Source organism: Podarcis liolepis (assembly GCF_965112155.1).
Source record: "Podarcis liolepis genome assembly, chromosome: 1".
NCBI lineage: Eukaryota > Metazoa > Chordata > Lepidosauria > Squamata > Lacertidae > Podarcis > Podarcis liolepis.
This window is the reverse complement of record NC_139554.1, coordinates 133,893,870-133,955,785: the sequence shown is the minus strand read 5'-3', so window position 1 is coordinate 133,955,785 and position 61,916 is coordinate 133,893,870. Positions and strand designations below refer to the sequence as shown.

The 61,916-nt window shown below is 43.8% G+C and overlaps 1 protein-coding gene and 1 long non-coding RNA gene across 3 annotated transcripts; one reads left to right on the top strand and one right to left on the bottom strand.

The window, feature by feature from the left end:
* Window positions 1-2,318: 2,318 nt before the first annotated feature.
* On the bottom strand, window positions 2,319-19,602 carry COPS8 (COP9 signalosome subunit 8). 2 transcript variants are annotated; one of them, XM_083475446.1, is made up of 8 exons: window positions 19,421-19,602; window positions 18,569-18,639; window positions 13,361-13,409; window positions 12,122-12,254; window positions 10,022-10,129; window positions 8,602-8,664; window positions 6,142-6,183; window positions 2,319-4,961 (listed from the first exon to the last, which is right to left on the bottom strand). In XM_083475446.1, the coding sequence occupies exons 1-8, from the start codon at window positions 19,505-19,507 to the stop codon at window positions 4,882-4,884; spliced, it is 633 nt and encodes a 210-aa protein (XP_083331572.1). In that variant the 5' UTR covers window positions 19,508-19,602; the 3' UTR covers window positions 2,319-4,881. The 2 variants fall into 2 exon arrangements, with proteins under 2 accessions (XP_083331572.1, XP_083331571.1); XM_083475445.1 differs by having other exon boundaries at window positions 18,569-18,780; window positions 19,207-19,584.
* Window positions 19,603-19,648: 46 nt separating this feature from the next.
* Window positions 19,649-20,828, top strand: LOC310693673. The gene is made up of 2 exons (XR_014519307.1): window positions 19,649-19,852; window positions 20,352-20,828. It is a non-coding gene; the product is annotated as an uncharacterized lncRNA (long non-coding RNA).
* The last annotated feature ends 41,088 nt before the right edge of the window (window positions 20,829-61,916 follow it).

The window sequence follows — 61,916 nt, the reverse complement described above, 5'->3', positions numbered from 1 at the left end:
TTAGCAGGGTTGCAACTGGACAAAAAGTATTTTCAGTAAATATGGAATGTTCACTACATATGGAATGTACACTACATATGGAATGTTCTCCTGAGGGGTGTTCAGCTAGCACCCGCTCTTAATGCCTTTCCAACTGCAAGTTTGGTCCTTTGTATAGATGCCCAGACTCAGCCCTATTAATATCTGTTTCTAGGCCATAGTACAGGGTGACAGAATGCTGGAAACTAGTAGATATCATGAATGGTGGTATTGGACAACCAAACAGGAGTATCACATCACATTTCAAGCATTAGTGCCCTCCCTCCTCTACAAGCCATAACAACTTTGCTACCCCCTCCCATGCACTTCACATTCTGACATGCTTTATGGGGCAGAGCCCTTGACACCCCTAAAGACTGGAGCTATGAGCAACAGAAGCAATTAATTATAATATTGTGGTTACAATTTAAAAGATAGCAGATAGGGTGCCACAGAAGGGGAGAAACTACTCCATGGAAAACAGAGTGGGAAGTCGATAAAAATAAAAGACAAAATTGTGTTTTGATTGTACACACTGAAAATGCTGAAACGTTTGAGCACAAGGAACTTTCTCAAGAAGATATATTCCATAGTTCTTGTTTTATGGGGAGCATTTTGGCAACAGCAGCTTTATGACTTATGTGGCCTTAACATATGCTAGTTAGGCAACAGTCCTATTAAAGTCAGTGATTCATCGTTATCATGCACTTAAATTGCCTCAAAGCAGATGCTGTTAATGTTAATAACCATCTCCTCTGTATGCTGGAGTGCAAGAATGGGTAAAGGTTTTAAAACTTTTCCACAAGAGTTTCCTAAACATAAAGCATATTGCTGACATCTTCCTGCCATTTGCAAGCCCTGATGGCAGCAGTATCATAACATCCCTCCTATCATAAGACACTGACCCACCCATGCCTTTCTGAAACTTTGGCTCCTCATCAGCCACCCACAATGGACAACTAAAATAAAGAGGTGCTAATACCCTTTCACATTCGGAGAGGATAGAGTCAGAAACAATGGTGTGCTGTTGCCATTATGGGATTTCAGATATCACTTGTCATAAAACATCTGATTTGACTTATTATTTCCATTCCTTCTGGTTTAATCGGAGCATGAAAAATACTAGGTTGCAGGTTACGCAAGAGCTACAATAAAAGTGAATCACTATTCTAACTTTTACAAATGATGCCTCAGAGAAATGCAAAGTCCTTACTTTCCAAGTGAACAAATGCCACTTTAATGGCAGCATCTATACCCAAACTTTCTTTTCTGAAGGAAATCAGCCCTGAGTGCTCACTGGAAGGACAGATCGTGAAGCTGAGGCTCCAATACTTTGGCCACCTCATGAGAAGAGAAGACTCCCTGGAAAAGACCCTGATGTTGGGAAAGATGGAGGGCACAAGGAGAAGGGGACGACAGAGAATGAGATGGTTGGATGGTGTTCTTGAAGCTACTAGCATGAGTTTGACCAAACTGCGGGAGGCAGTGGAAGACAGAAGTGCCTGGCGTGCTCTGGTCCATGGGGTCACGAAGAGTCGGACACGACTAAACGACTAAACAACAACAACAACAACATACCCAAACTAATTTTGAACACAATTACAAAAATATTCATGAGAAACTAATAATGAAGACCTCCAAGACAAGAAAGCCGCCACCACTCAAGGCTATTTTACCTATTTTAACATGGTGAGAACAGTGGCATGGCTAGGGGTGGGCGTGAGCCAGAGGCGGAAGGGCACCAGCCCAGCCTTTGCCACTGAAGTTGTAAATGCCACCAGAATGGCAACCTGAAGCTTTGGTGCACCCCCACCCCATGGTCTCCGCCTATATACAGGCTGTAAGACTCAACCATGGTGGCTGGTGTAACAGAGGGAAGGAGAGGAGGCTGGCTATCTGTGATGGTAGAAGCAGGAATTAATTACAGGAGGGATCTCAAAAGAGGTGAAACAGCTAAACAAAATGCATCCAAGAAACAATCACTGCAAGCCAATTTTAAAACAATTCATTAGCCATCTGAAATCAGTTTAAATCAATATACATTGATTTAACAATGAATCATATCAATGAATTGATTTTAAGCACTCATACCAGTCTCTCCCCTCCCCCGTTTACTGAAATTCATTCAACAGTCCACTGACAATCATGCGGACGCACACAGAGGAAATTGAGGGGTCAGGAGGAAAGGGGGGGGGGGATGCACATGGCTGGATTCTGACCAGAAGTCCATGAGACCAGAACTCCACAAACAGGAGTGAGGGTGGGAGGAGGAGAAAGAAAAGCCCGCAAGAAAACAAAAGCACTTTAGAGGTATTTAATACATAGCGCAGTCCTGTCAAGTTCAGTACAGTGGTACCTTGGGTTACAGACGCTTCAGGTTACAGACTCCGCTAACCGAGAAATAGTACCTCAGGTTAAGAACTTTGATTCAGGATGAGAACAGAAATAACATGGCGGCGGCAGTGGGAGACCCCATTAGCTAAAGTGGTGCTTCAGGTTAAGAACAGTTTCAGGTTAAGAACGGACCTCCGGAACAAATTAAGTTCTTAACCCAAGGTACCACTGTACAAAGGAAAAAGAGTGAAAGGTATTGATGTGTAAATACAAGCCTTAGCAGGGAATGCTGAGAGTATATTCAGTGATGCACTGATGAGCTAGAGGCAAGAACTTGAAAACTGAAGACTATTCCAGGAGCACAAAGATTTCAAAAGTTCCTAGGAAGCAACAAGTTCTTGCTGCTAGTTGGTGGTGCTCATCCCACCTGGGCCCAGGAGGCCAACACCGGAGGGGCGTGTTGGATTTTCAGAGTTCAGCACTTCTATGAATGACTTCAGGGTGGGGGAGGAGTTGAGGGAAGATGGACATGCTTTCAGTGATACAATCTGAACAGCTTCTTCCATGCCACTCCCCGGATCACAGACATGCAATTCAACCATGGCCCACAGACTCCTGGTGTAAATAGCTGGTTTCCTGAGAGAAATTCAGTCATACAATCTGTGAAACTCTCTCTCTATGGTCAGTGTTATCAAGGGAAGCAACTGCACAGAAAGCCTCACTATCTCCTGTTCAGCAACTGCATGTGCATATCTCTAAAACTGCAAATGTTTGTATCAATAAAAGTAAATAGTTTAGTAAATGATTGGGGAGTCCCTTTGTATCTTATTCCATTTTACTTGACATGTTCATCTACTTACTGGCTTGCTCCGCATTTTTTGTCTTTTCAGCTGCCTTTCAAGCTCTTTCCACACCGCTCCATAGGATTTCAAGCCCCTTTCCCTGTCCAATTCTCAGCACCTAAAATTCTTCCTCAAAAGCATATTCTCTAGTCCTCTAGAAACCCTCTCTGCTGCCTTCCCCACCCTGCTCCTCCATCGCGCAACACTTGCACTGCATTCCTGAACAAATTTACTTGACAGTACATCTGAGAAAACATGATGTGGCTCTTACTGTGAAGTCCATTGAGAAGGAACTATTTAATCTACATTCTGCACAAGATCTACGTCCTAGAATGGAGGACTACTGCTGTTAGATAATGTTGATCTAAGTGCTGAAATAATGTTAATACTAAAGGCATCGCTAGAAGAAAACCTTAGAGAGTAAGATTCTGGTCTGATGTAAGCACACTTTAATATTACCAAAATTAACTTCCAACAATTTTAAGAGCTAAGGCTCAATAAATAATAGTTTGAGATCAATGGTTACACTCACAAAGAGCCTCTTAAAGTAACTGTATACATACTGGGACCTTCTTGCACCCAAAAACATCCAAAACACTGTCAGAATGTACAGGAATAGTGCATTGGGAGAACAAAAGGACAGAGACAAGCTATGAAATGATGGTGACCAACACCTGAAGAGGGGAAGAAATGAAAAGAGAAAAAAGAATGAGACTCTACTCTAGAGGAGGGCTGCATTTTAAATGGAAGCATTACAGACAAGGACATGGCAAGAGCAAGCTGCTTCCTTCCAGGCAGTACTGAAGGTGGCAGTCAATACGATCAGGATTCCAATTCAGAAATGTTCATCCAAAGTTGCAGCATAATTTCATCCATTTACATCAACCACAGAACTATTTTTTTCAGTGATGGCGAACATGCTCCAGAATTGCTGGCTTAAATACAAGCCACATATGTCTGAAAGAACCTAAACACCAATAAGACTATCATCAAGCTAACTGAAGCCAGATGAAGCTATCTGAAAACTACACCCCAATATTTCCCCATCTTCCCCCAGAAGACCTAATGGCTGCTCAAATATGCTTTTAAAATGGTCACTTAGTTTCATTTTAAAGAGAAAAGGACACATTGCACACAGCAGGCAAAAACTGCCTCGAGTAAGGAGACTTCAGGTAATTAAAAACAGAAAAAAGCAACTTCAGAATCTCATTATAAAGGAACAAGAGTGTAATCTTTAGCGTGTAGTATCAGACTCCACTTTCTATGGAAGGACACTGCAAAGACTGACCCACTCAGGTATAGACTTACACCTTGTTCCCTGATCTGGGTACAATCCTTCCATGTCCTTTCAGAGTTCAGTTTCTGTTCCACCCATGGCAATGGATGACACTCTTCTCCACTGCTGCATTTACAAGACATCAGCGTTGGAGAGAATCTGCCTTCCTCACAATAAAGCATAAGAGTTTAAAACTGAATATATAATACTGCTGTGCAGCTGGTTGATAATCAGGGGGAATCAAGTGAATTAAACCCTTGCTCCAGCAAAATACACACAAAGATGAAATGCAAAACTATGTTTTACCAGCATATTCCATAATAGTGCATATATTGCAACATTCAACAGGACAAACATAGTGTTGAAAGGTCTAGAAGTACACAGGATGCAATGGATGAGTGACTGGAGTTATCAGTTTTCCAGGAAAGCCACATAGTCAGTTAACCGAGCCAACTGCTGTTCATTGGGAATTGGCGGGACTGAAGCAGGTTCTGAAAATAAGGCACAAAATGGGATGAAAATTAGAAGAAATGGGAAGGGAAACTGAGTAATAGCTCCCTGCCACTGAAAAGCACAGAGAAGTCACATCTGAGGAATGATCCATATTCAGTTAGGAGGCACTGCTTTTGAATTGCCAAGTGCAATGGGTTTCCTCTTGAAGGCAGAGGATGTGTGACCAAGTAAAGGGTAATCTGGAGAGAGGAAAAGGATCTCTTTCTTGCCCTGTTGGGGGATTCACTCCCACATGGAAATCAAGGCCCAAGCTCAAGTTCTATTCTTGTGCCCAAGTCTTACATGATTTTACGTAGGTTCTGACACAATACTAGTACATAAATTAGATGGCGTAGATATAAAACCAACTTGTGTGGTGCCTTGAAGACTAACAGTTGTATTCAACATAGCACTAAGTAATTAGTTCTGCCAGTGAAAGGGATTTCTTGCTCTTGCAATGAAATGTCCCCCTCCCTCTCTTTCCCCCCCAAATCTGTTTGAGAAGTTCACCCAACCATCTGCAGCAGATCTGGGGAGGTCACAGGATGGGTGGGGGGAAAGTCCTGTTGCACTTGTGGCAGACCTTGCACTGACCAGATGAGGAAGGAGAAAGCCGCCCAAACACATCTATTATGGCGTATGTTTTTGTGGACCACAGTCCACTTCATCAGCAGGCAAACATACATATGACTAAGGCAGGCAGAGGGGAGCGAGGCCAGAGAGAACTGAAATCTAAGGACAAACAGCGATGATTACCTAAAAGCAAAATAAACTACAGTCATCAACAAGGCAGTGTTGGTGATTACACAACTTTCTGTTATCGACAACAATACCTTGTTAACTGGCTACTGTGATTATTGCCCTGCTTTGATTTCATTTCCCAGCCTCACTTTCCTATACTTGTCTTACAATTATATGCATACATCCTTGCCAATATAGGATTATACTTCCTGCATCTGAAAGAATATGCCATAATAAATTTGTTTCAGTATAATTTAGCTGGATGCAATCTGAGTAGACCCATTAAAATTAACAGACCTAAATGAGCTGTGCCCAGTAATTTCCATGGGCCAACTCTGGATAGGAACAATGCTGGATCCAACCCATACCTTTTAACTGTGCTGTTTTTGCCATGGCAGACTACCACCCTCTAGACATAACTCATGAATGAACACATACCTGATAACGGGTGAAATCTGTTGAATGAAGGTTCTTGGGGACCTGAAACAGAGATACAAAATGGCATTTATAAACTGTTCAAGGACCACTGCACCAAGAATGAGTTTCTAGATGTACCTAATTTTACTGTGAAATCTTTTATAGAGCTATCCATTACTAAGTTGCTTACTTGCTACAGAGATTTTACTTGCTTTGCCTAAAAGCACTGCATTCAGTGAATCCTTTCAAACTTCTCATTAAGGCATTCTTTTTCAGTAACTGATTTTATCAGTTGAAGCAGAGTTTATCCTGAGCTCAAGTAAGGCATGTATCACACCTAGCATGACTGGAAGATACTAAAAATCAAATTAAGGTGTTCTGCAGTTTGGGAAAATCCCAAGCACTGGATCATTGAGGCATTTACAACATTAATTAAGTGCTGGTCAGAAATGATGTCTAGGACTACGAAAAGCCAGCTACTGAAAATGGACATTTATTCTGTTCTCAGTCGCTCACTCCATCTCTTTTCCACTTTCAAGATACAAAAACAGTGATTCATCTATACTACTTTATTTTTAAAAATGGCAATGATTTTAAAAAGAAATTAACAAACTAGCATTGCTTTGGAACAAAGAGCTATGTTACTAATATATATCTGAATATTATATCCAATAATTCTGCTCTTTACATTATTTTCAAAGCACTGTTGTTGTCATTTAATACATCACCATACAGAGCTGGGACTATCCTAGCCCAGGTGAGCCGAGGTGTCACCCTGTGGGACACAACCAGCTCTGCCTAGCAGCCTATTTCTGGTATGTCTGTGCCTGTGTGGCCCTGGGGGATTAACAGCAGAGGCTTGAAGGCCAGGAAGTCTGGGGTGAGGACTTGGAACATGAAGGCCCCTCTCCCCACGGCGTCCCACTGCTGCCTTCCACAAGGAGCCCGTTCCTTCTTGGCCTGGAGAAGGGGGGCACTAGGCGTATTGTGAAGGCTACAAAATTGTATTACTGCTGCTCCTCAAAATTCTCTGTGGGCTGCATCCAGAGAACTAGTAAATGGAGTTATAGTCACAGGAAATGAGATTTCCCCCCAAAATAAAATAATAATAATTTATTATTTGTACCCCGCCCATCTGGCTGGGCTTCCCCAGCCACTCTGGGCGGCTTCCAAAAGAAAATATTAAAATACTCTAATACATCAAATTCACCTCCTGAAGGTTGAGAGATGCTCTGGAATGGAATGAGAGGTAATGCAGGAATCTCTATTGGCTAAGCCAGTTTTTCTATTTGTAAGAGAGCGATTGTAAACCCAAGCCTGTGTGTTGGAGGACTGGCTTATTTGCTGTTAATTAATTTTTGTTACAAACTTGGCTTAAGATTTTGTGTGATGTTAAGTATCACTACAGGAGCCAACACTGGCTGAAAAGAACACTGTAATTATTAACTGTTCTACAGCTATGCGCCATCTCTGCCACATAAAATTGTTGTAGGTTCCTTTGCTCTGTAGGGAATTCACCTCAAGGAACTCCTGCTGCTGTTAAAAGAAGTTAAAACTTTAAAAAGAGCAGTTCTGTAAGATTACTCCCGTATCCCGAAGAACTATTCACCCAAAAAACCCCACCCCAAACTGAGTTAAGTATGTATTATAAAGGTTAGGAACTAGTTAAAGAGAGAGCAAATAAACTTTAGAGAAATTTTAGTTGGCTTGGAGTACACACAGTATTCAGCAACTGATCAAACCTCACAACATGCCCTGTTTGTTCTTTATTCCATTAATGCAGAACATTAGAACATGGGTAGGCAAACTAAGGCCCGGGGGCCGGATCCGGCCCAATCACCTTCTAAATACGGCCTGCCTGCAGATGGTCCGGGAATCAGCATGTTTTTACATGAGTAGAATGTGTGCTTTTATTCAAAATGCATCTCTGGGTTACTTGTGGGGCATAGGAATTCATTCATATATTTTTTTCAAAATATAGTCCCCCCCCCAACAAGGTCTGAGAGACAGTGGACCGGCCCCCCACTGAAAAAGTTTGCTGGCTTCTGCATTAGATTCAGCAACCAAATTACAAACTGACACCCAAGTTAGTTGTAATTTCAAAATGGCAACTACTGTTAAGTTTTCACTACACTTTATTTGCATCACACATGTGAGTTAAAGTAAACTGACGAACGTATTCAACTGAGTCTCCAAAGCCAAGGCTAGCCGAGAGAAATTAAGGCACATTCTGTTTTCCTTTGCCTAAAAGCTTCACACCCGCTTGCTTAATTAAAACAGTCTGTGCCCATGAGAAATACACCAAGTCATATTTCTGACATGATGTTTCAGGAATACCCCTTGCTGTTTTTTAACTTTGAATTAAGTCCTGGCATGCAAATGTTAATTATCCTTTTAAATTCATTCACAGGAAAGGCAAGCAACAAAAATGTACCCACCCACCCAGACACAATGTCTTAATGGATCAAGAGCTCCCCCTACCTGGCTTTTTAGGCATAACCATGCGAGTGGATGAATCTGCTTGCCATCCCTGATCAAGAACACCTAAAATGATTAAAACGAGATGCAAAATCATCAATGCCATACAGAACCTTCAACAAGGTAAATTCTGTCCCCAAAAAATCCTTATCTTCTGTGGAAGAAGCATTCTTACTTTACTATGCCCACATATACTTCTTTGCCATAATGAGAGCAAATAAAAATCCACTTGAAAGCCAAAAGCAAAATGGGAATAATATCTGTTCAGCAGTCAGATGCCATTAAACAGTAATTTTAAACAGTAAAGGCCATTAATTTCAATGGGTCTACCCTGAGTGTGACTTACTTGGGCATCACTCTTTGAAAACCTACAAGTTTTACTTTTATTTTGAAGCTCTTTCATCATATGACATAAAGGCAACTGTGACACTTGTCACAACTGTGACACTTGTTCTGTATCACTAAAGTTAAGTTTCCCTTACAGAAACCTTGGAGGACTGCTGCCAGCCAGTGCAGGCAATGCAGAGTGAGGTGGACCAGGGGTCTGACTCTGTATAAGGTAGCTTCCTATGCTGCAAAATTAAATTTCAAACTCTTATGCATCCTGTGAATTCATAAGTACACTTTCTAAGTATGCATTCAAAAATTTAGTTAAAAGAAAACATAAGCACACCCTCCCTCCCTCACATACCCTGAGGTATATGCAACTCACATTTGTATTAGAAGTTGTTCATCAGAATGTCTGTTATGTGTAAGGAATGCATATTCTATGTAATGCTTCTACATAAGAAACAGTAAGGTATGTTGAAATCTGATATAAGTCTTGAACTGCAATTTCAATGCATAACTCCAGCATCCTTTATTCAAAGGCTCCTCAAAATCAGCCAGCCTCTGAAGATGCAGGATGAGACTAAGGGTGCTCCATTATTACTACTGGGCAAATAGCCTTACTTCACTTTTCTAGGCTGCAGGTGAAGGCATTCAACAAAACCTGGTAACCACAACATATCTATAGTAGACCAGTACAGTGGTGCCTCGCAAGACGAAAAGAATCCGTTCCGTGATTCTCTTCGTCTAGCGGTTTTTCGTCTTGCGAAGCAAGCCCATTGATGGATTAGCGGATTAGCGCTATTAGCGGCTTATCTGCTGATCGGATCAGCTGATAAGCGGCTTAGAAAAAGGGGGGGAGGAATAAAAACCAGCAGGAACTCGCAAGACATTGTCGTCTTGCGAAGCAAGCCCATAGGAGATTCGTTTTGCGAAGCACCTCCAAAATGGAAAACTCTTTCATCTAGCGAGTTTTCCGTCTTGCGAGGCATTCGTCTTGTGGGGCACCACTGTACAAGGTTACTCCAAGGTGTGAAACACCAGGTTTAATAAAGCGTTTTTACACACACACACACACACACACGTACACACGTACCTTTCACTGCTTCTTCTATAGGAAGCCCAACAAAGGCTGCAAAGTCATCTGCACTTATTGAGGTATATGCTTGAGAGACCAGTCCAAATGCTCGCCGCCTAGTTGCATCTATTAGAGAGATAATTGGGAAGAATGTTGAAAATCAGATGTAAAAAAAAATGTTTTGCATGTTTATGTAATGAATAAATTGGGGGTTTTTAAGAGCTTAATGCGTATGACAAAAGCATAGCCCCATGGGAAAGTGGTTATACAGAGGCATTTTCAATGTACAGTGGTACCTTGGGTTACAAACACCTCGGGTTACAGACTCCGCTAACCCAGAAGTAGTACCTTGGGTTAAGAACTTTAGCTCAGCATGAGAACAGAAATCGCGTGCCAGCGGCATGGCAGCAGCGGGAGGCCCCATTAGCTAAAGTGGTACCTCAGGTTAAGAATGGTTTCAGGTTAAGAACAGACCTCTGGAACAAATGAAGTTCGTAACCAGAGGCACCACTGTACCCGAAAACAACTGTTGCACATAGGAAAATGGGTGAAGATGCAACATTTTAAAATATGCTGGCTAAGTACTCAACTTGGAGATAAGTAGTCTTGATAAGAAAACAAAGTGCCCCTGAAGAAACCTGCCTTCAGCCAAAACATTTTGCACTTTTCAATATTTTAGAAGGACTCTGGGTCCAAAACCAGTTTGTCCATATCATGATATCAATTTCATAATTTTTGACCTGGTAATATATTGCAAATCATTATTTGTGTTTATATGTGAGTATGCATGCCCTATGCAAAAATCACAATGTGGGAAAAATCATGAAGTCAGTCAATCCTTCTCTCAACTCCTGTAGCCCCTGTTAACTCTGCTGGCTCGGCTCTCCCCTGCCTCCTGCAGGCAGCAGAAAATCACAAGAGAAGGCACCATCAAAATTCACAACGCAGGAAAAACTGTGAAGCCAGCCAATGCCTCTTGATGGCTCCAGCCTTATTTCAGACATCGTGATATATCATGATATCTAGCTTGTGATATATTACGATGCTGAAAACCAGATACTGCCCAGCCCTCTGGGTTATATCTACCTATGGCATACTTACGACTAATATAAGTCCACTGATTTCAATGGGACTACTATGAGTAAGATTTTATCAAGTACAACCCTCTATCAAGAGTTTGACTTTGATACCATTCTGAGGCTTCAATGGGAATACAGACAAGTTGTGCTACCTTAATTTACGGATCATCATACAATACAAGTAAGAATTTGCCAAATATGGCCACAGCAAAACAAACGAATCCTAACATGTATGTTGCCTGAGCTGCAGTGGACTTTTCTCATTCTTCACTTCAAAACAACCTGCCAAGAACTTGGCAACAAGGAGAGCAGCAGGTGATCCTGAGTACCTTTACTTGTGAAAAAAATACCCTGAGATCAGTGGAACTTCAATTAGGTAGACATGCATAGAATTGCACCCTTCAGGCGTCTTCTGTATAGACAAACACAACTCCTTTGACAACTTCAAGTTTTGCTTTGTTATATTCAGATAGGTCTCCTTCTGTTTATAGGTCATCACTGGAGAAGGGAGAGGGGCAATTGCCTGTCATTGTTCCTTCCCCTCTGCCACTTCCCATGCTGTTCTGGGGAGTCTCCCAGTTCTCAGAAAGAGCTTTTCAGGGCCAATGTGGGTTGCAGAGGGACTGGTAAAAACCAACTCTCTCTCCCTATGGGCGGACTTCCATCCACAGATAGCATCAGTCCCACCCCTTTGAAACTTCCAAAATAAGTCAAACTGCTTCATCATAAATTATCACATGGCCATGTAAAAGCCAACCCCAACTAATGTGTTACATCAAACTTGTACAGGAGACAAATCACCAGGCACTAAAATTAAAAGAGAAACAAACCAGCAAAATCTTTAAGGAAATGCTGTAAAGTTCAAGCAAACTCTGTTTTTTCACAGCGATTATGCATACACTAACAGCCAAAGCTTTTGAATCGGTATTGGAACAGGACGAAACAGCCATTATAAATTCTGTGCTGATTTTGAGCAACCATTTGAAAGAACACACTTTCCACACCAAGTGAAAATGACTAGGGTTTTAGAAAGATGTACCTCTAAGCGCTTCCATGATTGGCTGAATAGATTCAGACCACTGATGTGCACCAATTGTTGTATAAATTCCAGGGAAATCTCTTTGCCAGATTCTCTGCCCCACTGACCAAATTGCACCAAGTTCAGGGTTTGCCTACAAAGAAAGGAAGAAAAATTATTTAGAGGGACAAGCCACTGATCAGCAGAAGAAGATGGAAAGGAAGAAGTCCACAACTAAGGGAACTGGAGCGACCAAGAACTCAGCTGTGGTGGCCATGAGAGGGGAACCAACATGTTCCCCTATTAGCAACTGAATTAGGTTGCCTCTGCTGCTGTATCATAAACTCTGCCCAACCAAGCACTTGAGCAGGAAGCAGAATTTTAAAACCTCTTTTCTTCCCATCTGTTCTAGCACCTACTTCTGTGCTTGATTTTGACTGCTGCTGCTTTTTGTGTATCTTCAGTGGAATTCTCCTCTAGTTCCTTCCCCAGCCCTCTCACTTCTCACTTCTCACATTAAGCATCAAGTGAAGCACAGTGCTCTCTATCTGGCCTCTCAACACCCCACTCCAGAAAATCAGGGGGGAGGGGGATAATACGTATTGCACCAACTCTCTTGGCACTATCCTCCCAAAGTTAATTAAAGCCCAACATGCAAGACTCTCTGGATCACTCAATCGGTTAAAGTGATTCCACTTGTATGCAATTTGTGAAGAGTTTGGCTCTAAAGTAAAATGGTTCTACTACAATTGTTATTTCTTTGTGGAGTGCCCATCCTAAGGATGTTAACATTCAACATCACTCCCAAGTTCTGTCAGCCACACTGAATTTTCATGTGTTAAATGCATGCTTAGAATCTAGTATCTCATCAATTCCTACCAAGCAAAAGCAAAATTCCTCATGTGCTCTATAGTTGTAAGCTGCTGCTATGGAAAAAGAGGGACTGGGAGGTAAAACATATTTGCAAGAAAAATGAAACTTCTTCTGCCTAATCCATGACGTACTCTAGAAATGAGTCTGAACTCCGACATGAAATACTCTGCATGGAGCACCTGAGATGTACAAACTTACAGAGATAAAATACAAATCTATAAAATACAGCAAGTATCTATTAAACAATAGCAAAACACAACCTCAACAGCAATAGAACATTCGTTCAGCAACCAGCAAAGGTGTTGCTTTTTAGCTTTCACTTTTGGAAACACAACCCTAAAGTTATGCGTGACACCTCTGTCCTTTAAAGTATTGAAGAGTACTTACAGACTTAATTGCAGGAGGGATTCTTTTCCACAAATACCGTGCATTGTTCCTAATAACATAAAAGTGTCAATTTAAAGTATTTTTTAAAATGACATTAACGAAAAACAAGTGCTTACTACTAGAAAACTATTAAAAGAAGCAACAATTCAAAGAGAAGCAAGAAACATATTCCGAACAATGCAACACTTTTATATAAGCTGCAGATAACAATTCAAAACAATGGAAACACACAGATTTCACAAATTTTCTTTCTTTTTTTATCTAGCAGCATGTTCACATATGGGCATGTTTAGTCCTCATGCAGTCTATACTATGTACAGGAAAAAACATTTTAGCATATAAAGTTTCGCTTCTAACGTGAAGTACAGTGGTACCTCTAATTACAAACTTAATTAGTTCCAGAGGTCTGTTCTTTACCTGAAACTGTTCTTAACTAGAGGCGTGCTTTCGCTAATGGGGCCTCTTGCTGCGTCGCTGGCACACAATTTCCTTTCTCATCCTGGGGCAAAGTTCGCAACTCAAGGTAACTCTTCCAGGTTAGTGGAGTTCGTAACCTGAGGTATTTGTAACTCAAGGTACCACTGTACAAGGTTTGGAACACATCTTCTGCACACTTGATACTTCCTGTAAGCCACACATGTGTGCATAGGCTAAGCTGTGGTAGCACAGAATGTTCTGTTGCTCAGGTAGTTAAAACAATGCGTAGCCCAGTGTAACGTGAAAGTCGCCTGTTTGGCTGGGATTATAACCTCACACAGGGACTGGCCAAGACTGGAAAGAGCAAAGAAATGAAGAGAAGGGGTGGTAACACCCAGAGACAAGGAAGCTGAAGGTAGAGGGTGGGTTAAGGAGTAGACTGAGACAGATGAACCTGAAGGATGGACAGGTAGAGAATGAGGCCCAAAGAAAAGAGCAAGGAAGCAGCAAACTGAAGTGAGAGTTCATTGAAGAGGAGCCTCTGAAGAACGTCTAAAATGGTTCAGATCAGGAAAGGCTGTATGCTGGGTCAGAAAAGAAGATAGAGAGAAGCAAGGTGTCTCAAGAAGTGTTCAAAGTATTCAGGGGCCTGAAATGCAGACAGTGGGCAGAGCACAGCTGGAGGAGACATGAATCTGTAGAAAACAGAAGGTGGGCAAAAGTACACAGATGCAGCTGTGTGCAATGGGAAGGAGCAGGAGACATTTAGAGGGCTGGGGAATGTGAGCAAGGAAGGTAACAAGGTCTAGAGCTGAGACACTGGCAAGGGAATCCAGCCAAGTGTTGCTTCTGTTGCCTCTGAAGGACTGTGACTGACAACTATGAAGGTCAAAAAGCAAGGGTGAGTCGGTTCACATACTGATTTGTCCTGAGCTGATATTTAGTAAAGTGAGCTGTACCGGGTGAATCATGCTAGCTTTGTAGAAACAAATATTGCTATCTGACTTAACAATCTTGCCCATTAAGGATCTGCAAAATTCAATTTAAAAAGTGCAGTATTTTAAAATCCCACTGATTCTTTTTTTTTAAAAAAACATATTTTTTATTAAAGATTTCTTGGTTTACAAAAGTATGTAAAATGTATTTATTTTTCAACTTACAGTGAGGTGGGAAAGTATTTGATCCCCTGCTAAATTTGCCCGTTTGCCCTCTAACAAAGAAATGACCAGTCCATAATTTTAATGGTAGGTTTATTGTAGCTGTGAGAGACAGAATAACAACAGGAAAAACCCCAGAAACCCAGAAGACAAAAGTCAGAGATTGATGTGCATTATAATGAGTGAAATAAGTATTTGATCCCTTTGCAAAAGATGACTTAGTACTTGGTGGCAAAACCCTTGTTGGCAATTACAGAGGTCAGACGTTTCTGGTAGGTGGCCACCAGGTTTGCACACATCTCAGGAGGTATTTTGTCCCACTCCTCTTTGCAGATCCTCTCCAAGTCAGTGAGATTTCAAGGCTGATGTATAGCTACTTGAACCTTCAGCTCCCTCCACAGATTTTCAGTGGGATTAAGGGCTGGAGACTGGCTAGGCCACTCCAGGACCTTAATGTGCTTCTTCTTGAGCCACTCCTTTGTTGCCTTGGCTCTGTGTTTTGGGTCATTATCATGCTGGAATACCCATCCTCAACCCATTTTCAATGCCCTGGCTGAGGAGAGGAGGTACTCACCCAAGATTTGACAATACATGGTCCCGTCCATCGTCCCTTCGATGTGGTGAAGGTGTCCTGTCTCCTTAGCAGAAAAACACCCCCAAAGTATAATGTGTCCCCCTCCACGTTTGATGGTGGGGATGGTGTTCTTGGGGTCGTAGGCAGCATTCCTCCTCCTCCAAACACGGTGAGTTGAGTTGATGCCAAAGAGCTCGATTTTGGCCTCATCAGACCACAACACTTTCACCCACTTCTCCTCTAGGTCATTCAGATGTACATTGGCAAACTGTAGACAGGCCTGTACATGTGCTGTCTTGAGCAAGGGGACCTTGCGGGCTCTGCAAGATCTCAGTCCTTCACGGCGTAGTGTGTTACCAGCTGTTTTCATGGTGACTATGGTCCCAGCTGCCCTGAGTTCATTGACAAGTTCCCCCCATGTAGTTCTCGGCTGCTTCATCACCATTCTCATGATCATTGCAACTCCACGAGATGAGATCTTGCATGGAGCCCCAGACCGAGGGAGGTTGACAGTTATTTTGTGTTTCTTCCATTTGCGAATTATTGCACCAATTGTTTTCACTTTCTCACCAAGGTGCTTGGCAATAGTCTTGTAGCCCAATCCAGCCTTGTGCAGCTCTACAATCTTGTCCCTGACATCCTTGGACAGCTCTTTGGTCTTGGTCATAGTGGCTACTTTGGAATCTGCTGGACTGATTGCTTCTGTCGACAGGTGTCTTTTGTACAGGTACTGTAACGAGCTGGGATTACAGGTAAGACCTCTCCCTTACACCAGGTGCTTCTAATTTCTGCCTGTTACATACAGTGAAGATACCAGGTAGCCTGACATCTGGCTGGTTGATAGGGGATCAAATACTTATTTCACTCATTATAATGCACATCAGTCTCTGACTTTTGCCTTCTGGGTTTCTGGGGTTTTTCCTGTTGTTATCCTGTCTCTCACAGCTGCAATAAACCTACCATTAAAATTATGGACTGGTCATTTCTTTGTCAGAGGGCAAACAGGCAAATTTAGCAGGGGATCAAATACAGTGGTACCTCGGATTACAGACGCTTCAGGTTACAAACTCCGCTAACCCAGAAATATTACCTCGGGTTAAGAACTTTGCTTCAGGATGAGAACAGAAATCGTGCGGCGGCAGCAGGAGACCCCATTAGCTAAAGTGGTGCTTCAGGTTAAGAACAGTTTCAGGTTAAGAACGGACCTCCAGAACAAATTAAGTTCTTAACCTGAGGTACCACTGTACTTTTCCCCCTCACTGTACATTTTCTACAGATCGGTTTCATTTGCTGAGACATTAGTGCTACATTAGGAAAAAAGGGGGGGAAACAGGTGGAGGGGGGCATGGTGAGCAGAGGTGGAGTCAGGTGGCAAAGCTTTGGTGGTGAGAGAGGTTGGGGTTGGCCTAGGGTGTGGTTGCTTGTTTGTGATTGGCTGTGGTGAACTTTGTTTTCACGTGTGAGGTCGAGCCTACAGGTAAATTTTGCAAAGTTGGAAGTTACGTGCTTCAACACGCCCCCTCACACACAAAAAGAATTTGCCAACATCACCAAGATAAAACTTAGTGGCACCAAGTTCAGATACCATGGGGTACAAATAAACAGAAACCTCAACAAATTATACCTCAACAACTACAATTCCTTGCTGTGGCAAATCAACAAAGAACTAAAGAGATGGAGCAAAACCAACTTCACTCTCTCAGAGAAAATAGCCATGATCAAAATGATCACCCTTCCAAAAAATCTCACTGATTCTGAAGGTAAAAGTTAAAACATGTGCAATTCCCTCACTGAAAACAAGAGAACTTCAAAGTGTTTCACTATTGCTGTGCCACACTCTTGTTTAAAACAGTATCAATAAAGAACGTCAAGTAAAATTTTCTGTTTACCCAGGCATTTGAGGACTGAAAGATACTGACAGTGGCCAACTTGGAATTAGTATGCATTTTTTAATTTTAAATTGTATTGTTTCAACAGTTCTGATGATTGTTGCCATGTGTTCCTTTGAGAGGGTGCATGAGAGAGAAACAAAGCAAAACAAAATAAGCCTCCTTTTGTGCGCCTGTTCTGTAAACTCTTCCAATTTCACAAGCATTACCCATCTCCACCTGATACATGAAAGTCCTGAAGAATTAAATATGTAAATCTCAGAGTGAACCTCTAGCAGCAGCTGCTGTTGGGTTGAAATCACGTCAGGGTCACCAGATGTTGGGTTGAAATAACGACAGACGGGTAGCAAGTGTCATGTGAGAGGCATCTCTCGAGCAAGTCCCGAGGAGACTCTTTTATTGAATATTACAACATTGCCACAGGTGCGCTCGTTGCTGATTGGTTGACACAAGCACAAAGCAACTTGTTGCTGACTGGTTAACACAAGTACAAAGCAAAGGTTACATATAGGCATTAATCACCAATAGATTAAAGGCTGGGAAAGGGAGCACAGAACTAGACAGGCATGAAACCTCCTAATTAAATTATAACTAGTGATTAATATAGCAAAGCTTAAACAATTACCGTATTTTTTTAACCATAACACTCACTTTTTTCCTCCTAGAAAGTAAGGGGAAATGTCTGTGCATGTTATGGAGCAAATGCCTGCGGGTGGCAGGGGGGATCTGCTGCAGTCGTGAGCAGAGGATCCATGGTTTCCCTTCCTTCCCTCCTCCGTGGTTACAAAGCATGGATCCACATGGATCCTCAGGATTTTTGCATTGGGCTACTCCAAACTCACTGTCAGATCACATGTCTGTGGCCACAGCATGAACCACAAAAATCATATATCCACTATTTTGTTTAGAATATTTTTTTCTTGTTTTCCTCTAAAAACTATGTGCGTGTTATGGTCTGGTGCGTGTTATAGAGCGAAAAATACAGTACATTCCGATAGATGTGGCCAACTATGCATTAAGAACAGGTCAGGTTACTGAACTCAATGTGAACTGATCAGAACATTCTCAGACTCATGGGCAGAGGCAAAAACTTCCCAGCAAGCTGCTTTCAAAGACACACTTCTGCTCAAGTCCAGGTATTAGAGGTAGATCGAAAATAATTTTTACTTACATGTCATTATGCAAAAGGTACAAAGCTAGGAGTTGCGCATAAACGGGTGGTGTCGCTATTCCTCCAGGGGCCTAAAAAACAAAAATAAAAGCGGTTTACAGAATTAATGGCAACTGGGTGATTACATCGTAGGAAGAACAGCATCTATTTCTGCCATCCCCCCCCGCCCCCCCTGCAAGGCTGTTTGAATCCCTTGATCCCAGAGGCTGCCTCTGTTTTAACCAAAATAAAAAAAATCCTTCCAGTAGCACCTTAAAGACCAACTAAGATAGTTCTTGGTATGAGCTTTTGTGTGCATGCACACTTCTTCAGATACACTGAAACAGAAGTTGCCAGATCCTTCTATATAGTGATATATTGCCTTTTCCTGTAAGACCTATTGCAGTCATTAAGAGTCGTCAACAGGCTCATCTCAGCTATCTGCCAATCTCCCATTCCCACCACCCTTCTGAGTAATACCCCTCCCCACCTTCTCACTATATAGAAGGATCTGGCAACTTCTGTTTCAGTGTATCTGAAGAAGTGTGCATGCACACGAAAGCTCATACCAAGAACTAACTTAGTTGGTCTCTAAGGTGCTACTGGAAGGAATTTTTTTATTTTGACTATGGCAGACCAACACAGCTACCTATCTGTGCCTGTTTTAACCAGTTCATGTCTCTGTTTCGCCCCCCGAAGAGGAGCTTCTCCTGCGTCTGGGCTGCGCAACTTCAGCCTGGGAATCCCCAGCCCCCGCGCGGAGAGAGGCCTCGCCAAGGAGCCCCCCAAGGAGGCGCCTGGAAGGCCGAGAGGGAGGCGGGGGGGGGAGAAGCAGCCTCAGGCAACGCGCACCCCCCCCCCCGCCCCACACACCTCCAGCTCCTGCGTCTCGCACTGCTCCAGCAGCTTCCGGTAGCCGAGGGCGCCGCTCGCCGCCGCCGCCATCACCGCCACTGGCATCTTCGCGCCCGGCGCCGGCTCCAGCCCAGGCGGAGGGACGGGTCCTCCAAGGCGCGCAGGCGGGCGCTCTCGCCCCTCTCCCTCGGCTTCCGCTTCCGGCGCAGAGGATTGACGTCACCAGCGCATAATAGGGGAAGACGCCACAGAGATAGGAAAGCAGAGAAGCCTCTCGCAGCCTACAACTCCCATCATCCCCTCTGGCGGCTCTCCTCGCCTGGGGGTGACGGGAGCTGTAGTCCGTGGCCACCCCGGGACGCAGAAAGGCAAGAGGCGCCCTACGGAATTGTTCTGCCCTCCTTGGAAGGCTGCTATGGCAACTTGGTGAGGCCTTTAGGGGCAAAATGGGTCAGATTCAGACAGAGCTGGATGCCACCGTTGGAGCAAGTCCCGCGGAGCACCTGCTCTGAGCAGCCCTGTTTAGGGAAGTTTTCAATGTTTGATGCTCTATTGTATTTTTAATATTTTGTTAAAAAATACTGAAATATACTCAGAGTCGCAAAGTGATTTCATGCTCTTTATTCAGCTCATATTGGTGAGGAGGAATGAATGAAAGTCCCCTCACAGTATCTGCTTTATATACATTATTTACACAATGGGCTGCACATGATTGGCTAATTCCGGAATTCTACTGTAAGCCAATCAGGTTGTGGATTCACTTCTATCTGGAGCAGGATTGGGTGGTTCCTGCCAACCAATCATACTGCTGCATTGTTCTAGGACCAATCAGACTGATGCATTTTGGATCCTATTGTTCTAGGACCAATCAGACTGCTGCAGTTTGGATCCTATTCAACTCAGTACATAACAAATACATTTGTCCAAAAACCAGAAGCCTTTTTGTTAGGTATCATAGGTGAAGAGATACCAAGAGAGGATAAAAGACTTTTTATGTCTGCAACGACGGCAGGGAGAATCCTACTAGCCCAGAGATGGAAGGAAGGAGAAGCAGCAACCAAAGAAGAATGGCAGGTGAAACTGATGGAGGACGCAGAGATGGCAAAACTGACAGGGAAGCTCCGAAACCAGGAAAATCAAGTATTTTCTAAAGACTGGAGTAAATTTGTAATTTATTTAAAAGACCACTGTAAACAGTTAAAATGTTTGGCAGGGATGTAATGACACTTGTAATGTGGAATTATTTGTGGTAATTATGCTTCTATGATAAATGAATAAGGATAAAACATGCAGTAAACTTAAATCTAAATATGGAACCCATGGAGGGAGGTTCGAAGGTTTGAAACAACCTTGTATTTTAATGTTTGAAATGGTTTTGTTTTATATGTATAAAATCATCAAAAACTCAATAAAATCATTTTAAAAAGAGGACATTTGTCAGGAGAAAGTTAAGAGAAGTGCAGCGCTGCTCGTTCTCCTAGATCTCTCCGCAGTTTTTGGAACTGTGGGCAATTGAAGGATACTTGAAGGTGTGGATGGGGGGGGCACTGTCCTAAAGGGCTCCTGGGAGGCTCCTGGGAATTATCGCCTGTCTTGGATCGGATTGTTCTGCCTTGGAAGGAGCAGGTTCACAATTTTCGGGTGCTCCTGGAATCTACACTGTCCCCGGAGGCGCAGGTGGCCTTGGTGGTGCATGAGTTAGGTAGATTTCCACGTACATTTACCATAGGAAAGATGCCCTGGTCTTGTATGTGTGACACACTCTGCCAGACACACATTTGTGAATTCAATGTTTCTTCTGGTAATGTGTAAATATTACCAAAAAAAACAGCCCCACCTTCTCAGGCAAGCCTTGCTCTCACTCACAAGCCCCTTATTATCAGTAAGGGGCAGGATTCATGTAACGAACCCTATTACTTGGCAGGCGTGCATGTGTCAGGACCCGCAGAACAGTGCATGGGTGGGACGGGGGTTGTTCTGCCTGACAGCTAATTCTCATGGATGGAGCAGTTATAATTTCTAAGATCACTCTTTCTTTAGCAGCAGTTAACAACTCCCTTCTAACAATGAAAGTTGCAATTACGTTTTTATATGTAGTGGAAGCCGCCCAGAGTGGCTGGGGAAACCCAGCCAGATTGGTTTGGTATAAATAATAAAATTATTATTAATAATATTCAGTTTGGAAGAGGCTTAATCTGCATTAAACGCTTAACTGTGAGAACAGGTAGATGGGCTCTGCATGGGTCTGTGTCATTTTGAATTCCTAGCAGTTAATCAGGTTTATTTGCCACAGGAGGGATTGGAGCGTAGTTCAGCCTCGCTTGGCCTGCGTTTCCTCTTTCCTCCAGGTGGTGGTGCTGCTGCACTGCCAACTGCCCACCTAGGGCTGCCATTATTTCTCACTCAAGAGCCAACATTGACTTTTCCTCTCCGTCCATAGCGGTGTAACTTTGGCATAGATCTGTTTTATTCTTTCCTCCTTCTCTATCAAGACATTTCTCTAAGAGGGTGACCATCTCACCAATGCAGAAAAGCTCACAGGGTAGCTTTGTTGTTTGCTATAAGCCAATTCATTATGCTGAAGTTCAGATGGATGAGCTAGCTAGAGCCCTTGGGCATGTCAGAAAAAGAACAGCCTGGTAGACATTGCAGCCAGACAATGTGTTCATTCCTGCAGTTTCACTATGAAATAGACTGCTTTTAATTTTGCACTCTATGTTAAATATGTATGCCCACTGTGTGTAAATGTCTGAATCCAAACAGCCCAGTGCAAATGGTGAAGGGAACTTTTGGTCATGAGACTCCATCACCCGTTCCACCAGCTGAAGCTGTGCTAGCAGAAGTTTTTCCCCACAAGCAACTTGGCCACCATGTTCTGTACCAGCTTCACATAGAGCCCATGGCAGCAATCCAGCACTGAGGTTACCAATGCATGGACAACTGGTCAAGCTGCCCTGATCCAGGAACAGCCCTACATAGCTGTCTTAGCAACCAGAGCTGGTAAGAGGCATTCCTAGCCACCCCTCGAGTTACCTGCGCCTCCAGTGACGGAGATGGGTCGAGGAGCGCCCCTTCAGGCTGTGTGTCATCCAGGGCAGGCATTGTACCAAGTTCCTGGACCCCCACACCTCTCACCCACAGAGAGCAGATCCAGACTCAGCTTATTAGTCTTACCCACCTGACCCCTGCATCTGGACAGCACCAGTCAAGAGTCTTCACAGCCATTCCTGACTCAGATGGTGTGGCATGCTGGTGACACCTGGCTCCAAAACTCCTGTGGCAACAGCTCACAACAGTTTCATATAGATGTTAAATAGAATTGGAGCACCCCTTAGCTGAAGACCCAAGGGGCCAAAAACATTAATCTGATGCTACCTTCAGAAACAGAAGACAGCACCTGCTGCGGAATAGTGCCCCTGAGACTCATAGATGGTCCAGGAAGATACCATCCTGCATGGAATCAAGAGCCGATGAGAGATCAAGGAGGAGCAGCATGGTCACACTTCCCCGTCCATTCCTGAAAAGATGAGGCTCTATCCATCCACCAGGACAACCAAGGTGGATTCAGTCTCAAATCTTGGCCTGAACCCAGATTGGAATAGGTCTAAATAATCAGTATCCTCCAAGAATGCCGGCAACCGCTGTGCCACAATCCTCTGGAAAGCCTTGTCCAAAAAAGGGGTTGTTTTGTTGCAACTGGGCAGTAGTTGTTCAATGCCATCAGGTCTAAGGTGGTGGTTTTTTAAAGGAGCGCCTGCCGCGACACCTACTTAAAGGTAGCCCCCCCTCCCTACCCCAGTGCAGTCACCACACCTTGGACCTCCTGGCCATCTTTGATCAGCCATGAAGGGAAAGGGTCGAGAGGGCACACCAGTGGGTGCCGTGTTCTCACAAGCATCTTGCCAGGGTCATTAGGCTGCAAAAAGTGAAACTGATCCCACAAAGCAGGGCTCAGTGGAGCATCGGAAACTTGACTCAGAGGTGCATCTGTTGTGGTGTTTGGCTCACCACAGAGGTGAACAACTTGATCCTCAAAGTGCCTAGCGAGCAAATCACTGAGGGTCTCTGGGGTGCCCCCAGGATCCACCTACTAATGCAGGTGTCAACAGCCTACAGGCAGCCTTGAAGAGCTCTGCTGGGAGATCACTTGAGGATGAATTGGAAGCAGCAAATCAGGCCCTCGTTGCTGCTTTCACTGTCGTACAGTAAGGCTAGTTATGTGCTCTAATATGAGTTTGGTTGTCTCCACAGCAAGACCTGTGCTCAGATTGGCCCATAGGAGATGGTTAGGCATGTTGTTGGATGTGCCCCCCCCCCCATGAAATAACCTATAGCACTGGTCCTCCAGTGCTGATCTAAGGCTTAGGTGAACTCCTTAAAAGCCTTGTGTGAAAGGGGGAAACTTTACAGGAAAACCGAAATTGAACACGATGTACAATAATGGGAAATGTACTTTTAACTCACCAAGTAAGCAGAATATTGACAGAAAGCCAAGGTAAAAATTCCCCACACCCTTCCATATCTCCTGAGAATCTTGGGTTTGTACTGATTGTGCCTGCTCTCAAGCAAAACACACAAATGACTTCCTTCCCGAAAATCAAAGCTCATTTTACATACACCAGCTGAACTGTTCCAGCTCCTCCCCAGTGTGCCTTGTTCAGTTTAACAAGAGCTAAACAAGGCTTTCAGAAATGGAGAGCTCTAAGAAGTGGGCTAAGCATTATTTGATTGCTTTGGGATTTGTTGAACATGATAGAGGACAATTAATTCAATTGAATATGAATAAAGAACTGGCCAATCCTGAGGAAATAAACTATTCTCACTTTTTTCTTTTTCCAGAAACCCTTATCGTAAAAAACAACTGAAGAAATGTAATAGGTTCCCCTGTTTCTGAGTTATTGAAACTGTAAATAAAATTCCTCTAGGGGTGCTAGAGAAATCAGCTAGTCAAATTCAAATCAGAGGGCTGGTGTTCTGCAGAGGCAGAGAAACTCTGAGAGACAGCTTTCCCCTGAGTAAGCGAACCAGGTCCACTGTCATGGAAGAGCAACAGCACAGAAGGTTGTAGGGCAAGGGTTGCATGCAGTCCACAGGTAGACATGTAGGGGACTGAATGACTCTGGACAAGCCATTGTCTCTCAACTCCACATCAAAATAACAAGCAATAATCAACTGGGTAGGCTCCCACCTCCATTTGGTTGGCCCTGTTTACATACTTCAAGACTTGCCCAGGTGAAAAGAAGTTGTGAGCAGGCAGTTCACTGGGGCTGTGCAAAGCATCATAAAGCCATGAAGCACATGGCTTCTCCTAAAGAATCCCGAGGACTGTCGCTTGCCAAGGCTTGTGGAAAAGCCGTGTCCTTCAAAGGTATGGTGCTGCTGGCAAGACCTGGGCCTGTGGTCATCTGCAGGAAGCGTTTGGAGAGGTGATGCACAGACCTGGGAGGCTGCGCTCAGTGTCCTGGGTCTGCAAATGTCTTGCGCATGCAGCTTGTTCACTGACTGTCCCATGGGTGCCCACATGGCAGACCTTCCTTTATCCTTTATCTGCAAAGCGGGATCAAGAAAAGGGGTGGGAGGCCCTGGGTGCCACATAAAAGGAAACCTCCCAAAGCATCTGGAAATGACATGAAAGACAGGAAGTTTCTTATCAGTACCAGACAGGAATGCATTTTTAAGAATAAGGCAAGGTACAGTAGGAAAATCACCATGGCACAGTTTCAGATCTTTAAATCTCCTTTAGCACTGCAAGCATGTTAAATATACCTGTTCACTTAACACACCCTAAGGAGATTACAGGCAAGAAGCAAAAAAATAACACCCCAGAAAAGTCAGTCTTCAGTCCAGTAAAGAGGTAACTTCTGGTCATACAGCTATATAGAAGCAGCCAAGGATCTGCTCTTCAACTGTTTCCAGCCCCAAGCAACTGGACAGCAAGGGGAGGGGTGGGCAAGGGGGTCTGTGGGCTGCACAGAAAGCTGTCAAGGGTTGCATGCAGTCCATAAGTTGCCAATATGTGAGACAGAGAGATGGATAACTGTCATGTCCATGGCATCGGAACACTCTTATTGATGGCTTATAACTTGCTGTTTACACAGCATGCAGATTAAAATTATTTACTTTTATACAGCAAAATACTGTTATTCCTTAATTTTTAAACAGAATTCAGAACACTTTGCATACATTATCTTGCAGCCATTGCAACAGCCATGTGAAGTAGATGAGCATTGTTACTTCCATTTCAAAGATGTGAGAGGCAGGAAATGAAGATGACACCTATTTCTGCCCTGAACATTTATTGCTGGATAGCCATGGTTTATGGAGTATCTGGATGATGTTGTGAACAAAACATTCTCCTCCCACCTTTTCCCATTTCGGCTTAATTTGTTTTTTAAAGCACGTGCAAGCACACACAGCAAAACAGGAGTGCAGCTTCCCCAGATGTAGGGCACCCATTCCACAGCTGTCTTCTCGGCATCTCATGTCCAATGTAGATTGCTGTAGCCATTTGCGGTCTGCCTCTCATCTCTAGCCACGAACTCTTGTCACCTCAAGCTTTCCCTTTGCAAATAGCATTCTGCATGCAGTTTGAAGCAAAACAGTAACAACTGGATGTTGCTAAATCACTCATGTCTAATAATAATAATAATAATAATAATAATAATAATAATAATAATAATAATAATATCAGTATTTATACCCCACCCATCTGGCTGGCTTTCCACAGCTACTCTGGGCAGCTCCCAACAGAACACTAAAAACAGAATAAAACTTAAGACATTAAAAACTTCCCTAAACAGGGCTGCCTTTAGATGTCTTCTAAAAATCAGATAGTTGTTTATTTCCATTACACCCCATGGGAGGACGTTCCACAGGGCGGGTGCAACTACAGTGGTACCTCGGGTTACATACACTTCAGGTTACATACACTTCAGGTTACAGACTCCGCTAACCCAGAAATATTGCTTCAGGTTAAGAACTTTGCTTCAGGATGAGAACAGAAATCGTGCTCTGGCGGCGCAGCAGCAGCAGGAGGCCCCATTAGCTAAAGTGGTGCTTCAGGTTAAGAACAGTTTCAGGTTAAGAACAGACCTCCGGAATGAATTAAGTACTTAACCCGAGGTACCACTGTACTGAGAAGGCCTTCTGCCTGGTTCCCTGTAACCTAACTTCTCACAGTGATGGAACTCTATTGCCCAAGTTCCGGAACATGCACTCAGAAAACTGGGTCTTCCCAATAGGACGCCTGGTGTAAACTAATGACTTCCCACATGACCTGGGTTGCTGTGTGTAAGAGAAACCTGGTGGACAAGCAGTGGCAAGGACAGGCCCATCTGCTTCATCCAACCAAGTCTCTGTCACACATGCCAGGTCAAGTCCTCCATCCATGATCAAGTCATGGATGGCAGTGGTCTTGTGAATCATTGACCTGGCATTGCACAGCAGCACCTTCAGGTCATGTGGGTCTCCCTTGGTGATTCCAGTATCCTTCCAGTCAAGACCATACCCAGAGGCAGGGATAGTCTTCAAACAATGACTAAACCTGCCTCCTCAGTAATGACATGGTCTGGTCTTAGCGTAAGTCCTCCTCCTACACGTGATCACTGAGATCGGGTGTCCCAATACATCCCCCCTTGTGGAACCTGCCCCAGCCATTCTATTGACTGAGGCCCACTCCCAGGCAGCCCCAACCCTCTCCCCTTAAGAACAAAATATAAATTATATAACACACCAGTAAAACAGTAGCAACTAAACAAAAACAAAACAAAAAACTAAAATTAAACTAATCCCCAGCTCCAACTAAACATTTATCCCACCCCCAACATAGAAGTACAGTGGGTTGCCAGTGTATTAAGTAGCTACAGTACTTGGAACAAAGTTTCAGTGTGGTATATTGTGTACTTCACTGAAGTTTCCATCTCTGGATACCCATGAGGTCATGGTTTGGATGGTCCAGTTCCTGTGCTTTATTACTTAGACATAAATATGGGCTGAGGTCACAATCTGAAGGCTACTTTCCTTAAGTAAACAGGCAATCTTTGGACTTAACTGAGACATTACAAGAAAGGAAATGGTATTAAACCTAACAAAAGGGGCCCATTTGCAAAGGAGGTGTGACTATTGTATGCTACTGAAGTCTTGCCAGAACAGATCTCTTAAATATGAGATATGAAATTATTTTGGAATTCTTAGATTCCAAAAAAATGAACTCTCAACCCAGATTGTGGAACATGCCTCCTATTCAACAGGTTGTATTGCAACGAGTAACGAATCTGCTGGATAAAACCTTCTCCAAATGTGAAGGTTTAAAATAGCCATGGTCACTCTAAGCATTGACTCAAACATGTTTTTATCATAAAATTCAAATAAATCACAACTAAAGACCTCAAGAACTTGCTCTTCAGCGGAAGGGGAAAGCATATTTATTGGTTTTATTGTTAATTTGTTTAGGAAATATTTATTTTATTTTATTTAGCAAAATTGATATACTGTCTGATTATAATAAAACCTCTAAGCAGCTTACAAGAAATATTAAGAGTATCATTGATTTTATCATTCTTGATCCCAGGCTGGGTTACAAGCATATAAATGCAATACATATCAGCATCAGTAAGAACAGGCAAACCATTACTGAAATGAATTAAGGGCTTGCCCACACTGGAGTTTACTGGGAATGTGTAGCTATTTGTGTTCCCGTTTAATTTGAATAGTCCACATGATGTTACCCTCAAACAACAGCAACCACAACGCTTCCCCACTGTCGATTCAGGTTTACCCGATATGGGGATAATCTGATAAATTGGGGAAAATTGTGTTCCAAACCATTCCACTCAGGTTTTCAGATGATTTGTTTTGGTGTTTGAGGAGTGAGTGGATCAACTGTCATTTTCTGATGCGCCTCTTTTTATGCTTTGAGGTTTTTTTCTTACATTCGAGATCAATAAATGCTTTTATTTCATTTATTTCATTCCTGGTTGTCCTTGTAAACATTTCTGGTGCACTCCAGGATGGAGGAATATATATATTTTCATTTGATCCCTGAGATTTGTACAAAACCAGAAAACTCCACAAGCAAACCACATCTGCCTACTCCAGATATATTGGGCAACAATCCAAAAAGTGTATGAGGGGACTTTACAATTGCTTTAATTTCTTTTCCAGCCTGTTAGTAAGGGCACATTGGTGGGGGTCATTTTAAAAAGCAAAAACAAACAAAAACACCCAAGGTGTGCTCATCCATGCCTGATGGGTACTAAATTGGCATAACAGAATCAACAAATTAGAAAGCAGGGACAAAAGGGACTTTCCCCCCTATATATGGGGGTCTGGTCTAATACAAATGAGGAGAAAGTAGATTAAAAGCTAAATAATGGCCATTTGTGGACCCTAAAGTGTCATAAAACTAAGAATTGCTGTGGATGGATCTATTAAAAGCCTGGAAAAACAAGTATGTTTCTGCTGACACCAAAAGCATTACACTGTAAATGGCCTAAAGGTAAAGGTAAAGGGACCCCTGACCATTAGGTCCAGCCGCGGCCGACTCTGGGGTTGCGGCGCTCATCTCACTTTATTGGCTGAGGGAGCCGGCGTACAGCTTCCGGGTCATGTGGCCAGCATGACTAAGCCGCTTCTGGCGAACCAGAGCAGCGCACAGAAACACCGTTTACCTTCCCGCCAGAGCGGTACCTATTTATCTACTTGCACTTTGACGTGGTTTTGAACTCCTAGGTTCGCAGGAGCAGGGACCGAGCAACGGGAGCTGGCCTAGGTAAAGCCTTAAAAGGCTTGTGTCTGGTATACCTGGAGGATTGCCCTTTTTGTTCCCATGTGATGGGGAATCTACGTCCGACAGAGAATCCAGTCTCTAATGTATAGCTTAGGGATCTTTTTTAAGGGATTACAGTAAAGATTCCTAGTAAGAATTCTGAATTGTATTTTTTTAAAAACCCAGCAATACCTGCTGTGGGCCTCTTTAGCAAAAATTAAAGACCTGGTTCCTTTGTGGTTACTGTATAAGGGTGAACTGCACTTGCAAGGGTGTGGGAACTTAACCTAATGAGACAAATGGAAAGGTTCTTGCAGATAGTGTTGTAAAAGGAAGCCAAGCTTTTAAAAAGACATTTCCGGGCCATTGTCAAGTAACTGCCGATTAAGGTGGTTCCTAAAAGGGAAGTGAGATGGATATAAAACAAGAGAAACATTGAGAAAGACTCTTTAATCAATCCAGTGCATCCCATGGAGAAAAATGCTAGCAAGGAGTCAGGTCCAGCCTTTTGCTTCAACAAACACACCCCTGCGATGAATTTTTCAGATTTTGCCTCCTATCTCCTGATCGCTTCCTGTGGTAGGATGTCAAACTTTCCCAAGCCCCTTCCTCTCCTCATAAGTAGAGCATGACCCTGACAAGCAGTGCTCCATATGCTGCCCTTTGGAGAAATATGGACTCCTCCAAAGGGGAAGAGATCGGCATTCCAGAGGAAACACCTTACGGCGGCTGGCTTGAACTCAATTTTCCACACAGAACTTGTATTTCTGAACCATGAAATTGCCATATCCCTGCATGAGTTTTGCCTCTTAGAATGGGGTTAAAACAACACAGGTTGAGATTCTCTGTTCTGTTGAGCTTTACCAGTGCAAAATGGGTGGGGTGGAACCTAACCACTCAGGGAAATAATATGTTACAGTCATTACTTTACCACAAACATTTTTATAAAGAGTTCAAGATGATCAGATGTATAGATTCTTTTGAATGTTCTTTTACATTGTGAATCACAGAGTGCCTTTTACATACCATAAAACTCTATAGAATTATAAGATGAAAGATCTCACTATAGATTTAAAATTCCACTATAGTTCTCATGACTTCCAGTGCCAAAATCACCCTAATGTGAATTTTAGAACTTTCTGTATTTGTGCCAATGTAACCTTTGCTTTGAATATATTGTAGCATGTTAGCTTCTGAAGTGTACAACATTTAGACCGCACAACTGCAAGAGACGACACAAGGTTTGCTGTACCTTTCTATTTTGAAAGATAAGCTCATAACAATTCATTTCCTGCAGGAACTCTCCATTTTATGGCATTTAATATGCTATTGCTAACCATCAGATTTCTTCCGTAAAAATAAGAAAATGTTGAGTCTCGTAAGTACCCCTTTTCCTAATGAGATGATAATGATGAGTGACACTTCAACTCTGACTGTTTAAAATAACTGGGAAGAGCAGATTGTCTTTAACGCATACACTTCAGTTTCACTGATTTTCCTTATACTCCAGAGCAAGTGGTTTAAGGATTAGGGCCGCACAGCCCACTTTTGCTATCCTTTTTTAGACTCCATACCTTAGCAACAGTGCTGCTTTGTACACCTTGTGATTTGTTGCTGCTAATTAGTTATAGCTTAAGCCTAATATTTCACGTGTTTAGAAGTAGGTTTCAAATAATTTCTTAAAGCTTAAAGCCTGACTCTGAGAGTGCCACAATAAATCAGTTTCAAGCATCTCCCTCAGAAAGTCAGCGTATGCATTTCGACAGGCTGCCGTTTACCCAAGTCTACCACAGTCCATTGAAATTAACTGGCAGGTGTGTTGAGGAATGAGGTGTGGGAACACCAAGCCTCTTCTGCACATTCTCAAGTTTGCTCAATTGGACCTCGGTTGCCATATATGGGTTCCTTGGAGAATATGTGGAAGCACGCTAAAGACGACCACAGAGCATATGCAGTAAGCTCTGTTTCCCGTCTCGTTGTAAATTCAAGCAACACCATGCAGCTCCTAAAAGAGACACAACTGCCAGCAGTGCCATGCATATGCTTTGCGTTCGCCACCAGAATCCATGTGGCTGAGAATGAGGTGCCCAACATACTTTCACCTGTGCATTGGACTCCTTCAGATCTCTGAAGTCAACATTAATTCGTCAAGTACAGGTTTACAAAGTAATTGCAAAATGGGAGGGGCCGATGCATGTGCTTTCCTTGGAGTGAGATATATCAGTTTAACCATTCTTGTTGTAGCCTGTATATTCTCACAGGCATATTGAGAGGGAAAGCTCATCAACAAGGTTTAGGAAAAGTCTCACATGTGGCGTCTGCAGTGAAATATTTGACTAGCTTGCCAGTCATTGCATTCCCTGCACCCCACACCTCCTTCAGAGCTGTGCCCGGCATCCAGGCTGCCTATCCTTAACTCAGTTCTCCACCCATGTGAGGAAAGCCTCAAGGCACGACGAGACCCTGACCTTGGCTTTAATTCCAGGAGTAGATTTGATGCCCTGCCCTGCAAGCCTCCATTTCTCCCTATCCATTTCAGTGAGATTTCTTCCCTCTGCCCTTCAGCCTGGGGCAACTTCTCTGAAAACTCTCCTGTGCTCATCTTCGTTGATTTCAGATTGGCTTCTACGTGCAAATGCTCAATTTTCTCCTGTATTTGGTACCGCTCCACTGATTGCCCTCTTCTTGAACCAGGTTCAACATGTACAAGAATTTAATGAAACATTCCTCCTGATCACTTTGAACATGTCCCCTTTTCATTCTGATGCTAGCTTGAGACTCCCACACCAATTCCAATTCAAGGAGTGGACACACTTCTAAATGACAACTTTAATGATTTATATTACATGGGAGAGCCTTATCTGCAAGTGCATTTTATTTTCAATTAATCTCTCAAGGAGGGAACAAGATAGCCATGGTAGTTGAGAAACAACTGAATTAAGTCTGTAGCTTTTTTTGGCAGATAGTTTTGTACAGGAACAGATTCTTCAACTAATGGGAGGACTCGGGGTCAATTGCACGAGCCTTTCAGCCAGCGACAGCCCATTTTTTATTTGCCTGTGCATCCACGCTGCCATAGACTAAGCTGCTCGTGTAACTGCCAACCTCAAATGCAGAATTTGACACAGATCAGCTTTTGTCACTTGATTGCCACCACTTCAAAAGGTTACGAGGGTGTCAAAAATCAAAGCAGGCTGAGTTTAAAGTGTAGTGCTCAGCATGTGTTCAACTGTCCCTTGGCAGGAACCGACAGGAAAAGGCTGAGCTCAGTGGCAATTGCTTTGCAGGAAAATGACTCCAGGTTCAGTCCTGTTATCTCCAGACAGGGCTGAGAAGAACTCCTGCTGGAAACCCTGCAGGGCCACTGCCAATCAGCGCCAATCAGGGTTAGGGAACCTTAGGCCCCCCAGGTCTCTCTCTCTCTCTTGAGCTTGGAACTCTTCCTAGGCCACACCCCACACTGGCCCTGTGGCATCCCCCACCAAAAAAAGGTGTTTTTGCCTGGGTGGAATGTGCCCTTGAAGTCTGATGGTGCTTCTCACTTGCCTGGATAGAGGATAGAAACTTGCCCTCTGTGCAAAAGCTGGAATCCGTCTGTCTCGAGAGAAAATGGAGGAGTGCGCCTTCAAGGGTGAAGTCAGTTAGAAGGTTACAGCGCCTGCTGTGGCTGCAGACAGTGGCAGAGGAAAGCTCTCGGGCACCTGGGGCGGCGTGCCCAGGGGTGGGGCGAACCACCTATAGGGCATGGGGCGCAGTGCCCATAGGGGCAGGGCGCGCGGTGCCCATAGGGACGGAATGGGGTACGCAGCATCCCGTGTCATCCCCATGGGCGCCTCAGTGCACCCCGTCCCTATGGACGTCATGCACCCCATGCCATGCCATCCCTATGGGTGCCACACGTCATGGGACGCATGGTGCCCATAGGGACAAGACGGGGCACATGGTGCCCATAGGGGCAGGCACACAGAGGAGCCTCAGCCACCCTACAGCTGGGGGGAAGGCAGCAGGCGGGCAGCGCAGAGCCTGTGGGCACCGAGACATGTGGCTCGTGCATGCTGCAGGCCCCGGCAGTGACGAGTGCCACCCACCATTTTGTCACCCCCATCAGGGTGACACATGGGACAGACCGCACCCCCTGCACCCTCCTTCGTACGCCCATGACTGCAGAGGCTGATATGGGAGAGACAGGCCACACAATGACCTCTCCCACCGATGAAGGCAACCTGTAGCACTTGTACCTTATCCTAATCAGGTTGAGCTTAGAACTCAAAACCGCTGCTTCCCATATTGATTTTGCTGCGTTTGCAGCACCAAAACAGAAGTAAAATTTAAAATTGTTGCTCTGCAGATTTTTGCCTCTGACTCCACTCACCAAGGACATGTGGCCCTTGGGCAGTTGCCCAAAAGGAAATGTGGCTCTTGGGATGGGAAAATTTCCTCATGGCAGGCTTAGGCAATACTGAGCTAGCTAGACCAATGGTCTGACTGGCTCTGAAGGAGCTTCCGAAGCTCCAGTCATAAAAAACTGGCCACCTTCAGGTCTCCAGTGTGGTGTAGTGGTTAAGAGTGGTGACTCATAATCTGGTGAACTGGGTTCGCTTCCCCGCTCCTCCACCTGCAGCTGCTTGGGCCAGTCACACTTCTTTGAAGTCTCTCAGCCCCACTCACCTCACAGAGTGTTTGTTGTGGGGGAGGAAGGGAAAGGAGAATGTTAGCCGCTTTGAGACTCCTTTGGGTAGTGATAAAGCGGGATATCAAATCCAAACTCTTCTTCTTCTCCATGAGACATATTGGGTGGGGCATGCATGTTAAAGTAAGTACATTAAGAAATTAAGAAATTCATTGACTTGCTATCTAACTTTGAGATGAAGCCTACAAAAGGCTAGATAAGAGTTAAGCACCTGGGAGGCAGCAACCTGGATTCCACCAGTTTTGTTTGCACTTCTATCTAGTCCAAGTGTTGCTTTTCCTTTGAATAGAAAGCTGCCTCTTATCACCTTGCAAAAGAAAAGAGCTTCAATTTGGTGTTTATAGAGCGCTTTGCTGGAAGCAAAGTTGTAGGACTGTATCTGGAGCTGATGCCCGGCATACAGTCTAAGTGTGGTCAAAGTGGTTTGAGTCCACATTCAATGGCCTTAAAAAGGTAAGGATGCCTCAGGAGCAGGTGCCGAATGAAAGAGCCCCACAAATGGCACCAGGGCTGAAAATGACCCCTGCCTGTTTCCACCTGCCTCTTCTTCAGTAGCCAGGATACAGAGAGCCCTGGCAGATGACTCTCAGGGAGGGAAAGTTGCATTTCCCCATTAATTCTCATGATGATTAAAAGAGCAATATTTGTTTTGCAACTAATTTGCTGGAATGAGTTTGTTTCATTTGTTTCAGTAGTGATTTGGGAGTCATTAAAATAGGGGAGGTCTTGTTCAAGTGCTCTCTAAACAAACAAAATCAGGCAAAATCAAGGCAAGTCAAACTTTCCCAGACTACTAATTGTCTGATGGCATTGTCTTTATCTGCTGAAAGCTGGGTAAAATAAGGCATTAGTCATACTTAAAATTGATTGTTTTTAGTGCCTTGCTAGAAGGCATGTAAAACATTCATGAGAATGCTGTGTCCTTGAGTGTCAAGGAGAAAACAACTTGGCTGTACAGAACACATTCTGTTACAGAGATTTCGGACATGCTCATTCAGTTGCTACTATTAAGTATTTCTAGGTAATATAAACAAGGGTGAGAGAAAGGCCAGAGGTTTTCTTTTGCTGTTGCTATTGTTAAAATGTATCTATCACTTTTCTGTAAGGTTTTGTAAATATTAAATAATTGAATTTTTATAATTCAAACTATAAAACAGCTGAGAACAGAATGAATGAAAACAGAAGGCAGCGGCATAAAATTTAAAAACATTCTTAAAAGCACAGGAAAATCAAAATCAAAAAATGGAAGGGCCAAACTGCACGCTACATGATTCATGGCTTTTGTTTGGTTTGGTTTTGAAAGCATGCTCAGGCTGGCCACTTTTATTTTGAAGGAGATGCAACTGTGCAAGATTCAGAGACAGAATACACTCTTGATCTGAGTTGGGGCAAGGGGGGGAGAGGAAACAGTACTTTTGGGGGCAAACAACAGCAGAAGGGGGGCAATTTTGGGTGAGAAACTGGTGTGAGACCTTGATCTGCATCAGGAGCACATTCAGGACTGGGGCTCATGCAGTGACTTTTGCTTTCAAATGAAAGTAGCCAGCTCAAACATGCTTTTAAAAAGTCATGAATAATGTTGTATGTAGTTTGACCAAATGTTTTTCTTTGTATCTTAAGTGCAGGTTCTTTCCAGGAAATTTGGTTCCAAAGCTGCAGCCCAAACCAGGAATTCTGCACCTGCTGTAGTTTCCTAACTGTCCACGGATACGGCATTGCAGTAATCTAACCAAGAGGGTACAAGAGTGTAGACAACAGAAGTTAGGCTATCCCAGTCCAGACATGAGAGCAGCTCAGCCCCCAGGCAAAACTGCCAGGAGCCAAAGTCAGCAATAAAAAACACCAGGGTCAGGGAAATTAACTATTTATTCAAAGAAACCAAAACAGTGCAGGCCTTGTGATCACATCAACTCTTTCCAATAGGTCTTGCCCCAAGACCTATTCAGTTGTGAGGACTGAAGTTGCCTTCCCACCCTCTCTAAGGCTCCTCCCCTGGTTCCTTCCCCAGCAGCCTAAGGCTCACTATCTTGTCTCTCTTTGCTCCACCCTCTTCATTCCTCTGGGAGACCTGAGAGAGGAGAGCTGGTCACAGTAGAAGGGGGAGATTCCCTGGCTTCTTGAGCAGCATGCCTCCACTTTGCCTCTTGACCCCTCTCCTCTGCAGCCTCCTCTGGTTCCAGACTGCCCTCTGCCACAGCCTCTTCCTGCTCACTAAACCCTGTTACCTCTTCAGCTTCCAACACCTCCTCCTCCCAGTCTGCTCCCTCTGACCCCTCGTTGTCATCCCACCACCAATCCCCTGGCTCTGAGCCTTCTTCCCTTGAGGGCTCCCCAGCTGGTGCCTTCCAACTCTCCTCTGCATCCAGCCAGTCCATGGCAAAAGCTGATTTAAGGCACTTCGCACCATCAAAACCACTTGACCATCAAGCCACAGTGATGGATCCAGAAGTATCCCCAAGCCCTGTGCCCTTCACTAGCCAAAGCAACAAAAGAAATGGTTTAGCAGAGTTGTGGGACGCGGGTGGTGCTGTGGGTTAAACCACAGAGCCTAGGGCTTGCCAATCAGAAGGTCGGTGGTTTGAATCCCCACGACGGGGTGAGCTCCCGTTGCTCGGTCCCTGCTCCTGCCAACCTAGCAGCTCGAAAGCACGTCAAAGTGCAAGTAGATAAATAGGTACCACTCCAGCGGGAAGGTAAACAGCATTTCCATGTGCTGCTGTGGTTCGCCAGAAGCGGCTTAGACATGCTGGCCACATGACCTGGAAGCTGTACGCCGGCTCCCTCGGCCGATAAAGCGAGATGAGTGCTGCAACCCCAGAGTCGGCCATGACTGGACCTAATAGTCAGGGGTCCCTTTACCTTTTATAGACTGAGGGGGGGGGGAGAAATGCAACAGATTGGAAAGCCAGCCGGGAGGTATGTAGTGGTCTAGCCACAGAATTGACAAGGACAGCAGCACATAAGGAAAGGAAAGGGTGGATCTCCTTGGGGCTAGTGAGGAAGAGCCTATGGTTTTTGGGGACTGCTTGAATGCAGAAGGAAGCTTTGCAGGCTGACTGCAAAGCTGCAGGCCAGCAAGAGGAGGGAGCTTACAGTATATCCAACAGTGAAGAAATGTGTGCAGGAGGAAATGCCATAATGAAACACAAATTTTGGAGCACAAAGGTCTAACCAAGTCCCAGGCGTGCAGGACACATGATACGATGTCTATTGTTTAAATGCTGAAAAATGTATTACCTAAGTGGGAAAAAGAAGATTCTTACTGCAGTTTCAGAAAGACAAGGCTTTGGCCTTGTGGAGATGGGATAAGTACCAGTGTGAGGCTGGTGAGCAGGTCCCTCGGCAGTTCTGCAGGTGTGGTTCTGGTATTTTACACCAAGAAATCAGCTATGGAGATTTCTGCAGGAACTAACACTCAGAGCTGTGTTGCTGGGAAACCTCTGTGTGTCCAAAACAGTGTTATTGTCATCTCCTTAGAAGTTCTCTATCTTGTAGAGGAAAGCACAGCGCAGGTGTTTATCCAACACCTCATATTTCTGGTTGCTGGCTTCTTAAATAATTTCCGGGCTTCTCTGTCACTTCTTAAATTAGTGAGTTAAGAGTGTGAGGAGCACAGTTGATAAAGCAGTTGATGCCCTCATCACTTCCCCACAAAAATCTCCCTGCTGAGCACCGCACACAGCAAAAGACAAATCCAGAAACAAATAATTTCAGTGGCTTCGAATATCAGTTCCAGCAAAGTATTTTTCCCTAGGGAGAGGTTGTACTTAAGAAATAGCAGCTTCTTCACTCACTCTCATTTCTAAAGTTGGAGTGATTTGAGAGTGAAGAAAGGATCTGAGAGTGAAGAATGATGAGGAGATCTTGAGACTTGACATACCTCTTTTTAACCTTGGGAAGAGAGAGCAAGCAAATAAGATCACAATCTTAGGTATGCAGAAAAGTAGGTCAGAATTCCTTAGAAGCAGTGACCTCTGAGAAATCTGCATATTGTTGGCATTCCTGCCCGCCCCCCATTATTTTTTCAACCAGAGCAAGAAAACAGTATTTCCAATGAAAAGGGATTAAAAATAAATAAATCTGTGCAGATAGTAGGTTCCATATCGCCCAGAATATGTTTGATGGTCACCATCTGAGAATATTTATAACCATGGGATCTCAATGAAATGGGAGTTTTTCAGCAGTAACTTGAGCTGATGAATCTGATTTAACACTGGTGTTCCCCCACAGGTAACATTATCTATTTAAATATAAGAAGCACAGGACCACCCTTCCTGAAAGCAGTGGCTATGTCCCCCCCCCCCCATCCCACCATCATTTCTTCTTCTAAATATCCTTGAGAAGAAAATTAGGCTGAGAAAATATATGACTGGCCCCAGGTCACTGACCAAGCCTCATGCCTGACCAGGGACTCAAAATCTGGCACTATTTATTATACCAAGAGAGGGCAGAAGGCAGTTCTACTTTGGAGGGGGGTGTTTGTTTCATTTTGCTAGAATTGCTGTGGTCCTGAGATGTGTTTTAAATTTACAAAGTACAAGGTGCGAAACCTTTAACACCCATCAAAATTAGGCCCATGAGGCCTCCCCACTTGGCTTGTGAGGTTGTTAGTAAACCTTTGAAACCATATTTTGGGTATGGACAATTTTCATTCCAAGAGGAGTCAGTTTTTATTCATCCTGCTGCTTCAAGCGGCACAATATTACCATCTGCAATAAGAAGTGCCTTGCAGTGTGAACACAACGGAGTAGACCTAGCGCACAGCAGTTTGCAAGAATCCTGTCAACCAGCTGGTGAAGATCCAATAGACAGAAGCTGGCATTCTTCCCACCCTTGTGCTCCATCTCCCCTAACCTTTCATGGCTTCTCTTGTAAGTGAGGCAACATTTAAATAAATAAGTTTAAATTATTTCTTTTCCTAGATCTTAATTATTCGCCATATTCAGGCTGAGTCACATCTAGTCAAAACAATAGCAGCAACCTGATATATTCAATTGACCGAGTATGTTTTCATTCTGATGTCAGCTCAGTTTTGCTGATTATAATCAGCGGTGTTGTAAGTGGAAAAACAGAATTCCTTTAAACAGCCCTACCAACTTGCAGTTCTGTCAACTGGATATGAAGCAGTGGACATAAGATAAGTTCTCAGCAGCTTCATTTTATCCCATTATGGCTTACCGGGCTGCTTAAAAGGGCTGCTTAAAAGTAAACTATACAATGAATTGTGTCAAGGGCCGCAAGCCGTGTGCCCCAAGAATGTATCTGGAAATAGGCTCCAAATAAAAGTACATTTTATAAAATATAAGACCCCTGTATTTCCTCAGCATGAGTTTGACACAGGTATTTGGAGCATTTTATTCCAGAACAGGTCCTTTTCCATTTCCCTCCAGGAGTTTTCACAGTGAACCAAATGTGAGGTCATGTGGAACTCCCCATAATTAATAAACCCAAGAAGCTGCTTTTAATATCTTGTGGTAGCTGTTTTGCTGCACTCATGGAAACAGAACCAAATATTTCCATCTGCTAGCAGCTCAGAGCTGTGAAAGACCCAGCCGCCTTCTGTGCAGATAATGGCTGGGCTCTACAGAGACCCTTGCGTGAAGGGAGCTTCTCTGGTTTCCAGGATTCCCCACACATTGGCCACTCCCACACGACTCCCCCATAGGGCTATGCAAGAGGATGAAGCAGTCAGAAGGGGTGGGAAAGGGGAGCCCCAGTGCATGAGTGGAAGTGTACTTGGAAGGCATCCCTGTTCTATGGCAATTGCTTTTTAAATGTTGGTGCACTTATTTTTAACTGAAGATTTTGCAAGATCATGTAGCAAATTTCAAGTCTCCAAGGTCTGATGAGCTGCATCCGAGGGTTATAAAGGAGCTTGCAGGTGTAATCTCAGAGCCTTTGTCTATAATCTTTGAGGATTCCTGGAAAACGGGTGAGGTCCTTGTGACAAGCTGGGTGCTACAGGGTTCTGTACTAGGCCCCTTGTTGTTTAACATCTTGGATTAAGAAACTGAGGGGACCCTCCTCAAATTTGCAGATGACACCAAACAGGGAAGGGAGACCAATGCCGCAGAACATAGAATCGAGATTCAAGATGACCTTAACAGATTGGAGAGCTGGGCCCAAGCTAACAAAATGAATTTCAGTAGGGACAAATGTAAGCTCCCACACTTAGGCAGGAAGAACCAGCTGCACAAGTATAGGGTGGGGGACACCTGAATTGCCAGTAGTATATGTGAAAACGATCTTGGAGTCTTAGTAGATCACAGGCTTAACATGAGTCCACAGTGTGATACAGCAGCAAAAAAAGGCTAATGCTAATCTAGGCTGCGTCAACAGAAGTTTAGTGTCGAGATCAAGGGAAGTCATAGTACCACTCTATTCTGCCACGTCAGACCACACCTGGAATACTGTGTCCAGTTCTGAGCGCCACAGAGGACAGTGATCAAGATGATCAAGGGTCTGAAAACAGCCTTATGAGGAGCGCTTGATGGCCATCTTTAAATATCTGAATGGCTGCCACATGGAAAATGGCGCAAGCTTGTTTTCTCCTGCTTCTGTACATTTTGACTGGTGCCCCCCCCGTGCCACTCTTGATTCTCAGGCACAGGTCTTTCTCTGCCCTACTTACAGTTCATTTCCCTGGAAATGCCAGGGGCTGCACCGCAAATGTACTGTCCGTACAGCATGTGTACTACCAGGGGGCCAGGACAGTCAATATATGACAGCTGACATAGAGGAGCACTGCATATAACCAGTAAATATTGCCAAATTGTAACAGCTGGTGCATATTAGCATTTGATACCTACCCTACTGTCTGAGGCAATTCAAAATTGTAAAAATCCTGTAGAGTTATAAGCCAAGATGTACTTTTTAATAATAGAAGTTTTTAAACTGCATAAACTCATCCATATATAAATGATAAATACAAACTTGCATAGAACCACGATAGCCCAAACACAAAAAGCTGAGTGTTGCATGTGCCAGAATGTTTATGTGAGAGAGACTATGTGCTGTGTGTCTGCATGTGTGTGTGGCCTGTATGTACAGCCATGTACAGGTATGCGCTGCATGGTCTCTATGTGTGCCACAACCATGGCTTGCACACAGCCCTTGGAAGGCTGGCTAAACTTGAATAGGACCCTTGTTTTATATGGAAGCCTTTGAGAATCTGAAAAATGCACATAAACATATATACACAAAATGTAGTGTAAAAATTATTTTATTGCATTGGGGGGGAAACCATTATTTTTGTGCACCGTTCACAGATCCCCGATGGTAGGTTAAGAACTCCTCATCTAAGCAATAAAAATAGGTGGATTTTAAATGATTATGTTAATTCTGAAATTGAAACACAGCATTTTTAGTTCCAGTTTCAGTGGCTTGGATGTGAAGGCTCTTGCTGTGTGTCCCTCTGCAGGTGGAGAGGCCCAGGGCTCTGCTACCATTGGAAAGCCTTCTTTGCTGGATCCCCTGAGCTTGCCAAGCCAGTTTCCTGTGGTCTCAAGGGGCTTCCAGCAGGGAGGGAAGAGAGGCCCTGAATGAGCAGCAGTGCTTCATAGTGGGACATTTGGAGCCAGTGGCGTAGCGTGGGTTGTCAGCACCCGGGGCAAGGCAAGTAATTTGCACCCCCTAACCCATGGATTTGCGCCCCCTAACCCATGGATTTGTGCCCCCTAACCCTAACCCCCAGATGTTGCGCCTGGTGCGGCCGGCCCCCCCTGCACCCCCCACGCTATGCCACTGTTTGGAGCCAAGCCATGAGGAGCATCTGAATTTTGAAAGTGATGTGATGGCACTTGGGTTCACAGGAATTTTGTTCTTCAAAAACCTGCAAAAACTGCTGGCCAGAGACGACAGTAGGGCAGGAAGAAAGGAGTGTGTGTGCTCCGTGGGAAGCAATGCCTCATTCACCCTAGTTTCAGCTCTCTGAAAAACTATTATCTATTTCCAGCCTGGGAAAATGATAACGCTACACTTCCAGTGATAGTTCCAACAGAAGAGAGATTCTGAAAGTAATGAAAAAGGGCACATTCAATGCGCACTCTCTGCAATGTCTAATTTCCCAGACCTTTGTGACTCAGAAATCTTGTTTCTTTATTGCGGTGTCATTGAGGTGGTTACTCGCTCTGTGACCTTGTCTTAGAACTGCCACACAGCATTTAACAGCTGCATTTCTCTTTTGTCATTGTCTGGCCTCTCTTCTAAGGCCAGGAAAAATGCCAGGCCTATTATGCATGAATATCAGCAGCATTGTTAGCATTACCTGGGAAACACATTATGACAAATTCCCCACTTAGGATTGGAATACAAATGGCAGCATTTTATAATCATGCATCAGAGCTGTTATTGTAAGACAATCCCCAATGGCCACAATAAATCTGCCCAGAGTAACCCTTCACCCTAATTCCAATCAAATGATTTATAGTAATATGAGATTAAGCCTAAACATGGATTTATGGCAGGAAAGCCCCATATTCCCCTTGGGGTTGGGTTTCTGTACCAGGTAGGAGCATACACAGACATGAATTAGGTCTCAATCTGTAACCAAGTCGGGATCTCCCTAGAAAGGAGCTATGGTGATCAAACTTCTTTTGTAATTTAAGTATCTCCAAACTTTTCAGACCGAGGACTCACTTTTAACCCCAGATGCAATGGAGGACCCAATGGGTATTGGCAAAATTGCACATGGCAAAGAAAATCTGGGAAATGAAAGACAATGTGGGAGAAATAAAACTAGAAGTGCCTTGGAAAAAAATGAGGGATGCCCCCCAATTATTTGGAATAGATTAATTTACTTGCTGTGTGTCTTTTCTCCCCCATGTCATCCTTCTGCCTTTCTTCTAATACAACACCAATTAAACTCTTTGAAAAATGAATGGAAACAATTTGGAATGTGAGCATAGTAGATTTTCTCTCATTAACACCGCAGGCTATTTTTTCAGCTGTTAAAGGACAGCTGCCTGCCATATGCAGATTCAAAGCTTGTCTAAAATCCCAGGGTTTTCTGACTACAGTTACAGCTACAGTGGTACCTCGGGTAAAGAACTTAGTTCGTTCTGGAGGTCCGTTCTTAACCTGAAACTGTTCTTAACCTGAAGTACCACTTTAGCTAATGGGGTCTCCTGCTGCCACCGCGCGATTTCTGTTCTCATCCTGAAGCAAAGTTCTTAACACGAGGTACTATTTCTGGGTTAGCGGAGTCTGTAACCTGAAGCATCTGTAACCTGAAGCATCTGTAACCCAAGGTATCACTGTACTTTGTCCTTGTTGTAATCAAAGCAATTAACTCAGTAAGAAACCCAGTATCATCAGTAAGAAACCCAGTATCATCAACAGATATAAACACTGCTATTTTTCTAGCACATGAGGTGCCGGAATTCACCATGAACACCTCCCTTGTTCTCTTAAGCTGCCCCATGAGAGGTCCCAGAACTGAGTTCAGGTGAGTTCCTGCTGGAGGAAAAAAGCCCTGGATTTAAACATGAATAGACATCCTGTGCCCTTTTAAAATGCATGGGGGGGGGAGGTTACTGGTCTGTTGCTGTTTTTATTTTGATTATGAATTTTGTGGTTTTGTATTCCGATTTTATTCTGTGAACCACCCTGAGACCTGCAGGCATAGGCAGGTAAATTCAATTAACAACAACAACAACAACAACATGAATGGCCTAAGAGCTTTTACTGTTCCACACGTAAAGATTTTTCAGTCCAGGAAAAATCACATAATCCATAATATTTTCAGCTCCAAACAGTACCATATCCTTTGGCAATAGACCTCCCCTTGATATAGTGAAAAGTGGGTTGAGCCTTAGAGCAATAAATAAAAATATGTTGCATTGTGTATAGCATCTCACCCATCTGTTCTCCATCTTATACCTAAAGGTTTTGGGAATGTTGTTATGTATGTATGTATGTATGTATGTATGTTCATTATATACCACTTACCCAGTAATAACCAAAATCTCTAAGCGGTGTACCTAAAAATCACACAAAGCATATAGTGGAAAAATTCAATTAAAATTAATCCCAATAACAGAAGTCTTCATTAAATTGCCTGCTGGAATAGAAAGGTCTTTGTCAAACACTAGAGAGCCTGTCTAATCTCAGGTGGCAGGGAGTTTCACAGAATCGGGCGCACAGTACTGACTGCATGGTTTCTGGTGGCTAAGAGCCCTGCATCTGAACCATGGAAGAACAGTAACAGAGAAGTATCATGGAGCCAAGTCGTTAAGGTCCTTGCAAATTAATACAAGAACTTATTCCAGTAACTTATGGGCAGCCAGTGCAAGCTTTTAAGTACCAGTAGCTTGCTGTTGTGAGGTAGCATTTGCCAAAGCCTCTAGGCACACCATATGAGAAGGGAGGCCAACAAGACAGGGAGTCTGGGAAGTCTTCTGGAACTGGTCTTTATGGCACCTCGCAAGGATTTGAAGGAAGAAGATCAGTTGATCCACACCAAGGAGAGCCAGCTGACGTTCACCAGCTTCCAGGAAAGGGTCACCACAGACAAGGTATCCATGGATGACTGCTCTACCAGAATGATGCTTCACACAGGTGTTCCTTCAGAGGTGCTGCAGAAAACTACAGTCCAGTATGGTAGAACTGCAGATTCCTAGAATTGTCTCCTAGTCCAACTCCCTGCAATGCAGGAGTGTGGCTGCTTTGGGACTCAGGTACGGTTCCCGCTTTGGTGAGAGGCCAGGTGGCACGCTGCCTGGTTCCCTGCCTTTGTGTTGGGCCCTGGAGCAGATCTTTTTTTTATATAGAATATTTATTGGGATTATGCAAAAAATTACACATAGAGAAAAAACAAACAAAAACTAACAAACACAAGCTAACGAGACAATTAACAATAAAGCAACCTAACCAAAAAAAAGAAAGAAAATGATACAAAATACAAAAAACGGATAATGGATAACTAAGAAATAGGAAAAAGAAGAAGGAAAAAATATTTTAAAAAAGAATAAATCCATTTTTCAGCATCTTTAAGCTCATTTGCTTATTTCCTTGACCTCCTCACACCTCCCCTTTTGTATTCCCGTTTTCCAAGTCTTTTCAGCAAATCCTTACCCTCTTCCATTTATCTTTGCTCTATAACTTAACCTATTATAACTATATATTTTCATCCATATAACTATCTATATTTACCTCTTCTTATTAACCTTATTACCAAAACCACTTCTTTTCAGTCCAACATCATTTTAACATTCATTAATTTTACAGTATTTCTGCAAATAGTCTTTAAATTTCTTCCAATCTTCCTCCACCATTTCTTCTCCCTGGTCTCGGATTTTGCCAGTCATTTCTGCCAATTCCATATAGTCCATCACCTTCATCTGCCATTCTTCCAGAGTGGGTAGATCTTGTGTCTTCCAAGGGCCCTGGAGCAGATCAAGGGAGGAAAGTCAACACCCTCTAGCTCTGCTGACCCAGAAGCCCCATCCCTCGATACAGACGCTGCCACTCGCCCTGTGCAGTATTTCTCCTTGAGAGCTTTAAGATTTGCCCATTTATTTATTTCATAAACTCTGTACACCACTTGATTGTAAAAACAAAGCAAAACCCTCAATGAGTTCTTGCTTCAGGTTGTGTCCTCTCAGGAGGTGAAGCTGTCATCTATTAGGAGTAGGACATTTTCTGTGGTGGCCCCAGAAATGTGGAATAAGCTTCTCAGGAACAAAGTGCAACAAATTGAATGGGAAGGGGAGGGGCTAAAGTCTTATTTGGTTTGTCCATATTCTGTCACTGTATCACTGATTCCATGTCTCTGGCCCATGCGCTTTGCTAGAAGTCAGGGTGTTTAAATGCTGTCTGCACTGAAGAGCTTCGGCATCCACGCATCACCGCCAGATTGGTGTGTTGGTTCTTTTCTTTGAAACAGTTTGCCTCATGCTAACATACAGACCAGGCCAGCACTGCACCCACCCCTGACCCCACACACCCCTGTGCTTAACTTGCTTGTAGGGCACAGTGTCCTTCCTGAAAATCCCAAGAGAGAACACCAACAAATGGGATCACCTCTAATTATTTACTATTGAGTGGTGGCAGGGAGAACTTGGGAGAGAAAAAGAGTGAGAAGATGGTCTCTTATCCTAATGTTTTACCCTTCTTTGATTTGCAACACCAACAAAATAAGCCATTTGCTTGCCCCCCTTCCCTGGCAAAACACAAAAACCTTTTCAGGGGCAGGTACCTCTTCTGTGAGGGGTAGCAGTGGCTGTATGTGAGAGAGAGAGAAAAAGAGAAAGAGAAATAGGGAGGAGGAATGGTTCTGTAGCCGCACAGCAATTATGGTACATAGTGTTGCCTATTGCAGAGAGCCAAGCAATACAATAAAAATACCTTCCCTTCTTCCCTCAGCAGCTCTTGAAACATTTTTGGCTGAATACTGGGATAAAGATGCTGTGTCTGTGCTTTGATGTTTTCTTAGTCTTCTTAAGTATATATTTTTTTACTCCAGCATAGCAGATTGTAATATTCTGAATGCTGTTTTTTGCCATTAATCATTTGGATGGACTTGAATTGAGCTACTTTGTTTTGTAAAAGAGTGAACTGAGCTGGAATTAGTTCCTTTTTGGACATACCGAACTGGTAAAGGTAAAGGGACCGCTGACCATTAGGTCCAGTCGTGGCCGACTCTGGGGTTGCAGCGCTCAGCTCGCTTTATTGGCCGAGGGAGCCGGCGTACAGCTTCCGGGTCATGTGGCCAGCATGACTAAGCCGCTTCTGGCGAACCAGAGCAGCGCACGGAAACGCCGTTTACCTTCCCACCGGAGCTAGTATATCTAGTATATCTAGTATATCTAGTGTATCTGAAGAAGTGTGCATGCACACGAAAGCTCATACCAAGAACTAACTTAGTTGGTCTTTAAGGTGCTACTGGAAGGAATTTTTTTATTTTGACTATGGCAGACCAACACGGCTACCTATCTACTACTAGTATATACTAGATATAGCTAGTATGTATCTAGTATATATATCTAGTATATACTAGATATATGCCATCTAGTATAGCATCCTGTTTTCCCAGAAGCCAACCAGAAGCTATGCAAAGTCCACAAACATGAGTGCAATGGCACCTTCCAAAGTTAGGGTTCCTTCTAGGATTCTGGTTTACTGTGAGCCCCCCCCCCCGGCTTCTTTACTTGGGTAGGGCTCAAAACTAGGTTTCTACAGGTTTACTACCCCTAGCTTTTAGGTCCTGAGCTCTAAGTTTTTATAGGATTTAGCTCCTAGCATTCAGTGTCCTTGCTACAGTTTAAGCTGATGCTTTAAATGAATGAACGGTACTTGTAGTCGCTAGCTGTTTACCTCACTCCTCATCTTGATGCTTTGTTATGGGCGCCACGATGCTGCTCATTGTTGTAACCTTTCAGCATGGGTCCAAACCAGGATCTAGCATGTTTACACTTAACAAAACAAAAACGAATTACAAAATGGCAGCCTTTGGAGTTTGCCAGTTCTTAGAATGTTTCTCTAGGAACATCTGGTGGGACAATGGTGTCAGTTAACGAAATGGTAATAGGAATTATAATTGTTCTCCAACCCACCATGACAGAAACAAACCATGCTATTTAGTTTGAAAAGAGAGGGGAGCGTGCCTGCAGTTTTGGCAGCTTTCATGCCATGACCTAATCACAGTCAAATATAAAATAACTACATCACATCTTGGGTGTTTCCTCTCCTGCAAGATTTTCACAAACTCTGGAAGAGCAGGTTTATAAAACTACTCCAGTAGTATTAGTAGTATTATGATTATTATCTAATTATTTTTACTCCGTGTTTTCCCCTGATGGGACTCAAGGCAACTTGCAGATAAAACTAAGAACAGATAAAAGCATAGAAAAATCAGTCATTAAAATACAATCAAACATTGATAGAATCAAAACTATATACATATATAAAATCTGTTTAAAACATACTGCTATAAATTGGGGGGATAAGGATTCCCTAAACTCTTGGGTCCTCCCCTTAATTCCTGGATTTAGTAAAAGTTAGAATTAATCAAGGTTTGATTAAATTGTGCCAAACCTGGCCAGATTCAGCTTGTAGTAACAAGCCAGCTTGGCAAAGCTAGCTGAGTGTGGGTCATTGAAGGAACAAAGCTAATAACTAACTAAGTCAAAGTTTATTTGTTGTTGTGGCCATCCTGGTCATTTCAACCAAAAAGGAAAGAAAAGTATTCTATGTATACTGTGCAGATACCCTGATAAAATACAGTGATAACTATTTTATACATATATACCTTGAAAGATGGACCTACACAAATAAATTTCTATCTGTCATTGCCAATCAGACTTTACAATCCACCATATTGTCTTTGAAGAAAGCTCTTCCCAGTTTTGGGGCTGCCACTGTGAATCTTGCAACATTGTCTGGCATGAACTTATTGGATCCGGACAACAAATACGTGATCTTCACTCGATTGTCCACATCAGGCATCTTACACAATAGTTTGCAAATGTACTTAGCTCTCAGTTCAGAAGACACAGGTGGTATAAGGTCTTCTATGGCTTGAGTCCCACATATACAAAGCAGCTTTTCTGCCTGAACTTTCCTATAGCCAAGTCATTAACTCATTAAGAAAGCCATTAACAGAGAAATGGGTAAAGTCCCTTGCTGAGGTGAGAGACAGTTAGCAGAGACAAAAGGCCAGAGTTTCAGGAGGGAGGGGCAGCATTGCAGTGGACAATGAGGTCAGCAAGCAAGGAAAAAGTCTGTTTTGCAAGCTGGAGAGGCGGGGGCAGAGCACGAGGCGGGCCGTGTTTTATAGTGCAGAGAGGGTCAGACATGAAGTTTGAGGTCTCTTGGAATCTGAAGGCTGCAGCAGTGGAAGGAAAAGGACCCCGTGGGATGTGAATGCACTCTCTCCATCTAGATTCAGGTTGTCTATATGTGTAAATAAACCATATATCTTAGAAATCACCAGTGTCTCCATTATGTTTCATCATTGCAAAAGGAAACACCAGGTATGTATGCCTGGTAACCCTGGAACCATCCGTTCACGATCATCCAAAATGCTGGAGAATGAAAAGTTATCATGTGATATGATGCTATTTGACAGCATGCGGATGACATTAGGCAATGAAGTCACATTAGGCAATGAAGTCTGGAGTGACGCTAGAGACAAACACTTGTTGAATATGTAGCACAGGGTCAAAACACAGCTTATACAAAGGTAGGGCTTCCTGCAGTCCCGTGTCATTTCCGGACCAAGACTGCAGACTTACAGAAATACCCAGATGTAGACAGGTAAGAAAACCCAGAGGTATCAGTAGAGGCTCATTCCAAAGACATGGATGTGCACATACTATGAAAAGAAACTTTGTTCCCCTCTCCCTTCTTCAGTTTCAAATCCGGTGGTGACCATGCATGTTTACTCAGTGTAATGGATTTAGGGGTTGCTCGTGCGTAAGTTGCCGCCACTGCTGGCGAGGTTACCTGGTTAAACCCTTTCTGACTGAACCGCCTCCAGCATCGTGACTGTCTCAGTCGCTGGCAGAATCCGTCAGTGGCCGTTTCTTGAACCTTTTCCAGCATAAAAGTTGTTTGACGCCAAGTCTCCTCCTACTCTCCCTGCGCGGAAGTGTTCTGCACAGGGAGGGTGTGGGCAGCGGAGTACCTGTACTCTCTCCGCTGGTCTCCGGCGAAGAGTCTTGGAGCCTCCTCTCCGATTCCCCCATCTGCCCCCCTTCTCCACTGGTGTTACGCTGATTTCCTTCCCCAGCAGATGGGCTGCCTCTCTCCCTACTGGGACCCTCTCCGGCATCCCTCTGGAGCCTTCCCTCCGCCTCTAGCTCCGATGGCAGTTCCCTGACACTCAGGGGCATAAATCCCATTGGGGAAGTGTAGACGATTGCAACCTTCAGTTCTCAGGTTCAGTTTAGGAGCTCCTGGAATTGCAGACCTCTGAAAGCTCCAACAATCCCCGATTTTAAAAAATTACACAAAAAAGGTTTATATGGGGAAAGCTTTGACAATTAAACCACTCTGAAGTCAGATTAAATGTGCAAAGTAGACAGTTCACAGCAGAAACCTCTGAACAGAGATTTTGATTAGAGCAGCTGAAAAACACCACCTGTCTAGCCTCATAATGGATACTGTACTTGGGATAGATGTAAGTTCCATTGGACTTAGTGAGACCTATCTTCCAAGTACTAGAGCAGAGATGGACTCAGGCTCCAGAATGCAGCCTGGGATAAGGGTGAGGGATGACAGACCCAAGCCAAGGCAGAAACGTCAATTAATGCGGACCGAGTCCTTTGAACAGATCACTATCACTGCGAGACATTTCCAAACAGGAATCTCCTAAAGCAGAAACACACTGAGAAATTCTTTGCAGCATGCAAGGGAGGGAGGGAGGAAGGGCCATCTCATAAAGAGGGTCTTCTGCTTTTCTTGGCAGGCTGAGCTAAGGTTTCACAGTATGGAAGGAGTCCATATTGAGCAGATGAAAACAAACCTTGATAGTTGCATTCCAAATAGCACTTTACAGCTGCCTAGGTGGACCAAATGTGATCTGGACACAAGACTAAACCTTTCTGGACTGGAAATAAAATGGAAACAGAATGACCTTGGTATGGTTGCTTATAATAAGATAACGAGCAAGACACCGTTTTAAACTAAAAAAACTCAACTTCCTCAGTCACAGAATTCTCTTCCTCTAAGTTGTGGCCATTTGCAGAAATGCAGATATTAAACAACATGCATTTTTCTCTTCTGTTTCTGGCAGTGTTTGTATGTTTGGAGGTCCTGGGATGGCGTCTGTAATTCCAGGATTGTTCCTGGGAAATCGGGACACTTGGAGGGTCTGTTACTGTTTTATACCAGAGCAAAGAAGAATTCATCATGCAGTTCATCCACTCACAGAGTGTGTTTCTGCCCAATTTTCCATATTTTCTTCCTTAGGCCCATGGCTTGTCCACCTCATTGAGCAGCATTCCCTGGCCCTCTGAGAAGCCTTTGGGGGGAGGGCTGGGGGGGCGCTGCTGGAAAGTGGAGAGGGCAGGGAGGGCACCTTCTACCTAACCCCTTCCATATCGTGCATCTCTAGAGCAATTTGATTCTATTAATTTATGAGTATTTCTCAAAAACGTTACAGAATTACCCAGTGTCACTCTAGTTTCAAATAATCCATTGATTATTTCTTTGGCTAGTCACTAGTGCAATGCATTTACTCCTTGTACAGCACTGAAAAACATTGAGCCATATTTGCTTGGTGTGCAGTTTTCTGAAAGAGTGTGTTTTAATACTTGGTTGATGAGTTGAAAGGAAAAACATTATTATGATCCAAATAAAGCAAGTGGCTATAAGCAAGGAAGACATCTGAAGGCAGCCCTGTTTAGGGAAGTTTGTAATGTATGATTCTATTTTTAATATTCTGTTGGGAGCCACCCAGAGTGGCTGGAGAAACCCAGCCAGATGAGCAGCGTATAAATAAATAAATAATTACTACTACTACTACTACTACTACTACTACTACTACTACAGTATTATAAACATATCCCACAGCATCCAATGTGGAGCTGAGAACGCTCAGTATTGAGAATTTCCCAGTGTTGTTAGAGCCAGAGATTTAACATTTAGCCAAGTGCAAATGGTAGGGTGGTCTAAAAGGTAAAGGTAAAGGGACCCCTGACCATTAGGTCCAGTCGTGACCGATTCTGGGGTTGTGGCGCTCATCTCGCTTTATTGGCCGAGGGAGCAGGCATACAGCTTCCGGGTCATGTGGCCAGCATGACTGAGCCACTTCTGGCGAACCAGAGCAGCGCACGGAAACGCCGTTTACCTTCCCGCCAATTTATCTACTTGCACTTTGAGGTGCTTTGGAACTGCTAGGTTGGCAGGAGCAGGGACCGAGCAACGGGAGCTCACCCCATTGCGGGGATTCGAACCGCCAACCTTCTGATCGGCAAGTCCTAGGCTCAGTGGTTTAACCCACAGCGTTCTGATAATAAATGCAAAGGAACTGGAAATATAAGTAAAGAAGACAAAGAGCCCCGTGTGCTAGTTCGTTTATTGCAGATCAATATCAGATGCATGATGTGTGAAGTGAATATTGGGGTCGGGGTGGGAGAAATTCATCTACTGACATAGTCACTTGCATGTGAGTTGTGGGGGGCAGGGAGAAAGTGTTTCGGATGATGACCTGCTGGATGTTTAGAAGATAAAGGAACACATCCATATCAATGGGAAATGTAAGTAACCATCTTGTCTTCTGAAAGATCACCTAAGGCAATACTGTGCAGGCATCACTGATGCCTCTGTTGGGGCATTTTGATGAAGCTAATAGGAAGTGACCCACTGCAGAGCTAGGCTCTTTTTTCCTCCCACCATTTATTGCTTTCAGGGAAAAATAGCCCCTGGGCAACACATGTGTCCCCTGAAGAGATTTTGCATAGCCCCCAGGAAACCGTAAGGATTATCACCTGTCATTTCTTCTATAGCTTTTAGAGCAATTGGGTCGTTTTATATTAAAGTCATTTATAACCCACCATGCCTCAGGATTCTCAGAATCTTGGTTATTTAAATAAGTTTTCTTTCCATTTTTCCTAGGAGCTATGAAGCCACAACAAGCTCTAACATCCAAAATAATTGTCATTTGTGGTTGCCTTGTCCATGCCTTGAGGTGCCTTTACACTTTTAAGCATTGCAGGAGCACCATGATATTTTTAAAAAATACATTTATAAGAATATTTATAAACTGCCAGCTCTTTTTTAGGTTAAAGAACACCCCAGGCATCATTAAAACACTGTAAAACTATGAAATCACAAAGATATAAAATAATACAAAGCAAATGACCAGCAGTGAATCAAATTCTCAAAAAGGCACTTGGCAAAACGAATACCTGCAAGATCATAATACTGTAACGAATGGCAAGGGCCAGACCTGGCAACCTAGCCTACAGCCCTGTGTGGCCTATGAGACACTTTCACGGTAAAGGTAAAGGTAAAGGTAAAGGGACCCCTGACCATTAGGTCCAGTCGTGACCGACTCTGGGGTTGCGGCGCTCATCTCACTTTACTGGCCGAGGGAGCCGACGTACAGCTTCCGGGTCATGTGGCCAGCATGACTAAGCTAATTCTGGCAAACCAGAGCAGCACACGGAAACGCCGTTTACCTTCCCGCCTGAGTGGTACCTATTTATCTACTTGCACTTTGACGTGCTTTCGAACTGCTAGGTTGGCAGGAGCAGGGACCGAGCAACGGGAGCTCACCCCGTCGTGGGGATTCGAACCGCCAACCTTCTGATCCGCAAGCCCTAGGCTCTGTGGTTTAACCCACAGCGCCACCCGCGTCCCGAGTGAGACACTTTCATGGTAGGTGTAGCAGTAATCACACAGGACCAGATTTCCTTGGCTCCAGAGCTGTAGCAGTAGAATCACTGCAGGGGAACGGAGGTGGCTGTGGCTTCAGAAAGCTGCTCAGAATTGGATTTGCCTCTTGTATTTTCATAGCTATCTTCTCTTAAGGTCTGACCCGCTCACCTTTAATTGAAAACACAGATGGGATTATGTTAAAAGGCATAACTTTTAAAGTATGCTTTATTTCCCCCCCTAATTAGCTCATTTTGCAAGGTTGCCTCCAGGGGAAGGGAGCAACAAAAATTCTGAATCAATAAGGCAGTAATCAGAACCATTCAAAAGGAGTAAAGTAGATGGATTTCCTTGCCCAGGGAACGTGGAAAGTACAATTTAATATCTTAGCTAGGCCTAGGGTAAGGCAGATTAGGTACTTGCTTTGAATCTGTTGTTTCAAAGGGGACTTGCACTAACCGATAGGGAAGAGCTGGAGGCGGAGATCGTATGTGTGAGCCTTATTTAAATCAATCCTTTGTTGAGCTGCTCTCTAAGTGAAGATCTCAGAAAGCACCTGCAGCGGTTGCCACCCACCTTGAAGAAAGGAAAAGAGAAGGATGACTCTGGTAGAGTCCACGATGACAGAGGAAGAAGGCTGTGAGGACCACAATTATGGGACTCTGCCTAATGGGGAAAAGATCATAGAATCATAGAGTTGGAAGAGACCACAAGGGCCATCGAGTCCAACCCCCTGCCAAGCAGGAAACACCATCAGAGCACTCCTGACATATGGTTGTCAAGCCTCTGCTTAAAGACCTCCAAAGTAGGAGACTCCACCACACTCCTTGGCAGCAAATTCCACTGTCGAACAGCTCTTACTGTCAGGAAGTTCTTCCTAATGTTTAGGTGGAATCTTCTTTCTTGTAGTTTGGATCCATTGCTCCGTGTCCGCTTCTCTGGAGCAGCAGAAAACAACCTTTCTCCCTCCTCTATGTGACATCCTTTTATATATTTGAACATGGCTATCATATCACCCCTTAACCTCCTCTTCTCCAGGCTAACCTCCTCTTCTCCAGGCTGTCCAGATGTTGGATGGCTGTGGAGAACACCACAGAGAAGCTTGTGTGGTGAAGTTGTAGGAGCACAACAGAAAAGGGAGAGGGTGAAAGCGCGTCCATGTGTGAGGTGAAAAGGTGGAGAAGAGAGTCTGCGGGTGGAAACCTGGAACGAGAGTTGCAGGGGAAGAAATCTGTTTGAAGTGCCACTGCTGTGTTCTGTAGCCGCTGCTCCCCAAGGAGTGGAGGTGAGGGCATTATGGTGCCAGAGAGTCTTAGGCATCTGCCCCTTTCATGCCACTTGACAGATAATGCAAGAAGAGCAACAAGACTACAAATTCATGGAACTTTGAAGGCGTCTCTGATCACCCCCCACCCTACCCCCCATGCACATTAGGGCAAAGACTGAAGCCGTCTTGTTTCCCTATAGGATACGAAATCTTTATTGTCATTGTCCCATACAGAACAATGAAATTGAAAAATCTACATAAGACATTCAAAACCCCCTAAAAACTCTGAAACCCCATTTTAAAATACAATATACTCATGAGAAGAGAAGACTCCCTGGAAAAGTCCCTGATGTTGGGAAAGATGGAGGGCACAAGGAGAAGGGGACGACAGAGTACAAGAAGGTTGGACAGTGTACTCGAAGCTACAAACATGAGTCTGACCAAACTGCAGGAGGTAGTGGAAGACAAAAGTGCCTGGCGTGCTTTGGTCCATGGGGTCACAAAGAGTTGGACACGACTAAACGACTAAACAACAACAACATAGAGACTCCTTATACTGAGTTTAAAACCAGAATTGCATTTGGGTAGAAACTGTTTCTCAGGTGGCTAGTCCTGGTCTTTATAACCCTATACCTTTTTCCAGAAGGCAGAAGTTGAAAGAGATAATTTCCTGGGTGCGTACTATCCTGTGCTATCTCTGCAGCTTTCTTATGGCACCTGACAGTATAGATTTGATCTAAGGTGGGAAGAGTACACCCAATAAAAAAAAAAATTCTCTCTGCAGTCTTTACAACCCTAAACAGCATTTTTTCCCTGGCCGTGCAGCTCCCAAACCACACACAGAGACCATAAGTTTATACACTCTCCACAGTACAGTGGTAAAATGCCATCAACAGGTCCTTTGAGAGATTGTTTTTCCGGAGGATTCGCAGAAAATATAACCTCTGCTGTGCTCTCTTCATTAGGTCTTTGCTGTTTTCTCCCCAGGTTAGGTCATCTCTCAACTCCATTCCCAGAAATCGAAACACCGAGACCTGTTCCACGCACTTCCCCTCAATAATAAGTGGCTGAATATTCAGTTTACATTTCCTAAAGTCCACAATAATCTCTTTTGTTTTCTTCAAGTTAAGGAGTAAGTTGTTTTTCCTGCACCACTCCCCCAACTGCTCAACTTCCTTTCTATAGGCTGCCTCCCCCTCTCCAGCCATGATTAAACCAACCACCGTTGTATCATCTGCAAACTTAATGATCTTATTACTGGGGTATTTGGGAGCACAGTCAGCTGTATAGAACGTATATAAAAGGATTTTGATATAGTTAGATTTATATACTATTCAACTTTTCAATTACTATTTCCTCCCCTCCCCAGCAGTTCTTGCACACAAAGCTCTCACTAACAGAGAGCACGTGTTGCGGTTGGGGGAACAAGCCACCCTGCCGTTACTGGGCAGATTTGGTGAGGAACCCAAGCCTTTAAGTGGTTAAAACTGGGTTGCTGGGGAGTTTTGATTGTTGCCAATTTGGAGGAGGGGTCAGAGTCTTTAAATACAGGGGCCAGACGTTGGACGTTCTCTTGGCTGTTTTGCACCGGATCACCCGCCCTCCCTCCCTTTAATAGGGTGGTTTTTTCTTGATCTCTTGACCTTGCTATGCCTGTCATGGGGTCGTCTGCCTTGGAGCGAGGGCCTGGTAGGAATTTTGCCATTTGGCTGATTGGCTGGTGCCATTTGGTTTTTGCCTACTGCGTAGCAAATCGTCACAACTTGTAAGGTTGGCGGTTAGGCATTGGTTAAATTGGTGCTTGGAGGGGTAAGTGCCTATCCCTCCAAATGATGCGGAAAGGGAATTCCGTTAAAGGAATCCAGGGGCTTGCCATTCTTTTCGTCCTTGTCCCTGGCATCGGACTTGGGCCGTGCAAGCCCCACAGGAACATGAGGGTGAGAAGTGAGGGACTGATACCCAGCTTCATTTTCTCACCCAATACTTGTTTCCCACACTGGCTTCCGCTAGAATCCGGAAGTCAGCTCTGTCCCTGGGCATGAACCAATCATAACCAATGCCTAAGCAACCACTCACATTTTTTGTATTTTGAATAAAGTTGTGGCCAAAATTATGCCAAAAACCTTAAACAAAAATTGATGTGTGAAGTGTGAATTTTTTGGGGGGTGGCATTGTGGGACTCAACACGCAAATGACTGCTTCTCCTAACCCCAAAACACCACTAGCACCACCATGTCCAAACCATTGCATTTCTTTGTCAGGAAGTGAGACTGGCCCTGCAGGATGCTCAGCTAAGCTTCAGTCTAATCGGAGGAAACATGTCTGACAGAGAATTAGCATTTTTGGCTTATCAATGAAAATTGTGCTTCTACACTGGGAAGACACCAGGGGCCTTGGTTCCCACTCCTTTGTTCTACACAATCTGAGCTAAAGAAACAGTTATGTTATGGGAGAGGTTAGTTCGTGCCTTACCTCTAATTTTCCTGCCTACGTTCAAGCCAGAACTTTTTTTTTTAGGTTGTTACATGTAATATTTAGTAACGCAGCCATTCCAAAAATTCATTCTTCCACTCAAGAAATCTTCCACTTCTTACTGCATTGCCCGGAGAATATTTTGCTAACCTCTCCCATCTTTAACCTCCAAGTCTTACACTAGTTTCAGATATCCCTTCCTCTCTCTCTCTCTCTCTCTCTCTCTCTCTCTCTCTCTCTCTCACACACACACACACACACACACACACAAACCCCCTTTCTAACTTTAATTGCTCTTCATCATAGGAATCATATTTGCTTAGTTATCTTGCAGCTCATAGAGTAAAGTTATGCAAGTAGTTAGGAATGTCATCAGTTTAAATGAAAATGTTTTTCTTAAATTGGGACCAAATGCTCTGTCTCATGTTGTAGGAAATACATGAGCAAATCAATTTACTATCTATGTAGAACTTGCCTTCTACATACCTAAATATATCATTTTATTTGCATGTCACCTTTCCATACTTCAAACCATGCTGAAGGCAGCCTACAAGGAAAAAATACGTAATAACAAACATAACCAAAAGTAGTCATAAGCAGTAAATAAAACATCAAAAAGAACACAACAAAATGGAAGAATTTCCACATAAATCATAATAAGAACCAACATAACTATACAAAATAATAATATCAGAAACAGCAACAACACCCCCAACCCTCCCCCAGCAATATCCCAGCAGTACCAGACCATTGGCCCACCTAGCTCAGTAGAGACCACTGAGAGGGATGTATGCATAGAAAAAGTGCAATGCGCCTGATGAAATACTTCTAGTTTACAATGGGAAACGAATGCTAGGAGCCCCTGTGTGGAAACAGCCAGGAAAGGGAGCAGAGAAAGGGAGGAGGTTAAGTTCTCGTGCTCTTGGGTTGTCTCTTCTGCTTCCTGCCATCATGTTGGAGAAGACAGAGGGGGGTGAGGCTCTCAGTGATTGGAATAAAGGTGAGAAATGGGCTTAACAGATGCAGAAAGTAATGCTCAGTTTCTGTCTCCACAGCTAGGTAAAGGTAAAGGGACCCCTGACCATTAGCTCCAGTCATGGCTGAACTCTGGCGTTGCAGCGCTCATCTCACTTTATTGGCCAAGGGAGTACAGCTTCCGGGTCATGTGGCCAGCATGACGAAGCCGCTTCTGGCGAACCAGAGCAGCACACGGAAACACCGTTTACTTTCCCGTTGGAGTGGTGCATATTTATCTACTTGCACTTTGACGTGCTTTCGAACTGCTAGGTTGGCAGGAGCAGGGAGCAGGGACCAAGCGACGGGAGCTCACACTGTCGCGGGGATTCGAACCGCTAGCCTTCTGATTGGCAAGACCTAGGCTCTGTGGTTTAACCTACAGCGCTAGACTATCCAATATTCCTAAGATTCTCTCTTAATCCTGGGATGGGCTAGCCTGTGACTAATCCAGGACATTCCTGAAATTCTGACTTGGATCAAAAGTTGCATCTATTATAAGCAGCACACGTGCTTGAGGCTCTTGGATATGGCATCCAACCAAGAACAAGAATCAGAAGAAGGGCACTGTTGTGCTCCCTGAAGGAATGTCTCATACCTCCCAACATTTCTCCAATGAAAATAGGGACCTCCTATTTATTATTATTATTATTATTATTATTATTATTATTATTATTATTATTCCTCACCCATCTGAATGGGATGCCTCAGCCACTCTGGACAACTAACCAGATAAAAACATAATAAAGCATTAAACATTAAAAAAAAAACCTTCCCTTTACAGGGCTGCATTCAGATGTCTTCTAAAGGTTGTATAGTTACTTATCTACTTGACTCGGGAGTCACATAACTCCATACCTGCTAACATTTCCCCCAATGAAAATAGAGGCATCCTAAGAAAAAGCGGGACACTCTAGGATCAAATCAGAAAGTGGGATGACTTCTGTAAATCCAGGACTATCCCTGGAAAATAGGGACACTTGGAGGGTCTGGGGTCCCCACTCACATCATTCAGCTCCGAGGGCCTTGTGGCAGCTCCCTCCCTGTGAGAAGTGAGGTTATAGGAAACCAGGCGGAGGGCCTTCTCAGTGGTGGCGCCCGCCCTGTGGAACGCCCGCCCATCAGATGTCAAGGAGATAAACAACTATCTGACTTTTAGAAGTCACCTGAAGTCAGCCCTGTCTAGGGAAGTTTTTAATGTTTGATGCTTTATTGTGTTTGATATTTTAATTTGTTGGAAGCTGCCCAGAGTGGTTGGGGAAACCCAGTCAGATGGGTGGCATATAAATATATTATTATTATTATTATTATTATTATTATTATTATTATTATTATACATGCATTTGTATACAGGTAACTCACATATTAGACGAGGGTTCGGTTCCATCACAAAAGCACACAGAAGAGGCAAGATCCAGACTTGGGGGTAGCTCATTTGTAGCTCATTCTCTACACCAGCAAGAGTTAAGCCCCTGCCCTGCTTGCTCTGCAGTTTCTCAGTATGATCTTGCGCCAAGGGCAGGGTATTCAGTTTAAGGTACTGTGGCAACCTATATAATTTATGTTTAAATAAGTACAAAATCTCTCTCCTGCCAACCATGCCAAACCAGATCAAGCTAAGCATCAACAGAGACACAGCGCAGTGTTTCTGTTTTGGAGTAGACTAACACCTGACCTCTGCTGTTTTGAGTCAGCCTTCATTCACTGAGAAGCAATATTTATCGCCCATGTCTGGCTTGACCAAGTACAGAAATGAGCGCATGGGCTGTTTTGAATCAGGCTGATGTCAAGTGAATGAAAATGTTAATCGCAGAGTCTGCAAATCAGCAGGGTCTATATTCGTGGGATCCTTTAAATTCTAAGAATCTTACATTTTGTTGCAAGCAAATCCCAGGGCAGAGCAGGCAATCTTCCCCACTATAAATGAATGTTAGGTCATGCATTCTTGACTAAGAATGGCCTAGTTTTTAACAGTTGCATAACTGTTCATTCTGAATCCCTAATGATTTAGCTGTGCCATTAAATTTTGGTTCCTGTTTGACCCTAACATTTTAGGGCACGCTAAAGACTAGCATTTCTTGCATTGTGCCACTACTTCTGTAGCTCTTTCTTGTTATCCTGTCATCAGACAAAACCCATTCAGTGAAATAATTATTAAAATTAAAGTAGAAATGAGTGTTTAATATTTATTAAGTATGTCTCGAGTTACAGAACCTTTTCTTTGCCGTATTGAATAGAACCTTTTGAAACCCTCATATTGGGGAAGTGGAGCAGTTCTATATTTCATCTATTCTTTCTGGAATGCAAGATTTCTCCTTTTCTTTATCTATTCTTTTTGCTGATCATCCTCCCCCCCCCCCCCCAGGTTTTTTTTAACATTCTTTTTCTGTTTTCAAGTTGTCTACATCTTTGCATTGCTTCCCCCCAATATTTTTTTATTTCTGCCCTTACATTCCATTTTCCCCTTAGTATGTATACTCTTAACTGTGCAACCCTAAATCAAACTTGCTCAGAAGGCAGTCCCATTTCTTCAGTAAGGCTCATTCCCAAGTGACTCTTTCTAGGATTGCAGCCTGACATTTGCATGCATGCGAATTAACATTATAATATCTGCTCACCTGGGGCTCTGGGGGAGCGGTGTTTGCCACATGAAATGGCTGCAGCTGGTCTTGGGAGCTGCCATCTTCCTGTGTGGCCAGGGGAGGGGAGGGCCACTTGGCAACACCCTCTTTTGGCTGTGCCAGACCCTCCATTTGGAGTGGCCATTGTCCACAAGGCCAATCGAGACAGAGGCACCTGCCATATTTAAGAGGGCATCCAGGCCACTTATTATTGCAGGGAAGTGCATGGAACAGGTCTCGGTGTTTCAATTTCTGGGAATGGAGTTGAGAGACGACCTAACCTGGGGAGAGAACAGCAAAGACCTGGTGAAGAGAGCACAGCAGAGGTTATATTTTCTGAAAATCCTCTGGAAAAACAATCTCTCAAAGGACCTGTTGATGGCATTTTACCATTGCACTGTGGAGAGTGTATTAACTTATGGTCTGTGTGTGTGGTTTGGGAGCTGCACGGCCAGGGGAAAAACAATGCTGTCCAGGGTTGTAAAGACTGCAGAGAGAATAATTGGGTGCACTCTTCCCACCTTAGATCAAATCTATGCTGCCAGGTGCCATAAGAAAGCGGCAGAGATAGTGCGGGATAGTACGCACCCTGGAAATGATCTCTTTCAGCTTCTGCCTTCTGGAAGAAGGTATAGGGTTATAAAGGCCAGGACTAGGTGCCTGAGAAACAGTTTCTACGCAAATGCAATTCTGGTTCTAAACGCAGCATAAGGGGTCTCTATAGTATAGTGTATTTTAAAATGGGGTTTCAGAGTTTTTAGGGGGGTTTGAATGTTTTATGTAGTTTCTCAATTTCATTGTTCTGTGTGGGACAATGACAATAAAGATATCGTATATCGTGTCCTTTGAAGTAGCAGGCAGGCTGCCTGATGCTGGATAGATGCCCAGTGCCTTAGCCAAACCCACTCTTACCTGTAGTCCATAAAGGTGTGGCCTAGTTCATCCCAATGCCAGTCTCCTGTGTTCATTTCCTCAGTATTTCCTGCACCGGCCACATGCGTCTGTGGAGGCAAAATGTTCCCCAGGTCTTCCCATTTGGGTTCTGCAGGCACAAAGCAAGCAGACTCAGACAGTGGCCCTTCCAGGGTCCCCTTGTGCTGCTGAACACAGAAAGTGCCTCCTTGGCGAGAGCTTTGCTTCTCCTAGCAGGGGCAGATCTCTATTTCAAGCAAACCTAACTCCTATACATGTAACACCCTGAAAACATACGACGTTTTGAAATGGATAGTCACAAACAGTTAAACAGAGCTGATCATTTAAGGTGAAGGAGAATCTGCTTCAAGACTTCCACACACCTTTTCATTTGCTTGTTTGAAGAAAGTAGAAATACAGCTGCATTTATTCATGAATGGGAACCTCTTATT

What these genes read in the sequence shown, in the direction of transcription:
- COPS8 (XM_083475446.1), bottom strand. Translation starts at nt 19,507, where the DNA reads ATGCCAGTGGCGGTGATGGCGGCGGCGGCGAGCGGCGCCCTCGGCTAC. An exon ending in GCGAGACGCAGGAGCTGGAG is followed by an intron (nt 18,640 to 19,420) that starts GTGTGTGGGGCG and finishes TTTGTTTTTTAG; the next exon opens with GCCCCTGGAGGAATAGCGAC. An exon ending in CAGATTTCACCCGTTATCAG is followed by an intron (nt 4,962 to 6,141) that starts GTATGTGTTCAT and finishes CCTTATTTTCAG; the next exon opens with AACCTGCTTCAGTCCCGCCA.